The sequence below is a fragment of the Gymnoscopelus braueri genome (genome assembly GCF_963280865.1).
Source record: "Gymnoscopelus braueri genome assembly, chromosome: 12".
NCBI classification, from domain to species: domain Eukaryota; kingdom Metazoa; phylum Chordata; class Actinopteri; order Myctophiformes; family Myctophidae; genus Gymnoscopelus; species Gymnoscopelus braueri.
Window position 1 is genome coordinate 22,645,325 of NC_137614.1, and position 63,505 is coordinate 22,708,829.

General features: G+C 42.7%; 2 protein-coding genes across 3 annotated transcripts in view; both read right to left on the reverse strand.

Annotated features, from left to right (window-relative positions):
- Positions 1-1,885: 1,885 nt before the first annotated feature.
- LOC308097002 (uncharacterized protein) lies at positions 1,886-23,106 on the reverse strand. Its single transcript, XM_080444550.1, has 24 exons — positions 23,077-23,106; positions 19,992-21,401; positions 19,223-19,357; positions 18,858-18,956; positions 18,401-18,683; positions 17,429-17,479; positions 16,270-16,355; positions 15,703-15,780; positions 14,552-14,701; positions 13,674-13,784; positions 12,875-13,058; positions 11,967-12,629; positions 11,045-11,089; positions 10,568-10,647; positions 10,088-10,200; positions 9,668-9,851; positions 9,261-9,345; positions 8,625-8,770; positions 7,545-7,635; positions 6,737-6,885; positions 6,294-6,379; positions 4,844-4,913; positions 4,215-4,339; positions 1,886-3,518 (listed from the first exon to the last, which is right to left on the reverse strand). Exons 1-24 carry the CDS (start codon positions 23,083-23,085, stop codon positions 3,227-3,229), a joined length of 4,725 nt encoding a protein of 1,574 aa, XP_080300676.1. The 5' UTR covers positions 23,086-23,106; the 3' UTR covers positions 1,886-3,226.
- A 10,059-nt stretch (positions 23,107-33,165) lies between these two features.
- Positions 33,166-63,505, reverse strand: part of LOC308096147 (DNA (cytosine-5)-methyltransferase 3B-like) — a 54,388-nt gene continuing 24,048 nt past the window's right edge. For both annotated transcript variants that reach the window (XM_080443451.1, XM_080443450.1), the window contains 17 exons: positions 61,217-61,363; positions 56,360-56,518; positions 56,002-56,109; positions 53,114-53,258; positions 52,117-52,239; positions 51,237-51,281; positions 50,913-50,992; positions 48,341-48,453; positions 48,039-48,222; positions 44,737-44,821; positions 43,331-43,476; positions 39,643-39,733; positions 38,838-38,986; positions 37,071-37,156; positions 36,678-36,747; positions 36,063-36,181; positions 33,166-35,211 (listed from right to left, as the gene is read on the reverse strand). In XM_080443451.1, the coding sequence (XP_080299577.1) occupies positions 35,070-35,211; positions 36,063-36,181; positions 36,678-36,747; positions 37,071-37,156; positions 38,838-38,986; positions 39,643-39,733; positions 43,331-43,476; positions 44,737-44,821; positions 48,039-48,222; positions 48,341-48,453; positions 50,913-50,992; positions 51,237-51,281; positions 52,117-52,239; positions 53,114-53,258; positions 56,002-56,109; positions 56,360-56,518; positions 61,217-61,363 (1,992 nt within the window). In that variant the 3' untranslated portion in view covers positions 33,166-35,069. The remainder of the gene's footprint in view (positions 35,212-36,062; positions 36,182-36,677; positions 36,748-37,070; positions 37,157-38,837; positions 38,987-39,642; positions 39,734-43,330; positions 43,477-44,736; positions 44,822-48,038; positions 48,223-48,340; positions 48,454-50,912; positions 50,993-51,236; positions 51,282-52,116; positions 52,240-53,113; positions 53,259-56,001; positions 56,110-56,359; positions 56,519-61,216; positions 61,364-63,505) is intronic.

A 63,505-nucleotide genomic window follows, 5' to 3' on the forward strand; every position in this document is an offset into this window, starting at 1 on the left:
CGCAGCTGAAGACAGTTAACATTAATAGCCTCTATGCACAGCAGCCATATTGGAAGGAAATTGGGCCTCTTCCTTACTTCCTTCACAGATTTGACCAATGTTAGGCCTACTAATGAAGGCTCTGTTCCATTTCGTGTAGCACAGTGGTTCTCAAACTTTTTAATTTCAAGGACCCCCATAACTCTGAGTGTATAATTTGGTTTCATCAGAGTTACACCCCCATAAGGGGCCATTTGGAACCCCCTCAAGGAACCATGAAGGTCCCTGGACCACACTTTGAGACCCACTGGTGTAGCAGAGTGTTTCCAGTGAGCTAGCCTCGATCTCCAGGCTTTTATTACCAGTGAGCCAACATGCACAATATCAGCACACCAGCAGTTGAACCTTGAACCCACTCTGTTTTACCAGAATGGAACAGAGCCTTCATTAGTATCATTGGTAACACCTGTGAGTCAAGGAAGTAAGGAAGACGCCCAATTTCTCTCCAATATGGCGGCTGTGCATTCTGCATAATTGTTTGTATTTCATTTGTGCAGAGCAGACGACAGACTACAGACTCTCAGGCTTGAGCAGCACAATGCCTGTCAGGCATGGGCTGTTTCTGCTTGTAAAATATCTCGCTGCAAGCAGCTATTATTCGAATTAGATCGTATTTATCAAATATATGTGTTACTATGTTACAAGTAAAAGGCCTGTGTTCATGTTACTTGAATACAAGTACAAAAGTATTGACATCAAAATATAAGTAGGCCTACCAAATTAAAGTACTGAAATGTTTGGAAAATAGCAGTAGTAGAAGTAAAAGTACTGAAAACTGGAAATACTCCAGTAAAGTAAAAACAATCTCAAAATTGTACTTAAGTACAGTACTTGAGTATATGTACTCAAGTTACTTTCCACCACTGCGCACTGTGCATAATAATAATAGAGATCATGGCCTGACCTGAGAAGTCTGGGAAACTCAATGTTAGACTGGTTATTTTTTTCCAAAATGTAAATAAAGAATAAATGTATGGAAAAAAAATTAAATTTAAATTTATTTATTTAAAAAAAAGAAGGAAAAAAAGTGTCCATTTCACATTGCCCAGACTTCTCAGGTGCTCACTCTTTCTGTATCCGTATCCGTATCCGTAGCAGAGTAGAAAGATTTCAGGACCTGCTCTGAGACTTTCCTCAGCTGCCTGAGGTGGTACAGGCGATGCCACACCTTCTGTGCCACAGCCTGTGTGCATTCTCCAAGTCAGGTCCAAGGAGATGTGCACGGTCACAAGGTACTTGTAACTGTCCACCCTCACTGGTTCCCCCTGTATACATATACTGTATATAAGTGAGAGAGATTTTCTGCTTTCAATTAACTGTGAAATTGCCACAACTCTTCGCCATGGGCTTCAACATCCTACTTGTTGTGATAAACTCTAGTTGAACTGATGAATATGTGGGGTGGTGGACGGACAAATCATGAAACTGGTTAGCGTGGATTCAGTGTTACGGTAAATGTACTAACTGGAATGACATAGATCCCAAACTGAATAGGGCTGAAGACTTATACGTTATCTACATTACAAAGTAAAAAAATAATTGGGTCATTCCATGATGTGGGTGTCAAGGCATGTTTTCAACACAAAATCTTTTTTTGTAAAAATATTATCAATAAAAAAAAAAATTCCCACTTTATTGCCTTTTGTCAAGATTCTTTATAATATTTCAGTCTGACTTGTTGACATTTTCCACGTGACCATTTTACCAGTTTTACACCTGCTCTTCCCAGGAATTTTGTTCATTTCTCATCTGTTATTTAATGTGATTTTTACACAAACTTTCACCAGAAACGTGATCAAAGATTCAAAACTACATTTTAATAAATTGAAAACCAGGAATAAAATTGTAAGAAAGTAATAACTGTATCTGACATGTGTCATACAGATATCTTACAATAAATGTGTGAAATCTCTGTACGTCCTAACCAACCGACTTCAAACTCGGCGTGCGTGTCGGCGCAACCCATATATCTCCATATATGGGCACAAAAGGGACACAGACAGACAGACGGGCACAATGGGTATTGCATAACCAGGTGGGGCATGTATTCCCAATTTGCATCGTTCCCGAGTAGACCTGTGCCAGTCTAGGTTTAAGAAAGTACAAATTAATGACAACCCAGTTAAATTTAAAAGGTAAAATATGAATCAAACAAGCAGAAATCTTGTTAAAAACATGGCATGGCTATATATACCAGAACATATTGTTTCATTCAACAACACTTGCACATTCAGCACGTCAAAATTACTTTGGGCATACATTAAAAATATTCCTACAGCACAGTTTAAAATCTATACATAACATCTAAAAGCATGCACAGTACAGGAATAGTAGTCATGATATAAAACATTTCTTATAAAAAATAATGTATCTGTCCTAGTATTAGCATTTCCTAATACAATTCATAATTTTAAATAAGTAGAGGTAGACCATTCTTTCAGCTTCACCCAGCTGATGGCTTCTTATATGGTCATGATGACCACACAGGGGGCTGTTATTAGGTGTTAAGTGTCTTTCTCAGTGACACTTTGACTTTGACAGATATTATACTAGGCAGGCCGGTTCCCAGAGGGCGTCTCTACCCACTACCCCAAGTATACTGCATAAATGCAAACAATGAGAATGTCTCTCTCATTGTTAAGAAAAGACTGGAGCTTGGAAGGTCTTTGTGTCATCACAGTTTTGTCGGACTAGAAGTGTTATGTACAAAGTTTCTCTCTTTCTCAGAGACACACACATATCAGCTAGCACCTTCATACAAAAAACATTAATATCCAACATATCCAATATCCAATGACAGTTCAATAACAAATTAATTAAGGATTCCTACTCAAACATGGTTGCTCCTATGCAGACAACACAGTACAATGATTTCCCTGAGAAACAATGGATGGAAGGTTATGTGAAATAATCTAATGCTGTGTTGAAAAAAGAAGGGACAGAGTGGACGTCAATGCCCCAGGCTCATGATACAAACCAGATACTGGTGTCAGCGCATCACTACAGCACACGTTGTCAAAATGGGTTGAATTTTATGATGGCACAACCAACCTTGTGTGATCAGTGTCTACAAACAGAAATTCAGGAAAAGGATGGTGGGGAAAATGGAAAGAAAACAAGATATAGCAGTAATGTATATTTCACCCCGAAAATAAAACAACAAAAAACAGAGCAAACATCCTCTTGCTTAGTTGCTGCTTACATTGGCCTGCACTCCAGAGTCTGGGGAGGCAGGAGAGGATGAGGCGTTGGAGGTGGAGGAAGATGATGAGGTGGATTTGGAAGAGAAGGACGAGGAGGCAACGGTGGTGGAGGTTGAGAGGTCGGTGGTCGTAGTCATCTCGCAGGCGAAGTAGTCCTTCAACGGAGCGAGGAGGTGGCGTACGGCGGCAACGCTCCAGGACCTCCCCAGCACCTTCTGTCTCTGTTGCCGGTTCATGTTCCTCACATCTGTGTAGTGCTTGGGGAAGCCGAAGATCCTGCAAAGAATTGGACGGGAAGAGAGAGGGAGAGGTATCGGTTAAGTCTAATTTATACTTTGTTGGACAATGGTGTCGCTCACCAGAAATAGCGGATCTACGAGCTCATAACACGACTCGTTTTGAGTGACACTGTCATACCATAGAGTATATATTAAGCATTAGTCAGAACCTGTCAAGTAGTGCACGCTTGGCCATATCCTGGACAGACTTCAGTATAATCTGACATGATGACACTAAAGTCTGGATGCAGGCAATACCATTTCCTATACACGATTTATAGGAAACAACTTATCAAGTCTTATGCACACCTGATCAACTCAGAGACAGGTGCACAGGCAAGGATCAAGAAGATAAAGAAGAAGAAGAAGTTCTATTATGACGGAAATGTTGTCTAAATAAAGTTGTCCTTATTGTGCAAGTGTAGACGATGTGCGGGTCATTTTCTTGTATTCTATACACGATTTATACAGCCAGCAGTACACTAACCAGCTGAAAACAGATCAGATTCTTCCAATGTGAAGTCATCATGAACAAAGCCAGCAGCAATGAAAACGTGAAAACGTGGAAATCACAGGCAAAAGGCCCACGGGCAGTAGGCCGCTAAATAGCTACTTCCAAGCTACAAGCAGGCAATGGAGATACAAGGTTTCAGCCCGACAGCAACAACAATATGCAGAGTGGAGTTATCCCTACTTCTCTATTTCGCTGCTCCAGAGAATGTCTTCCTTGCCATCCTGGTCGATGACAGGGAACAGATTGCAACCTGAACCCTGCTTCAGTGAGTTAGGATTGGTGGTGATGGTGCGGATCTTGGTGAACTGGGAAAAGCAACAAGGAACATGGATTAACGTACACAGTAAATCCTCAATGTGGTCCAACCTTGTATCTCAATATTTGATCTTTTTATGTTTTTCAAAGGTGTGTCGTACAAATAGCTGATCTACAAGCTCACAATGCATTGCGATGCAACGCGTTGTGAGCTTGTAGATCTGCTATTCTCGCTATTTTTGAAAAAAAGAATAATAGTAAGTCTTTTAAAAAGGTTTGCATATCTTCTTTTATCAGAATCTTTCTGATGACGACCATATGCAAGTTGTGTTTATAGTGGATGTGCAAGCTCTGTTTCGTTTACTTTTATACTGTATTTCCAAAGGAAAAGTGCTTGTGACTAAAATGTAAATAATAACTATATTGGATCCATTGGACCACAGGATATTTTTCCTGAAAATTAACAGTTTTAGACATACAAGGTTTCCAACGACTTGTTGACTCAAGTCAAGGTGAGAACAGAAATGAATGGTACTGAAAGTAGAGTGACTGACCTGGGCCTTTCTGTCCTCCTCCAAACAGTCCTGTAGGTTCACCTTGTCATTGTGAGAGGCTGTCATGGGCCTGTATGAATCAAGAATCAAGAGAGGCTCATACAGGTGCAAGCAGTGAAATGTTGGTGTGGTATGTTCTGCAAGACTGTGCAACAACAGTTACCGCAATTCAATATACAACAAGATGATAATAGCGATAATAATGGATTTTAATGGAGAAAGGAAAAAAAAAAGGTTAAAAAATCCGCACAACAATACTCTGTGCAGAAGATCGCTGGTTCAAATCTCACCAGAGACACTAACAAAAAATCCTATCATATGGATAGGCCTATATACCGTATGTCATGTTGGATGTTTTTTCATGCTGTACTATTTTTGTAAACCCCTATTATCATTCATGATTTTTAAATGTTTTTATTGTTGATTTTTCAGAAGGTACTCATCTACTATTGTTATTGAGTGTCTAGTCTATTTTCTGTCCAGGCATTGAGCACTCCTCTAAGGGTGGAGAGACAGGTATTTTGTCGCTGTGATTGGAGCATGCTGGTGTACTTCTTCTGTCATTAGCCAATTTTTGTATGTTCTTTTGGCTGTCAGTAAAAAATTTGCCTGATGAAGACCTACACGGTCGAAACATTGTGCCATTAATAAAATGGTTTGGGCGCTTTAAACCAGTGTGCAGATGTTTTAGCCTTTTTTTTATTCTTGCCTTGATGTCCTGTACCTGGCTTAAATACAGGTATAAGATATGCACACAATCTCCTCTTTGAACTTATAATGAAAAAAAAAAAAGAAAATAAGAAACATAACATAAGGTAAAAAGATACAGTTAAGACTCAAACTCTAACCCTCTAGGAGGTTTTCATTGGGGAATGTATGGAGACTCAATACTGGCACTGATCCTGAATCAATGTTTAATATTCCATACAAACTGGTTACATATTCAGTTGGTTTGAGTTCATCCAGATGTTAATTTAACTCTGACGAGGTGTGTTCAATATTTGTCGTTAAATTAACACTGGAAATTGTGTATTACAGCAATAGTATCCTACAATAAAAAAAAGAAATTAATCACGTCCTAAATAATTCTGTAATAATTGTGTGCAACATTCAGCATTTATGATGGTCTACTTTTAGGTTTAGAAACGTTTATTAGTGCAGAGCCAGTCACCAGCCTTTACCAAACCTCTATGTTGTACATGAATAGAGATACCACCCCTGTGTTACTACATGTTGCTTTGCTATGTGTGAACCTATCATCAGAATGATTAGAATATGTCAGCCTCCATCAATTAAACAAACTAAAGCATTTTCTAGCACTTCATTCATGCATACACTTGACCTTGATATGATAGTACATTTAAAGCATATTCAAGGTTTTCAGTACTTGTACCAAGCCTACACTAAATCCTGAGTGTTTATTTATCCACCTGTAAGTGTTCAACTGTACCTGTTCATGCCTGGGATGTTCCCCCAGAAATAACGGTTCCTGTGGGCAGGGCTTACTTTAACAGCATCCGCCAACACTGGGTTACACTGTCAACCAATCAGATTAAGACGAGTCACATACATGTTTCAAATAGGGGATGAATATATTTCTAGTTATTTAATTAGAACCTTATACTGTATATCCTAACTGGTTAAAAAGTTATGTCGTGATTTAGAGGAGATTGAATGCTGTAGTTGTTACATTATAGTGTTAGTGGGGTGGGAATGAGTTTAGTAAATCAGAGCAGAAGAGAGCAGAGAAACAAAGAGATGGTTATAGAGAAGAGAAGAGAAGAGAAGAGAAGAGAAGAGAAGAGAAGAGAAGAGAAGAGAAGAGAAGAGAAGAGAAGAGAAGAGAAGAGAAGAGAAGAGAAGAGAAGAGAAGAGAAGAGAAGAGAAACAGACCTCTAGGTAGCGGGAGATGTTGGCTTTGTCGTGTAAGTTCATGAAGACAACATTTTCGAACATCCAGAAGAATGGCCTGGGGTCGTCTTCTTTAGGTTTCAACTGGTTGAGGATGCGGTAGTACTCAAAGAACAGCCTCCCAGTGCCCTCTGCAGGACACAATTGGCAATTACACCGCAGGAAAGAGTAAGTTACATCGGTATATACATTATACAATTAGTTATATCTGTCATTCCCTAAAATAAATATATATTTTTTATTGTCTTTTTCTAGGCTGACCGGGAAGTTAATTTAGCTATGGGCTCATACAATATGGCACATTTCCAGTTGAATTGCATTGGGTTTTTGATTATTTAGGATAATAATCTCTGTAGCAAACAAAGGTTTAGGATATTATTCACACATGCTTTTCAACAAGATAATCTCAAATCAACACTTTTTAGATTTCTGAACACTATAGAGTGCTATAGCATATTAACACATTTCATTTGGATTCGCCACAAATCAACACACTTTGTATGACTACAAACTATAGTTTGCAGTTGTAAACCCAGAAGTGAGTTTACAAGTGAATTTAGATTGTGTCATTCTGCAGAGATCTCTGATCATCTGGCTATGTGAGACCATCCTCCCTGTAACACTCCATTGGGGAGGGTGAGCCCTCTGCAGAACAACATGAGCCAAACGATGTGTATGTAAAACATGACATACTGTATATTAGAACTATTGTGTACTGTATAGACCTACTTTAGATGAAGTATTGCAATAACATACACAAAGACAGATCATGTACTGGACATGTTCATACCATAGAGGCCCTTTCTTATTGGGTTGACGATGGAGAGGTCATTACATGGGCTGCCACCTATCAGCAAATCAAATGGACCCCATTCTTTCACCTGGATAGGAGATAGGAGAAGATGGGTTAGCTTGATCTGCCATTCAGCTAACACAGTAAAATGTCCAGGTGGAAGTTGGAACTAGCTGTCAGCAAACCAAAGACAAACATCTAAGTTCACACATCACAACAATGAGAGGCAGCGTGCAGAGACAGTATCAGTATGAGTACGGAGGACTAGAGCTGTCTGTCACCTTTAATAGATTGTGCACCCATGCTAGAGTTTGTAGCCTTGTAGACAGCAGTCGCCTTCAGTCACCACCGAGGGTCAAAAGTACGGTTGCGTTCCTATCAGAATTCTATAGGATCCTAAGAATTCTATAGGATTCTTATAGGAATTTCATAATCCTAGGATGTTATTGGAAATTGTATAGCTCACACGGCTAACTAGTGGGGTTTAGCCGGGTAGAACAGTGCTGTACTGGCCAACGTTAATGCATGGCAGGCAATTAATACATGACCCTAACCAGTCATTAAGTAAGACTTAATGAACCTAGCCTCGCCATGACATGTCTTCCATTTTCTTTTTTGCTTAGAACATAGCCCTTGCACTTGTTTGTATTTCTTTGCACGTATACAGTAGCTGTCCACTTAGGTGTGAAGTCGTGTCAGGGTTAGGGTTAGGGTTAGGGCAAAATAAGTTAATTGTACTAAAGTAGTAAAGAAAGTGAATTAAGTAAGTAGCCTTGGGAGCCAACGGTTACCGAGCCATGTGGCCCATTGGTCAGGAGCCTATTTCTGTAGCGTGAGGCAGCTCAGTGTGCTTGTACACCAAGCTGCCTGCTCCCTGCCTGCCGTGGACATGACACTAGTATGTCACAGGGACTTACCCCCAATCCAACCCTTGATGCAGACTCAAGGACTGGGTACTATTTTTATAGGCTTTGATTTGACACAGCCAGGGATTTAACCCCCGTCCTCCCACTCTCAGCAGTCAGCACGGACAATCTAACCACACTGAGCTGGTCAACCTGTAGTTAGTTCACGTACATTTTCCTTGGTGATGTATCTGACATCGTCCACCTGTCTGATCTTCTTCTTATGGTTGCATTTTACCACCGTGATGCAATCCTCGCAGATCTCTGAGGCGACGTACCTCTCCACCTTGATTCCAAGCTCCTTTAGCACTATGAACCCTGGATGCACGCAGATATACACAGCATACGAGTTAGACATACAGCACACATATCGTTGCTGTCAGGCAGAAACCATATCTCTATATTTCAACTTTTGATGTTCTTTTAGTTATTTTTTCCATTTCCTGAAAAGTTATAGTTTTGGACATGGTTTTCAACAACAACTATACGTCAAACCACCCCCACAAACAGAGGGTACAAACCCACACATGCACACATAGTTGTTGCTGTTTTTTAGATTATTTGTTGGCATGTTATGTCTAATTTAGATATGAGAGTGAGAGAGTGGAGAGACAGGAAACCAAGGGCAGATGGGAGACATGCAAGACATGATGGGGTCGGATTCAAACTCAACCAACACACACACACACACAGAGATGATTACATTTGTATGCTTCATACTCTGTAAACTGACAACATACACTAGACTTCAATCCAGAAAGACGCTGTTCCTTCCTTAAACGGATTTAGTCTTGGATTGTATCGGTACCTGTTGCTATGCCGTCAAACAGAGACAGAACTCTGATGGGTCTGCGGAGGTTGGCAGGGATGGATGGGTAGATACGATGAGGCTCCTATAGTGGACAAAGGTCATACAATAACAACATGTTTAGTGTTTCAGCCCGAACATAACCTCCTCTTCAGGTTCAGGTAAAGCATTTCAGAATATACCGTACAGTAATTACTTCAATAATAATACACTGGAGGAAGTAAGTAAAGGTAGACAGACAAGGGGAGACTATATTGTTGACTACTGTGGTAGATGCCACAGTTCATGTGGTTAAGGAGGGTGTAGACATCACATGCCCCCTCTGATACACATGGGGTTAACCGGTATGGCACATAACACATGCAGTGCCGTTAAATGATATGCATTACAAGCAGTTAGTGACGTACAAACTCTGTGGCGCTGTTGTTGGCAAAAAGCGTCTGGATTCGTACACTCCAGTCCTCCCTGGGGACCAAGCCACCGTGGGCTCTATGTTCCTCACACAGGTAGCAGTACCATGGGTCAACGTCCTTCAACGAAACAAACGCACCCGGACCCACCAGGATGTTCAGACAGTCTTCACAGTAGGACCTGGAGAGAGGAGGTTCATTCATTTTTAGTAATTTAATCGGAGGAGAGGAGAGGGGAGGAGACAGGCAGGGTGAAAGAAAGAAGCAGACAAACAGAAGGACAGACTAGAGACAGACTGACAGGCTCAAAGAGAGAGAGACAGATAGACAGACAGACAGACAGACAGACAGACAGACAGACAGACAGACAGACAGACAGACAGACAGACAGACAGACAGACAGACAGACAGACAGACCTGTAACAGCTATCGTGGCCACACAGTATGACGTCCTTTCCATAGCAGCAGATGGTGCAGTATGACTGGTAACCATCAACATCATAACAATGCAAGGTCTCTGAGAAGTTATCCTGGACACACAGTGAAGGAACAGGACTCACTTTTAGAGGATTGGCATGGGAAAGACATTTGTACGAAAAAAAAGAAAAGACTGCTTTGACTCCCCCCAAGTATTCATAATACATTTAAATGTATACATAGCAGACATTCTTTTCGCCCTTTTCAGTCATTTCATTTTGTCTCCACTCCAGAGGCGCCATATACACCATAACATATACAGTATATAACATTTTGAATGAGCTATATAGCTTTATGCTCTGATGGAAGCCCATGTAAAATACTGTAAGTGCCATCAATAAATTGTGACTGCATAGTACATATTTGTGAGTTTTCCCAATAACATTTTTGGCTGAATTTTATCAGGGGAGATTTCCTTACTTTGCACACACGACAGAGGCTGCCCTTAAACAGAGGATGGGGTATATCAACGTCTGTAGTTCCACAACACAGACAGTAGCCTGTTGGAAGGGTGAATGAATGAATGAGTCAATGATTTTATCATGTAACGCTACTAAACAGTATACCACAGGATATCATCACTGTTGTGTAGAAACTTTGTATCTCCATATTTCATCTTATGTTTTTTCATAAATGAATGACCTATTTGTCTTATGAGCAGCGAAAATAACAGATCTACAGAGCTTGCAGATCTGCTATTTTTGCTGTTTTTGAAAAGATTTGAAAGATTTTGAAAAATGTTTGTGGGTTGTTACCAAATAATAACTACATAGGATCCATTGGAACACAGTCACATTCTTTTTTCCAGTTCCTGAAATAAACTTTGGTAGAACATACAAGGTTTCTACCCCTGACAACTCTTATAAGTCCATAAAATCTATATTTTTGTGCTCACACCTTCGATGTCCTCGTTCATCTCCATGACTGTGCGAAAAGTCTTTGCTGGAAGAAGAAAGAACATAGTTGAATTAACTTTATTTATCTACAACATTATAAAGTTGAGGGGGATGGGCGGGTGGGGGTCAAACATATGCCCATATATGGACTGGACATACTCGACGTCAGCACATATCAATAAATAGGCCCATATATGGACTGGACATGCCTGATGTCAGCGCAAAACCGCCTTGTTAGGCAACGGTTATGCTCATATATGGACATGCCTGACGTCACAGTACACGAATTAGCATTGCAACGGTTGAATCCAGCGCAAATCGTCGTTGTTAGTCTCCCGTTTCTGTTGTGTGAGATGTGATACCAAAGCTTGATCAGTGAGAGAGAGAGAGAGAGGAAGGGAGGTTGTGTGTGATGTCAGACCAGAGTTCACTCAGCGGCGAGAGAGAGGGAGAGGGTCACAGAGGGAGAGAGAGAGAGAGACGGCGAGGGAGAGGAGGGGGAGTGAAGGAGAGGGGGAGGAGGGGGAGGGAGAAAGCCTATTTCACCCATAGATACCGGAACCTGAACACGCTGATCAACGCATCACTGCCTGAGGATATTAGGCTAGCTAAACCAGTTTGATCACTTCTCAATGCCCATTTTTACAGCCTAGCTTTTAAATGATTGATGCTTTGCTTGTATCTATCTGGTATTTATTGCAATTTATTATTGTCTCATATTTATTGTGTATTATACTTTACATTATATTATTTTATCTGTTTGGTTTAACTGTAAAGCATTTTGTAACTCTGTTTTGAAAAGTGCTATATATAGTTTAATAATTATGATAATAAGCAACTTGATTTACTTTCATTATTATCATTCTGACTTGGTGACAGCCCAAGGATACCTGACACAGCTTGGAGTGAACATGAACACACACCTCTGAGTAGCTGGTCAGGCTGTGCATAGTCGCCACTGGACGTGTTGGATGTCCTGTACACTTGGTAGCTGTAGGCTTTCTTCTCCGGAGGCCGCCAGCTTACATCCCGTTCATTGCTGTACCAAGAGCTAGGGGCGCCCTGCTTCCTCTGGTTCTTCCATCCACCCGGTCTCCAGTCTGGAGACTGATCCTCCTCATCCTCAGGAGAAAGAGGGATCTGCTTGGACTTTTTTTGCCATCCCCCCCTCGAGGGGGGTTTACACCCCCCACTCTTCCCTTTGCCTCCTTCTCTGGTCCTCTCCCATTCTCTTCTAAACTGCTTTTTCCCCCAACGTGCAACGGTCTTCCTGTCTTCCTCCGACTCTGTGTCTCCACTTTCTTCATCTTCTCCCCACATGCTTTCTCCTAGACCTCCCGTTCCTCCCGTTACGCTTCTCGATCTTCCCGTCTCCTTGCTCTCCGGCCCACGGGATAATGTGTCCGACAGTTTGACTTTGTTCAGGCAGATGGACACGTCCTTTAGTCTGCTGCTGATCTGTTCCTTGTCCTTGTTCTCCCAGTGGGTGCTGGTGTGAGACGTGGGGTTGGAGGGTGAGGAGGAGGAGGAGGGGTCATCGAAAAGACATTTCTTTGGATTTGGCCACATGTTTTCTTTGGCGACACCTGGGGGGGGGGGGGTGAAAGAATAAATACAGATGTGTGCATTGAGGGATGAATACTTACGCCCATCTGTTCTGTTTTTTATTTTATTTATTTTTGACCAAATATATAATTATGCTTAAAGTTCCACACCCCCCAAATTATGTTTTTTGTTTGGTTAATGTATTTTTAAGCTATGCTTACTGTAACAATATACTATAAAGGATTAGGTTATAGAATAATCATAGGTTAATAAAAATCAAATCTACCTGAATCAGTATTTCTGCAATCCTCTGATAATTTCTGATTGTTTGTTGTAGGTGCATCTGTAGCATCATCTGTGGGTTCTGCCTGTTCGTCGTGGAAGTCGGTGAGGGCCCAGTCCAACAAGAGCTTCAGCTGATCCTTAACTGAAGTAGCTGGAATTGGCTTCTTACAGCGAAAAGCTCTGAACTGACAACACACAAACACACACACACACACACACACACACACACACACACACACACACACACACACACACACACACACACACACACACACACACACACACATATTATAAATAACTACAATATATAATGTAAAGTTTTATTAGTCAATAATTATTTCCACAAATGCCATATTTTATACAAAGCAGCATAAGTCAGTACACTCACATTGCTATCGATTTCCAACCATGTCTTTAACTTAATGTAGTTCATGAATAGTAGCTGTAGCATACTATTTATTTGCATCTTCTATTCCAACTAAAATGTGTTAATTGACCAGTACCTATCTGTCCTTTGTCTAGGACATGCATATTTATTTAGATACTTAAATGTGGTGCTAACACTGTCTGTCTTTTGTCCAGGAACAACAGTAGGTTACCTTTATTTCAATTCAAATAGCAATACGCATGCATGTCTATTGTATAGTGAAAAAGTCTACAGGGGGGCCACGAACGAAATCGTTCACATAACAGTTTCAAGAAGTGAACAGGTTCGTTCACGTTCACGGCAAAGAACTAGTTCTTATGAACGAATCGATCATGACCGACCCATCACTTCATGCAATGACTATAATACATACCTGCAGTGACTGGTAGACAGCTTCTTTGTAGGTGGGCTGGTTTTCAAAGTAGCTGACATTGAAGCACTCGTTGAAGGCGGTGAAGGGCCTCAGAGAGGCAGCACTGAGTTGCTGAAACCAGTTACAACACAGTGATGTAAATGGACTGTTGGCCTGCAAGCCTGCAAACTGCTTTTGATGCATTCCAATTGGCTCTAATTAGTCTTAATTGCTGTCACGACTAAATGCATGGTGTTCACAAGGTCTCCTGACACAGATCCCATTAGAGCAGTGGTTCCCAATTTTTTTTGCTCAAGACCCAAAAGAGAAATTAGATGTTTGCCCGGGACCCAAAATAGCAGATCTACAAGCTCACAACACATCGCTTTGCGCCGCGTTATGAGCTTGTAGATCTACTATTTTCACAATTTCTTAAACATTTTCTTATTTATCGAAATTACTATTATTATTATTTTTAATGTATATATTAAATACTTTAGAAAAACTTTACAATTGTTTTTAATTTATGAAAAGTAGTTTTTAATAGTTGCTTTTAATTGATGAAAACATTTTTTTGTTTAAATCTTTTGAAACATTTTATTTAAACATGTTGCACAAAATCCTTACTTGCTTTCATCCACTTAATGTGATATCCAAAGTCCAAATTGTCAAATGTTCAAAGAATTTTTTATAATAGCCAAAACAGCAGATCTACAAGCTCAAGCTTGTACAAATCTGCTATTTTTGCTATTTGTCGTATATAGGGCTTAAGTGGTTAGCGTGTCTGAAAAACAGTATGTGCGTGTGCGTGGTGGTCTCAGCTTGTAAGAAACGGGGGCTCCAAGGAAAGAAGGTCGGGAACCACTGAGTTAGTGGGACTACATCCCTCCATCTCTCACCTTTGTGTACATTCTGCTTCCGTACCACTGCACCATCCTTTGTCCTGGTACAGGAGGTGTGGACACCCAGGTCTTGATGAGTGCAGGCCAAAGAGTGAGGCTGTCTTTGAAGCCCCACACCAGGTCCCCTTCCTCGAAATGAAAACCATCCTGACGTAGAACAGACAATTATCAGGGTTCCCACACTTTATGAGAGATTATTTTCCAGGACATTTTAATGCGACCCACACCTATAGCAATATCAGGTTATTATCATGTTCATATTTGATCATCATTAAAATAAACTATGTTGTTCGTTAAGAAGAATTTTGACATGTTTGTGGACGTCAGCAAGGGCATGCGGTCGCAACAGGTTCCTAACGCCAAATCAAATGGGTTACGATCTGAGCCAAGTCTCCTGAGGAGGCGCGTCTGAAGTCTGTCCTGGACAGGGGTCTCCGGACGTAAAAACAGATGAATGAATGTGGAAAAGAATATATAATCAAATGTAAAACTGTAGATTTTTTAAAGGTAAGAATAAGGTAGAATATGCCTTTGTAAATAAGTGTGCATACTGTACTGTGGTATAGTAAATAAAAAAACATTATTAAAAACTTTTGCAGTTGTAAATATTGCAATTATAATGTGGTAGTCACAAAATCCCAAGGCACATCTGGACTTGTCTCACAGCACACCATTGTGCGTCGGTCCACCATTTGGTGAAGTGACTCTATACGGTGGGGCTCCTCACTGGCAGGTGAGCCAGTAGGGTACAACTGCAGTGATAACACACAGAAATGACTGCGGGGAGGAATTAATTGGCATTGACAATTGGAATTGGCAACTACTAAATTGGGGAGAAAAAGGTGGTAGTGCCGTACTATGAGCTTGTAGATCTGCTATTTTTGAAATATTGTGAACATTTGAGCAAATCTTTGAATACTACAAATGTCTTTTAAATCCTAACCGTTTTTTGAAGAAACTTATGTTGCTATATCAGTGGTTCTCAAGAAATGTTTTGTTCCAGAGACCCCCCAGAAGCAAAGGTCAATGAGGTCAATCTTGGTTGTCAGTGTGTCTCATTCTTGTCTGTCCATAAATTACATTTTACTCATACATCTGTCAATGTGAAACAAGATAAACAACAGTTTGAATGTGTCAAACTTGTGTACCTTATAACAAGAGGGCTGCTTAGGCTTTCCCTCTGGGGTTGACGTAGACGTGAGAGAGACGCTCAAACCTGTGGAGGACTAGGGTACACACACACACACACACACACAGACACACACACACACACACACACACACACACACACACACACACACACACACACACACACACACACACACACACACACACACACACACACACACACACACAGGTATTCATATGAACACACCAATGCGTGGGTGGACATTGTGCACAGCACACACAAAGATAAAAGTGGACAAATACACACACTAGAGAGGGGCTCTCTGCAGAGTGTATATCTCTGAGCTGAGTTGCCTAGCCAGGGCTGTTTAGGTCACAGGTTGCAGCTGTCAAGAAATAGTATTTTTACAACATACAGTGCAACAGTCACATTTTTGGACATTATATGCTAGAGAGAGAGAGAGACAGAGACACAGAGAGACAGAGACAGAGATGGTGAGAAAGAGATACAGCCAGAGAGAAAGAGAGACCGAGAAAGACTTCAGGTAATTAATATGTAATTGTTATCAGAGCAGATGTAGATTTACCTGTGTTGGAGCTGTATGATGATCTTCATCATCATCAGCATCACCATCACTATCAACCACAATAGTCACACCAGCTGATGGTGATGCTAAAAGAGAAGAGAAAAAAAAACGTTATAATAAAAAAGCGTTAATAAAATCGAAATAAAACTATTTTAAAAAGAGTGCATATACAGTAGGTGCTCAGGCGGCGCAGGTGTGAAGTTAATGCACACCACTGTGGAGACTGGGGTTTGACTCCTCCACGGTGCCTCCGGCTTGGCACGCCAGCAAACACAACTGGTTGTGTTTGAAGGTGGGAAGCAAGACGGAGTGGACACTCTCTTTCGCAATCATTAATTACGAAGGTCTTTCATGGTCCTGTTTCATTCATTGAATGTAGCTATAGCATTGTATTTTTATCACCAGGTGCCGCCAATTACAAGCTGGACTAATTCCATTAATTGTAGAGTATGGTGTGCGCGTTGATATATATGTTTTTAGCTGCGAACAAATTCTACATGACTGTTTTGTCTGTTTAGCAAGGTATAAAGAGTTATTGTGACATGTCTCCAGTCAGAATGGTATATACTGTATATGCTAGGTAGGTTTAGTGCCCAAATATTTTCACTGTGTTTTGATTCAAGTTAGAGTTTTCTTACTTTTGGCTGCTTTTAATCTGTGGACCACAGAAGCATATACTGTGGTCAATCATAATCATCATTATCATCATCATAATCGTCCTCACCATGTTCATGTTACAAAAACGCCTCATTGAAAAAGGAAGAGGCCGCACAGCTCTTAGCCATGATGCAAGTTTATTAAAAGAAACCAACGTTTCAACAATGAAGTCTTCCTCATGACATGAGGCGTTTTTGTAAGAAATAGGCCCCTCACACTAATTCTGGAGGCCAAGTACAGGGAAACAGTATGGAATATCAAACCGCTGTTTGATGCTCATCATTACATGACTCATGAGATCATTTGTACCTAATATGTTGAAGAGAGTGAGAGAGAGAGAGAGAGAGAGAGAGAGAGAGAGAGAGAGAGAGAGAGAGAGAGAGAGAGAGAGAGCGAGAGAGAGAGAGAGAGAGAGAGAGAGAGAGAGAGAGAGAGAGAGAGAGAGAGAGAGAGAGAGAAAGAGATACAGCAAGAGAGAGATTCAAGTTAAGAGTTTTCTTACTTTTGACTGCTTTTATTCTGTTAGAAGGAGTCTCCCCTGTGATTTCCACATCTGCCAGAAAACATACTGTGGTCAATCATCATTATCATCATCATCGTCGTCGTCCTCACCATTTTCATGTTATAAATCATTCTTAAGTTTTCCTATGATCTCCGGTACTGCTCTGAATAGGCTCTTAGCGATACAATCAAAATAAAATATTTTTGACCAAATACCTCGATATCGACGATAATATCACATTTCTTTTCTACATTTTTCGAAAATAGACGATCTACGAGCTCAATTTTCACAAACTGTTGAAAGTATTAAATAGGGATTAAGTGATTAAAACCAGGAAAAGAGAACACTTATGCCATATCACGCTATTGTGATTTCCAAAATGATATCTAGTCTCATATCATGATTAATATATTGCCCATCCCTTCTACCGGGCATGTGATTTTGGGTGTGCTGCTCATATTGAATACATTAGACATATAAGACTAAGAAATAACAAAGTTGAAGAATAGAATATTGTGAATATATAGAAAGAATATGAAATATGAAAAAGAAAGGAATAGGGATATAGGAGGATATAGGAGACAAAAAGGAATAAAGAGTATCGAGAACATGAGACATAAAGGCATATAAAATAGGGAACAGATATGAATAGGTAGTGGGATATAGGAAACAGAAAGGAATAGGTAGTGGGATATAGGAAACAGAAAGGAATAGGCAACAATAGGAAATAGGAGACAGTGCCAGTGGTTCTCAAACTTTTACATTTTAAGGACCCTCGTAACTCTGAGAGTGTACAAATAGAACCAAACCATTTGGTATACTCTCAGTCAGAGTTACAGACCTTTAAGGGTATATTTGCAACCCCTTCAAGTAACCCTGAGGATCCCTGGACCCTACATTGAGAACCACTGGAATAGTCTATAGGGAATAGGATATAGGAGACAGGAAAGTAATAGGGTATAGGCCAGGTACCAGAGGAGTCCGGTGAATGGTATACTATAGTATGTGGGTCCAGTGTCTTTTTTTTCCGCCTGGTCAGGAATGGCCCTGAGGGTCGCTTCCGGGGCCCCTTAGTCTCATTGTCATCTGTCGAACCACCGTCTCCCCAATTCTCGCTGTCATCTGTCGCACCGCCATCATCATCATCTTCTTTCTTTATGTCCTCTCTGCGTTCTGATCCAACGGGCTCAGGCTTGATCTCCCTACCGAGGGGGCGAGCTCCCTCTGACTCCCTCGCTGAGCTACAGGAGAAAGCCTGGAGGTGAGAAAGGATGGAGAGCGAGAGAGAGACAGAGACACACACACACAGAGTGCATATGAGCGCAGAGTTGTGTTGACGGCGTTGTCACTGGTTCAAGATAAAAACAATGTAATATGTAAAAGTCACAGATAAAAACTATTTTCATCCAAGTTTGTTTCTGTGACAGACCTCAGTGAGCAGCTGGTTCCAGCGTAGAGAGCTAGGCAGGGCCAGAAGAATGAGGAAGAGCTTACGCAGAGGAGAGTCCTGATTCATTTTCCTCAAAACCTACACACAGAATAAAGAGAATATGTATCATGCATGGTATACCAGACAGCATGCAATTCTCAATAACAATGTGCCTTCATAACAAGGCGTGCGACGTGCGTGTGTGTGTGTGTGTGTGTGTGTGTGTGTGTGTGTGTGTGTGTGTGTGTGTGTGTGTGTGTGTGTGTGTGTGTGTGTGTGTGTGTGTGTGTGTGTGTGCGCGTGTGCGTGCGTGTACAATACATACACACATACAGTATATTGCCATGTGATAATCGTCACATTACCTTTGCCCATGCATCCAGCCCTCCTGTGCTGGGTGAAATAGTACAGTACTCCTTAGCTAGTTTCATTGACTGGTCGGAGCTGCATATATCCAGCTTAACGCAGATGTCTGACATGATGGAGGAAATCTTGTAAAACTGCAGGGGGACATATCACAGATGAAACAAGAAGGAAACGGGGAGATGTCACATTAGGAAGGTGGCTCAAAGCATGTGCTCATTCTAGGGGTGTGCCGGTATTTATCGTCCCGCGATATATTGCGATACGTTTTCGTGACGATATGTATCGTTTTGACGTTTTTGAAAACATTGTTTTTTAATATATATATATATTTTTTTTGCAATAACAATAATGCAAAAACAGAAGTATTTGTTTGCATTTGCTTTTTTCCCCCCCCATATATTTTTATAATAAAAAAGTGCCAAATATCGTATCGTATCGATATCGTGAGCCCAATATCGTGTATCGTATCGTGAAATTAGTGTATCGGCACACCCCCAGCACATTCTGATGGAAAGATCTGCTTCCTACTAGCATCCATTGCTGAATATTTATGACACAACTTCTACAATATGCTACCGTTTTGTAAGCAATAGGCCAGCTATATCTGATCACTTCAGAAACAGATCAGAATGAGTTTCACTCCCATTCCATATATACGGTATACTGTAACTGTCTCTATATAACTGGAAAGACAGGCAAAGACAAGATATAGATCAAAACACATAACAGACCAGAAAAGAGGTTCTAAGAACAAAAGTGTTGCCTTACATCCTTGTCCATGTTGGGTTTGATTAGAGTAGCAATGCTCTTCAGCGCCACATCTCCCAGTTGCTCCGGCATGCTCTCTGCTAAGGTCTTCAACACAGTCTGGTAGAATGTCATTGATCTTTTCATGAAATCCATCTCTGCCTCCATTCCCAGCTTCTCTGTCAAGTCTGGAGCAAAGTTGTGCAGGAAGTTGTCCGTGGTCAAGGGGCGCAGCATATTTTTGGAGGAGAGGATTGAGGCGTCACGCCTGCGGATGAAGTTCTCTACCCCTGGGGCCTGTAGAAGGTGCCTGGCATAGATGCGCACCAGCGTGGAGGCCCGCTGGAGCTCCCAGGCCGCGTCCGAAGTCCTCTGACTCTGGAAATCAGACAGTGGCTCCAGGTTCCGGGAGAGAAAAACAAACCCTATCCTGTAAATGGGGTTGCCCATTCGTGCGGCAATCTGCAGGGAGTCCATTGATTTATCAAGACACTGGAAGTATTCTGCCAGTTCCTTCCAATGGATGGACATTGTCTTTGCAGCCCTGTGGAAGTAAAGACACTGAGAGGAGATGGGGAGGGAGGGGTTGTGGGGCTCTGTGTTGGCTAATTTGGCTAACATCTCTTTCAAGTTGTCGTTGGTGGGATTGCACAAGGAGAAGTGACGATGGATGTCGCCCATCAGCTCGGCAATGTGGCTGAAGGACGCTGTGACTCCCGAGTGGCAGGCTCTCGCTGCAAGCTCGGGCAGACCACAGAGCCACACCAGCTTAGGGCTGAAGGACCGCAGCTTGGCCACGATATCACGAGAGTCCTCTGGGTCTGGGTGGTTAGAGTAGAAAACAGCCATGTTGGACAGACAAAGATGGAACTTGTTCAAAGTTCGGATCAGTGGGTGTGCCCCCTTGGCCTTCGTATTTGCGTTGGTACTCCTGTTCGCATCCTCGTCAAGGGAGTCCAGCAGCCTCAACACCTTGACCCCTGACCTTTCGTCAAAGTAGCCAATCAGAATGACTGTCGTAGTCTGCCCCTCCCCTAGGTCTGCCTTTCTGTACATGTAGAGGCTGTAAGGTGACTTTGAGCAGGCCATGGTAATGTCCGCAGGGTACTGGGGGCCCATGATGCGGGTGAACGATGGAACCAGCACCGCGCCAGCCCTAGAGGCGGCGGAACAGTTAGAAAAGTACTTCAACATGAAGCGGCTCAAACTGTTGCTGTATTGTACGGCACCTCCCCCCTGCTCCTCGTCCAGTTGCATTGCTTCATTCTCTGTTCTCTCCTCCGTGTGCATCCTCTCTGTAGCCTCTCGCTCTGCTGTCCTACTCTCTTCTCCTGTCTCCATCTCCACCACCACCACATGATCCTCATCGTCCTCATCGTCAGATATGATCACATGATCACATTCTCTCTTCACATCATCCTCTGTTTTCACCTGTAGACGGGTTAGAATAGAACTTTCATTGTTGTTTTGTCTTCACTGTGGTACAATTAGATCATGGCAAACAATAATAATCAAAACAGTTACAGCAGTTATGTTCACAGCCATTGCATTCAGGGCATTACACTTGACATAAATGTGTTATTACTGTTTATATTGTTATTACATTACAGCATGTAAGTGCCTCTCTTTTCCCATCAAAGGACACACAGACAGACAGATGTATACCTGTCTCTCAACCAGTCAGAGAGTCTCATTCTGTCACTGTGAATGCAAGCCATGGGCAAGCGTGTGTGTGTGTGTGTGTGTGTGTGTGTGTGTGTGTGTGTGTGTGTGTGTGTGTGTGTGTGTGTGTGTGTGTGTGTGTGTGTGTGTGTGTGTGTGTGTGTGTGTGTGTGTGTGTGTAAACTCGCGTCACCAGGTTTTGCATAGTGTAAAGCCTGGTTCCCATTCCACTATAACCAGTGCCATCCAGTCTAGAGTCCGCCTAGTACTCCAGTATCCATGCATTTCCTCACACATACATGCACAAACACAGACCATTTCTTTCTGTATCCGTTCTAGATAAGATAAGCAAATTGGCTAAATGAATTGATCCCAGTCTAATGTGTGTGTGTGTGTGTGTGTGTGTGTGTGCGTGTGCGTGTGTGTGTGTAACTGCTATTCCACACACACACACACACACACACACACACACACACACACACACACACACACACACACACACACACACACACACACACACACACAGAGTATATACTTGTATACACAAACACAGTAATGTGTATAATATTAATACATTCAAATTGTATATAATGTAAGCTGTGAGGTTCTCTTATAAGCCCTCCTAGGGTTTCTTACCTCACGGCCCAACAATTATCTTCCAAGGAAGGAACTAGTATACTATGCATATAGGAAAAATCTAAAGAACTGAATTGGAATAGTAACTGCAATAAAATTGCTGTGCTGGTAATTTGCAATCCCCTACTCGTTACTGGGGGAAGTAATATTAACATTAAAGAAAGACATTACTTAGTTATAAGTTACTGCCCAACACGGTCAACCAGTATAGGTGCCCAACATCTGGGGCAGACATTTCTCTATCATACAGTTAACGTTATATTAATTTAAATACGTTCTGGATTGTACATAAACAGATCACAGATCAGTCGTTAGTTGTGGGCTGCAGAGCGGTTTTGTTTGTTTAGCCTGTAGCCAGTTGAAAAGCTCACAGAACTGATCCCTTGGCTTCCGTGCAACTACAAGGGAAATGTAAATACGCTCATAACATTAAAGCAATACGTTTGCTGTAGCATCGCTTGCAGATGTTCACAACAATCACTTCATAGATATGTGAACTAATGTTACCAATGAGAACAAACAATGTTAGTAAACGCACGCTACGTTTCGCTAAACCCAAAGCAACGATAGAAAGGATCGCTCACCCGCGCCCTCTACCGTAGAGGCAAATACAAACATAATGTTGTTAGCTACATTGTTATTACACTGTTCTGGCAGAAGGCTACAACATATCAAGTACCCCCACAAGAAACGCATTATGTATTTGTTAGTCATAACAACTAGCTAGCTATCCGGTATTGGTCTATTACACAATGCATTATCAAAATCATTCAAAAGATCGCTCGGAAAACAGAGCCACTCGTCTTACCCCGTCCATTCTCCTTTCTTTCTCGGGGCATTTAAATGAGCATTGAGCAATGAGCATGGTGGAACCAACCATATAAGGCTCTGCGTGGGAGGGGCCAGCGCCGAAGACCCGCGAGACTTCAGCCAATGGTGTCTGTCGCGTGCTCCGGCGTGCTGACGGCGGGCGGGTCTTCTCTTTCAACGCCTTGTTGTAACATGACACCACCAGGCCCCCGACGCCCCTCGTTGTTAATATTGTGTTCTCATGGCGAACATCCGAGAAGCGGCAACAAAAATACGATTCACATACAGTTACTGTAAACAAAATCAACAACGTATTACCGCGTATTACGTGTAGCGGGCTAGCGGCAAAACAGGCCAGGCAGCCGAGGGCCAAATAATGCTTCATTTATACTTCGTCGTCACCGAAAATAGCAGATCTACACAATCTACGATGTTTGTAGACCAGGCGTATATTATTATTAACCCCAACCAAAATGACGACAACAGTCAGACGGCTGTAGCCTGTTCGTGTTCCGTCTGATAAATAAAACGTGTAGTCCTGCAGCCTGTGAACTGCCTCTAATGTTAGAAGAACTATTGTTAATATTTAAGTAAGGCTCAATGGGGTGGGGTGTGGTGGGGGGGGGGGGGATAGGAGTCCGTCCATTTCCCTGCATGGAGTGCATACTGCATAGTAGTGAAAGCAGTAGCACCGCACTAAAATGGCGGCCAGGTCAGGTTTGACAATTAAAGCCGTGCGTCGTAACGTTAACACCTAGATAGATTCGGTTGAACGTGTTATAACGTGACAAGTCATTCACATTTATTGATGGCGCGTAGTAGCCTGCACAACCAAAGTTACCAAACATATCAAAACAAACGTGTTTAAACAAACGAAGCGAACGATCCGCGCATTCATTCACTTCTTTCGTTTGCAGTTCCAGTTAAGGCTAGAATAGATTAGAAGAACCAATGGCGTTCCTTCTGTAGCAAAGAAAATGTCGGGTCATCGGAAACAAACACGAATGCATTGCACATTAGGATTAGCTATGTAGCGTTAGGTTAGGATCCATGGTGTAGTTAAAGTTGTTTGACTTTTAACCAATAATCGCAATGTCTCTACAGCGCAGGCCATTCTCTGTCGATAATAAACCATTATTTAACGAACGACAAATGTGACGGCATTCAGTTCCTACTACAAGACTGTGTTGTTCTGTGTTCAGTAAACAAAAACATATTTCATCGTCACACACCAGGGACGCGAATAAACGATGCGAAAGTGCAATCTTTTATTTTGGTGAATGTCTCATTCATACAGGTTTTTTTTTTTTTATTCGCCTAGAAAATTCGACCTCGTTTCGAAAAATATTCACGTCGCAGGCATCACCCCCTCGTTATTAACGCGCTCAGTGTGCGACTGTGCGTGTATTGTATACTCATTACACAAACAGCTGTTTACATTAGTGCTAATTAATCGCGAAAAATAAACGCTCCCAGTGTATGGACCCGAACGAGCTTATCGGTTTGTGGTTAGTTTATTGATTGTTGTTTTCCACAAGTTTTGTTTGTGAACTTAAGTGGTATTTGTGTAGGCTATTATGTCGAGTGTTGATACTTCAGCCTGGGTAGCCAACAAACACGTTGACGTTTACTTGTAGTAGTAATACATTAAACCTAGACAGAGCGCTGAATAGTAGGCTACAAATATCTGTAACTCGGAAGCGGAAAGGAAACAGCAGCGACAGAAGAAGGGGGTGGGTCGTTGTTAAGATTGAGACCTGTGATGTTGCAGCATCAGTAAAACACTTTGAACTTCACAGAAAACATGTTTCCCCACCTCAGGAATAAAAGCCTTATTAATATTACCCATCACATTTTGTTCAAGCCCGTCACTGACAGAATGTAATATATATATAATAATATAATACTATAATAATAATATAATACTTATATAAATGTACAATCACTATGTGCAATGCAATCATGTCATCTGCTTTTGTATTGTTTTAAGTTGGCTGATGAAAGTGTGATTTACATTTACTTCTAGCTCTGGTCCATAGCGTTAGAAGGAACTCATTCTATCTACTTCATATTTAAATAAAATGTAGTAGCCTAGGCCTACGTTGGTCTACACGAAATTCTATTTTCAAGTACACTTCTAGTTATTTCTAGTTTAAATGTTTTTTTTTATTGTCACACATACAGTACAGTTGGTAGTAACATTGGAAGCAGCGAAATTCTTGTGCTTCGAGCTTCCTCAACAATTTTTATAACACTCTCTCTCTTTCTCGCTCTCTCTCTCGCTCTCTCGAACACACGCACGCACGCGCACGTGCACACACACACACACACACACACACACACACACACACACACACACACACACACACACACACACACACACACACACATTCCATATTTCTTATGCACAAAATTAACCAATTACCATGACACACCACAACATGTAAACACATATTTATTGTCTGATCTAACATTGACAGATATACGTTAAAGGACAAGCAGCTTGATGGTGTACTAAAATATATCATTAAAAAATAGCTGAGTAATTGCAATGATATGAATTTAATTACATTGGAATATAATGTCAACTATCAGAATGCTTAATTGCAGTGCAGTCAGTAGTAATGAATGGAAGTCCTAACTAAAGTAATCAAAATCTGTTTCAAGCTATAGTTTATTGAGATGTGGATCAACACATTCAGCTGGTAAATTGTTGATGCCACATTTTGTAGTAACTGCATTTGAACAGCAGATGTCAGTATGTTCACTGACTTGGTATTCGGTACAGTGAACATTTATATTTACAAATAATTCATCCTGCAAAAAGACACTTTTAGCCACGGTGGATTATGAAATAAAGTGAATTAAAACTTGATACGCTTTTTATGTTTCATGTATCAGTGTTATCCAGGAAGAGGAATCGACATTTATATAAATTAAGGATTACGTGAGAAATCACAAAACAAGCGAACAATCTATAGAATCTAATGTATTCATCTCTTCGTCACCCAAATGATTATTTCAACAGTTCCCTTTAACCCAAGGCCCACCTAGCTCCACCTCTCTCTACTCCTTCCTTGCTTTTACAAAGAACACTCCGGTCACATCATCCACCCCCACTCTCGGTGGCAGCGTGTACACCTCCATCCTTATCAGTGTGTAGCCGCTCTCCTTCAAACTGCTGCACACCAGGGACTCCTCCAGGGGCACCAGCACCACAGGGATCTTCACCCCTAGTAGTGATGAGGAGCAGGTGTCCCCCGGGTCGCAGGAGGTCCCGGATGTGTCCCAGGGCTCTGGTGAAGGCAGCCAGGTCGGGGCTGACGCTCTCCAGGCAGAAGCAGGACACCAGGCAGTCGGCCCCGACCGAGGGGAGGGCGTGAGGGGCCAGTGGCAGAGGGCAGTGCACGTCGATGGGGAGGACGTCGGAGACTACCAGACTTTCTCTGCCCACGCTGAGGATCTAACAACAAATGTCACGAGACCAAGGTCAAATATACAGTGACATCCCATCCTGAAGAGCCTAACCCTAACCCAGGGCAGCCAGTAATTCCCAAACCTTTTAGCTCAAGACCCCAAAGAGAAATTTGATGTTTGCCTGGGACCCAAACTGGTGAAAATAGCAGATCTACAAGCCCACAACACGTCTCTTCGCCACTGTGTTGTGAGCTCTTTTCACTACTTAAACGTTTTTTTATTTATTTATAGAAATTATTTGATTTGATGCCATCACCTTTCTATGGGAGAAGTGAGTTTACCTCCCCTTTTGGCCTCCTGAAAGATGGATTTAGAAGGAAACCAGTGATTTTTTAAACAAGCATTAAACCATATGCGCAGAACTGTCACGGTCCGCTCCTCGGGCCGTGGACTTGACCTTATTATTTAGACCTTGAATGCCCTTTTATGGTATTGGACTCGTTAGGGCTGGTTGCTAGGCCTGTTAGTTATATTGTATCGTTCCAATTGCATTCTGTTTCTCTGTTACCTTTTGCCCTGATGTGTGTATCTTATTTTGTAGTATTGTTTCCTGTCTGCCCTGTTTGCTGTTTCCTGTCTTGTCTCACCAGTCCTCTGATTAGCTCTGTCTTGCACCTGTGTCCTAGCCTATCCCTGTGTTGATTGTCAGTTAGTTTCACCTGTGTCCAGTTAACTGTGTGTCTATATATACTCCCCTGTTTGTTCAGTCCCTTGTTCGTTCATAGAAGTAAGTCACTGTGTTAGTTAGCTCCTTGTGTTTTTCTATGTTCCTAGTGTCTCAGCTTTGCTCCTAGTTCATGTTATTTTCCTTGTCTCCTCTTGTTCGTTTGTTTATTCCTGATCCTCTGTTTTGGTTAATAAACCACCTTTGAATTCGATCTACGCTGTGTCTGCCTCGTCCTCTGCCTTTGTCCTACACCTCTGACTCTGATCGTGACAGTATGAACGAACCAATAATGGACCCAGCGGACAAAGCAGAGGTGGACGATTTCTCAAACATGCTGCTCTCCTTGAGTTCCATAATGCAGGACGGCCTTCATCCGTCCACCAGCGCAGAGCTGAAGATTGAATCCCTGAAACGGGCTCTCCGCTTGGCCTACTCCAGGCCTGACCTAGCAGGCAAGCTGAAGGGGGCAATAAAGGGTTTGTGGGCGGCCATGGGCAACGCGCCGGCTGGCCTTCGAGCTGATAGCCTTCGACCTGCTTTCCCACCTGCTCTCCAGCCTGCTAACCGTCGGCCTGCTAGCCATCAGCCTGCTTCCCAGCCTGCTCTCAAGCCTGCTCACCAGCCTGCACCCCAGTCAGTCAGCCTTGGGTTTGTAGGCCTCCGGCCTGTGTGCTCTGCTCTCGACCCTGTTGACCCCGCGTTCCCTGAGCCACCCTACGGTGAGACTGTGTCAGCCCTAAATCCTTGGGCTGGGTCTCGCTTGGCCATCGTCAGGGGGAACCGGGCGAGGGGGCGCCATCGTCATCGCTCGTGGCAACGCTCTTGGCTGCCCAACACTCCACTGCAGCCCAGCTACCAGCGTGCACCGCCGCCCGGCGACCAGCGTGCACCGCCGCCCGGCGACCAGCGTGCACCGCCGCCCGGCGACCAGCGTGCATCTCTGCCCAGCACGCCGCAGCTCAGCTCCCCGCTGCCCAGCTCTCCGCTGCTCTGCACTCCGCTGCCCAGCTCTCCGCTGCCCAGCTCTCCGCTGCTCAGCACTCCGCTGCCCAGCTCTCCGCTGCCCAGCTCTCCGCAGCTCAGCACGCCGCAGCTCAGCTCCCCGCTGCCCAGCTCTCCGCTGCCCAGCTCTCCGCAGCTCAGCACGCCACAGCTCAGCTCCCCGCTGCCCAGCTCTCCGCTGCCCAGCTCCCCGCTGTCCAGCTCCCCGCTGCCCAGCACGCCGCAGCTCAGCTCTCCGCTGCCCAGCACTTCGCTGCCCAGCTCTCCGCTGCCCAGCTCTCCGCTGCCCAGCACTTCGCTGCCCAGCTCTCCGCTGCCCAGCTCTCCGCTGCCCAGCTCCCCGCTGTCCAGCTCTCCGCTGCCCAGCTCCCCGCTGTCCAGCTCTCCGCTGCCCAGCTCCCCGCTGTCCAGCTCCCCGCTGCCTAGCACGCCGCAGCTCAGCTCTCCGCTGCCCAGCACTTCGCTGCCCAGCTCTCCGCTGCCCAGCTCTCCGCTGCCCAGCTCTCCGCTGCCCAGCACTCCGCTGCCCAGCTCTCCGCTGCCCAGCTCTACAAAGTCCAGGTCGGCTGTCCCTGCCGACGCCCTGTCTGATGCCTTGTCGGCCGTCTCCGCTGACATCCTGTCTGTCATGCCTGAAACATCTGTGGCTGCCCCAGCTGATGACCCGCCAGAGCCCTCGCCATCTGTCTACATAGACGACCTGCCTGTGCCCTCTGCTCCATCGCCAGCTGTCCTCACCGATGTCCCGACTGTCTTCCCTGTCTCCTCGTCGTCTGTCCCTGCCGACGTCACGCCTAAGACCCCGTCGGCTGTCCCCGCCGACTACTCGCCTAAGCCCCTGTGGGCTGTCCCCGCTGCTGACTCGCCTGAGCCCCTGTCGGCTGTCCCCGCCAATGACTCGCCTGAACTCTTGTCAGCCTTCCCCGCTGACATTATGTTTGATTCCCCATTGGCTGTCCCTGCCAACATCCCGTCTGCCCCCTTGTCGGCGGTCCCTGCCTTCGTCCTGCCTCAGCCCTCATCAGCCATTTCTGATGAACTGACTTTATTCTCGGTGCCCTTGTCAGCTCTCCCTCCTGACAACCCGTGCAGACTTTACAAACTGTCCTCTGTTGTCACTGCCGAAGCTGACCTGGCACTCATGCTGCCGGAACCCGAGCCTGACCCTCAGCTGCCAGACCCTGGGCTTGCACTCCAGCCGCTGGACCCCGAGACTGCTCTTCAGCCACTTGGTCCCGGTTCTCCTCAGGTGCCCCAGTCTCAGTGTCCTCTGTCTCCTTTCCCCAGACCTAACATAGTACGTAGTCCCATTCCCAGCCTTGTCTGTAGTTCTGTCCCTTTTGAACCAAGCCCTCCTGTTTCCCAGCGTAGCTCCCCTTTTCTCCAGTCTCCTAAACCCCCTAAATTCCACTCTGGAACACCTCGCCCTTTGGCCAGTGGTGTAGTTGGTCCACCCCCCATCTGCCCATTAGCTGCTCTCCCCATCTGTTTGTCTGCCTGTCTCCCCACCTGTATGTCTGCTAGTTTGTCAGCTATGCTGCTTGTCCGTCTGTCTAGTCCCCGGTCCACCAGTTTCCCTTTCACCCCTTTTACCCGCCTGCTGTGTCTAACCTCATGTTGGTCCGCCTGCATGGCTGTCTGTCAGTTGGTCTGTATGGCTCTCGGTCTGTCTCACCTTCTGCCGGTCTGCTTGTCAGCATGTATGTCTGCGTGTCTGCCCTCCTGTCTTTCTGTGTGATTCTGGTTGTATGATTGTGCGTTCCGCTGTCTGTCTGCCTGTATTTCCTTGTTTTTCTGCCCGGTTGTCAGCTTTGCAGCTAGTTGTCTGCCTGTCAGCTAGTCTGCGTGCTGTCTGTTGGCTTTCTTTCTGTCTCTTCGTCTGGTTTGAATGTGCATGTCTTTTGATTGTCTAGTTGTTGCCTGTCTGTCTTTCCCTTTCTGCCTGTTCTGTGTTGCCCTGCCCTATGTCCAGTGTTTCTGCCCTGCCCTGCCCCTACCAGTCAGTGTTTTTGCCCTTTCCTAGCCCAGTCCCGTCCTGCCTTGTTGAGTTCGGCTGGCCCAGTATTTTTGCCCTTGCCCCAGCCAGTTCTGTTTGTTTTTTGCCCCCGATTCCCTACCTCTGGCTCCCTCCTCCTGGGCCCCACCATCCGCCCTTGTTTGGTAGTCCTTGTGGGACGTCTGGGATCCACCCCTTTGAGGGGGGGTACTGTCACGGTCCGCTCCTCGGGCCGTGGACTTGACCTTATTATTTAGACCTTGAATGCCCTTTTATGGTATTGGACTCGTTAGGGCTGGTTGCTAGGCCTGTTAGTTATATTGTATCGTTCCAATTGCATTCTGTTTCTCTGTTACCTTTTGCCCTGATGTGTGTATCTTATTTTGTAGTATTGTTTCCTGTCTGCCCTGTTTGCTGTTTCCTGTCTTGTCTCACCAGTCCTCTGATTAGCTCTGTCTTGCACCTGTGTCCTAGCCTATCCCTGTGTTGATTGTCAGTTAGTTTCACCTGTGTCCAGTTAACTGTGTCTATATATACTCCCCTGTTTGTTCAGTCCCTTGTTCGTTCATAGAAGTAAGTCACTGTGTTAGTTAGCTCCTTGTGTTTTTCTATGTTCCTAGTGTCTCAGCTTTGCTCCTAGTTCATGTTATTTTCCTTGTCTCCTCTTGTTCGTTTGTTTATTCCTGATCCTCTGTTTTGGTTAATAAACCACCTTTGAATTCGATCTACGCTGTGTCTGCCTCGTCCTCTGCCTTTGTCCTGCGCTTGGGTCCTACACCTCTGACTCTGATTGTGACAAGAACAGAAGAATCAAGAAGGGTTTATTTTTCACCAAATCGATGAGTACAAAGAAAACGTCAAAATGTTGGTGGGACATGTTCTGCAGGGGCTGTGCTAACAATAAGCAGTGGTGTAAAGTACCTAAGTACATTTACTCAAGTACTTAAGTACAATTTTGAGGTATTTTTACTGGAGTATTTCCAATTTTCTGTACTTTAACCTCTACTCCACTACATCTCAGAGGCAAATATTGTACTTTAACGCCAGTACAATTATTTGAAAACTTAAAGGGATACTCCACTTTCAAATAAAATAAACATTTAAAAAATATATTAAAAATAAATGAAAAAAGTACGGCCCCCTCACGCATTAGAGTGTCCTACTTATGTGTGAGGGGGCCGTGATTTTGCCATAACTTCTTTCATTTTTTTATATTTTTTTTTAATGTTTATTTTATTTGAAAGTGAAATATCCCTTAAGTTACTAGTTACGTTGTAGATTTGGATTATTATCACAAAACATACATTAACCACTCAGCCCTACAGTATATATATTTTGGCCTATCTACAGCCTATCTATAAGCTCATAATGCATCGCGATAAGACGCATTTTGAACTTCGAACTTCTATTTTCAAAACACTTTTATAGATTTTATAAATTTGAAAACTTGTGAAATGGGACATTTGATTAATGAGTACTTTTACTTTTGGCACTTTAAGTACATTTTGATACCAATACTTTTGTACTTTTACTGAAGTGAATTTTGAATTCATGACTTTTACTTGTAACAGAGAACTTGTAAAGAACATTACCTAAGTAAAACAATTTAGTACTTTTTCCACCACTGACAATAAGTTTGTGTCAGAAATGGGATTTGAGCTCATGGCTCCATTCGGAGACCACAAGTACCAATGCCGGGAATGGACATTGCCCCTGAATCTGGCACCTAGACCACTCGGCCAGGCTGACCACAAGAAGGGCATAGGCCATGTGGAAGAATCGGGACATACGTTTGTAATAAAAAGTAAATTTTAAAAAGAGGTGGTGTGACAAAGGCATATTATTCAGTTGTTCAACTCTGCATCTTCTCACATGAAAAGTCATCAATTTGTAAGCATTTAATTTCCACTCAGTCCAAGGGAATATGCTATTCCCAATGGAGTTAAACTGCTGTTATCTACTTCCAAAGAAAAAGATTGATGCTGCTGAAAGCAGTGTCAAACTACTTAGCATGTAACGCAATGTAGAAATGTAAACCTCAAGGAAAGTATTACTACTCCCCCTGCAGTATTTTTCGTCTAACAACATCGGGTGGCTACTGTCGGAAAAAATATATAAAAGTAAACAAAAAAATGAATAAATAACAACAATAATAATAATGATAGATTATTATTATTTATTATTTCATACAACAAACTTAAAAAGCGCTCTTCTAGGAACTCAGACACTTTACAAAAAAAACTGTATTAAGGAAAAGGGTTCTAAAAGAAGACTGAGTGGATTTTTAGGGTGGTTTTAAAATAATACATATTTATTAACTAACAAATATTTGTATATTCACATCTAACTAATGATTTAATTCAGCATTCATCAAACGTTAGAAGTTTGTGAAAACATGGCCCATAATGGCATAATTGCTGTAAGACTAATGCCCCTGACTTTTAGCCCCAGTTTCCCTTACATAGTAGCCTACATCAGGGGCGCATCAGAAAGCTGGCCCACCCAATCGATTTAGCAACAAAAAAAAAAAAATTGCAATAAAATAAAATAAAATAAATATAATTAATTCTTTGATAAAAAATCGGTAAAATCAGGCAAAAATAAGAATTAAATAACATAACCCTAACCTAGCCCTAAAACAGAAATAAAGTAACAAAAAAAAAAAACGCCCAATATCCGCAAATCTTTGCACGCGCACGGTTCGGGGACACATGCACGCGCGCCCGCTCCTGCTCAGGCCCAGCCTATACTAGCGTTCTGGCTGCGCCACTGGCCTACATATACAAAGAATCTTAATTAGAATCAACTCTTCATCTTTCCTTTCTCAGAATTCTGACCACTTTCTATCTCTAGGACAATTTCTTATACTGTACTTGGTTACCTTTTAAATCCTGACTTGCATTACATTTTTTAAACTAGCAAATATAAAACAAATAACAGATGTATTCATCAGCCAAGCTGTTTTATTGAGTAACAATTATGTATAACAGGCTAGCCAGTACACAAACATTCAAACAGTTTTCTTTTGTTCTACCAAACGATTCACAATAACTACAAAAACAACATATATTCTGTTCTTAAGGAATAACTTTAGCACCTTATAAAAATGGCAAAGAAAAAAATGCGATACTGATAAAATGTAGGAAGCAAAAGTGAACAAAAAGTGTAATAGAAAATGCATACTAAACATGAATAGCACAAAAGCCTACATAGTATGCATACTCAGTATGTTCCACATCTACTAAGAACAGCAGTCAGCACTCAGCTCAGTGTACAAAAACCTACTGATTTCAATACGCACTCTAGGAAGTTACAAATGTCATGCCAGCAGCTCTTACATTGTGTTAGAATCTACGCACATGATCTCAACATAGAACATCTGAGAGGCCACACAGCTACAACAAGCAAACAAAAATAAGCAATTTAGAATCAGACTTTATCTCTTCCTTATGGTGACGCCATTGTGGTGTCTGCAGCCTATCGAGCACGCTACTTCTGGGGGAACCTGCCTGGCATGAACAGGTACACAACAGCTTCTATAATAACAGGTCTCTGCAAGAACACCAACCAAACCAACAGATTTACAAACCTTTCCTCCACCCACCTAGTCTGTTCAAATCTAATGGGCTGATTGCCATGAAACTCGCTGAGCGCATGGATAATCCCTGGATGTTGGCCTTTAGTGACCTAATCTGGCTTTTCCTGCAAGAGATGCAAGAGATGACTCTGTGAAAGCGTCCAGATTGTATACTGTAGTTAAGCACGTTCAAACGGATTTGTCCCAGAAACTTTGTTCACTCAAATATATTTAGGATAATAACAAATGTCTGCATTATAAACAGTTGTGTGCACTTTGCATAAAAAAAACAAAAAAACACCAAGAACTATTGTTGGTGAAAGGAGAGCTAAAACAATTGTAAACATTTCTACCAATACAGTACACAAGTATAAAAATGTTCCAGTGATACAAATATAGCCTATACACAAGGCATAGAAGAGTAAAAAACTACAGAAATATTTTCACAGAAGAACAAGGAAATACTACAGAGGTGCCCCATTGTTTGAGGTAATGCCCAGTTAGTTTTGGTGACTGCCAATAGAATGCAACTCTTCCAGTTATTAAAGCAAACAAAATAATTTGGAAATTTAAAACGACAATAAAACTCACTGTGGTAACCAGTAAAACAAAACTGAATTATTGTTTAATGCAGGGTGCTCCACTGTGTTCAATGACAGGGAAACAGTAGTGTCTCCTTTGTACAGTAGACTAAAATATACATATTTCTTCCTCATAAAAACAATTCTAAAAACACATCTATAGTAGGATAAACATGATCACACTAGCTCAGTTGCCTGGAATGGCTGAGAAAGACTTAAATCTAGTTCTTAGAATATTTTTTGCATTGACTGGTTTCAAGTATTTGTATGTAGTTGTTTGGGAAAGGGACATGTCACTCTGGCATTATGAAAATAGAACTAAAAGTGTCTCTATTTGTATCTATACAAAACTTCTTTATAAAGTCTTTGATAAAATGCTTTTCTTTTTTGTGTGAAAAATATCTCAGCATAAAAATAAAACATCAAAACAAGTAAACAAGTAAAAAAGTGGGAAATAATTTGTGTTTACAAAACCAAAACTATATGAACATGAAACTATCTAAATATAGCTATCACTTTGGTTTAAAAAGGCTTTAAAACAAACAAAAAACAAATTTCTTCAGTTTGACAAGCTTTGGGCCCTTTTCCCTCTCTGTCAGACAACTACAGTAGCAAATGGAAGACTAAGGGAGTCAAGCATACTCAGTACAGCCGTATGCCTGACTTATACTATTCTGCTGCTCGGCGGTGTCTATTCACAGGCATAGTAGTCTTTGAGCGGTGCGAACAGGTGTCTGATAACAGGGACACTCCAGGACCGACCCAGTAGCTTCTGTCTGGCACCGCGGCCCATGTTGGACACATCTGTGTAGTGGACCGGGAAGCCAAAGATCCTACGGGAGGACGGTAAACAATCCATGTTAATGCCTAAACGGTTCATTATTTATCTGGATGGGGGGGTATGACTAGGGAGTGACTCACAATTTTGTTAAGTCATGCCCCTCCCCTAAAGCTACACATATTTATTTTCCCCAGTAACTGCGGAAGAATACAGGACCCTCCCTCCACCACACATAACCATGTTTTATTGCACTCCCACTAAAGGTAGCATGGACAATACAATAAATTCAAAAGAGTGCACAGCTGCACTGCATAAAGAAAACCACGAGAGGCAGTGCAGATTCTGGCAGTTTGAGCCTCGACTCCTGCTGGATATTTTACAATAGAAGCTTTCTGACAGTATAATGCACCTGCACCCACTTAGAAAAAAAACATTTAAATTCACTTAAATTTATAACACCCACCAAAATAAGTACTTTTGCCCGGCATGGCACATCTCTTAAAGAATAGCCTACCACGTATCAAGAGGACTGCATTTATATATGAAATCCTGCAAAGCATTGTAGCCAAGTTATGCATACATACTTAAGGGTATGTTCACACTAGGCACCTTTTATGAAGGAAAAGTGCTGCATACAGCAGTGTTTCCCAAACAATGGGTTAGGAAATTTTTTGGGGTCAAAGACCCCAAGTAAATACCCCACCTTTTTTCTAATTAGTTATACAGATTCCCTCACACAAACTCTCCTTAAACAGATTGTAGAAGTATGTGCAGTCAGAACATTTGATAGGCACGTGAATGTATGGGCGGACACGAGCTGGTGACAAAATGTCATATGACCCTAGCCGACCCTCATGGCCTACGTATGTGGCCTTAAGTCTGTGCATTGTGTGTCATCCTCACCTCTCCAGTTCAGTACACCAGAGTATGTCCTCCTTTCCGTTCATCATGACAGGGAAGTGTTGGTCCTTCCCCTGTTTGATGGAGTTGGACCGAGTGGTGATCGTACGCACCTTCCCAAACTACACCACAGACACGGAGACAGACAGACAGAGAGAGAAAAAGTCAAACACATGAACAACATCATGTTAAGGTACAGAACCCATAGACTAGGCATTTAAAGTTCCAGTTCACATGTCCAAACTTAGTCAGAAATATAAATGTTTGATCAATAATGCCCATGTCAAGTATTTATTTTCACCCAAAAAACATCCATAAAGGAGTTTTATAGCACCTTGAACTTCATTAACAATTCCAAGATCTATTAATTATGCCAATATACCACGCCTGTACAAAAAAAAAATCATTAATATGCTATTGTGCCCCTGGAATCAACATACAGAAAAAGGCCAGTTGTGGAGGTAAAAACCCATATCATGCTTTAGAGAAAAGCAGAGTGCAAAAAAACCACCAGGATTTTCATGGATAAGCTTCAAAAACATATTAAAAACAAAAAAAAAACATTATTTTGGGTGGAGTAGCACTTCAATAATAAGCCTCTTTCAAGCTGGTACTTACTTTGGCAACTCTGCCATGGTCCAGACAGTCTTGTAGCTCCAGCTTGTCCATCCCTGATGCACACAGAGGCCTGGAAGAGGCAGACAAGTATACAGACAAGTATAAATATAGCATGTAATATATAGTATTTATTGTTTCATTCAAATTATGAGTGGAAACATTAAAGAGATTAGTATTCAAAGCCACATTTTGGGCCTAAGGCTAGGGCCAAAGGAAAAGCCAGATTAGGTCACTAAAGGCCAACATCCAGGGAGCATCCATGCGCTCAGCGAGTTTCATGGCAATCAGCCCATTAGATTTGAACAGACTAGGTGGGTGGAGGAAAGGTTTGTAAATCTGTTGGTTTGGTTGGTGTTCTTGCAGAGACCTGTTATTATAGAAGCTGTTGTGTACCTGTTCATGCCAGGCAGGTTCCCCCAGAAGTAGCGTGCTCGATGGGCTGCAGACACCTCAATGGCGTCGATCATCACAGGATTACACTGGATCAATGAACATGACACGTTACAAATGACATATTGTACATAACCATGTAGAATATGATGCCCTGTCTATTATGTATGTAATTCCCAACTCTTTGGCTACCACCCTAAACGTGACCACACATTGTACGATATCAGCTATCTTAGTGTCATTCCAGATTAAATTTCCACATCGTAGCATGAATATGTATCTCAAGGACAGCCCTCTTCAAGCTGATTCACGCAGTTTTAGACTACTGTTTCTGGCAGTGTGTGAACTTTTGGCTGCATCGTGGCAGTACTACAACGATAGTATACGCGCGATAAATAAAAGCTACCAACATGTAATAATAAACAGAGGGCTTATTGTTTCTGTTAACAGAAACGACCACCTTTACCAAAAACATGACTATGTCAATATGACTAGTTTCAGGTGGTAAGCAGACTATAAACAAAACTTTGTTGTCCTGACTACTACAGACTGACATTGTGAGATCAGACAGGTCCAAAGTCAGATGAAAGGTGATGAAAGGTTGCTCTCTTCACACCGCACACGCGGTCAACTGATGGCGCTTGTTGTGCGCCTGCATCAAAGAAAATAACTCTCTGTGCCAGGAGGTGGCAGTAGTGTACAGCCTTAAGAGAACCGGAGGCTGAAGCAGCATTGCCAAAAACAAAAACAAAGAGACGGAGCCTGCCTACACACCACACACACTACAACAGATTTTCAGCCAACAGATGCTCTCCAACGTCATACTGACGTCATTGACTGGCCTCCAAGTACTATGATAATGGGTACTGCACTAAGTACTCTGACAACGGGTACAGCGGGTACTGCATAACTGGAGGGGCATGCGTTTGCAATGGGCATATGACATAATTACTTTATAAATGGCCAAATTTGGGCAGAGTGCAAGCAATGGGGTGGCAGTAGCTAGGAGGTAGAGCAGCTGTCTGGGAACTGGAAGGTTCCGGATTCCCACTCCTCCTGGCCAAGTGTCCTTGAGCAAGACACTGAAACCCTAACTGCTCCCAATGAGGTTGGTAGCTTGCATGGTTGCCTCCATCGTCTGTGAGTGCATTTGTGCATTAATGTAACGCACATTGTAAAACACTTCGGATAAAGTCACTATAGAAAAGCCGACCATTTACCAAGCACTTTAAAAGAGAGTGGGCAGTCACATGCATTTATAATGAATATAATATTGTATCATATCAGAATAATAAATACTAATCATCTGATTATAAAGCAGAGTGGGAGACACAGAGTCAAGGCATGGTCTTAGACACACCAGTGGGTTCAGCCTGATTTTTATTTTATTTAAAAAAAAAAAACTCGGGATAACTCATTCTTGGCACTGAGGGCATTCAGAAAAAACTCGGGATAACTCGTTTTTGGCACTGAGAGAGTTTCACATTTATGGAATTTCTTTGATTTAATTTGTTTTATTATTTATCTATGAAATTCTGTTGTCAATGTTAGTAAAATAAAATCTCGTGACCCATACAAATTGGTCCGTGACCCAAACATTGTCCCCGACCGAGTGTTTGGGAACCATTGATCTAAATCCTATACTTAGCTGACCAGATTCCCAAGGGCTGCACAAAATATCTTCGGCGAAAATAGGCGATCTACAAGAGTAGATTGCCAAATGTACACCCCAGATGAAGGATGCTACGGTTGAAGTGGTTTTTAACAAACCTCCAGGAAGCGAGAGATGTCTCTCTTGTCGTTGACTCCCATGGCGACCACGTTCTCGAACATCCAGAAGAAAGGTCTCTCCTCTCCTTCTTTAGGCCTGGCCTCACTCAGCAGGCGGTAGAACTCAAAGAACAGCCGACCTGTACCTTCTAGAGAGAGTACCATACAGGAATAAAAAGAGAAGAAGCGGGAGACAGAGGGATTAGGCCATACCTGTCAACATTAGGCGTTAAAAAGAGGGTCACTCAACAACCCCGCCCCCACGCTACAGATTAATAGAATAAATATTTAGTGTAGTACGTGAAAGTAAAATTACTTTTAATTAGTCTCAACTGCATACCGTAACTCATTAACCGTAACATTTACATCATAAAAAGTGCATATCAAGTGCAAACATTGTGAGAGAGAATGTATATGTGTGTGTGTGTGTGTGTGTGTGTGTGTGTGTGTGTGTGTGTGTGTGCCTGCAGGGTGTGGGCTTTCCAGGCAGTAGGGTTGTTTGCTCATGCATTGCACATGAAATAGGAAGATTAACCGGATGAAAACCAATTGAGAGCACAGGGGGCGAACAGGTTCAAAAGAGGTAGACTCGGGTGCGTATGCAGGCATGGATTAGGCTTACACGTATACAGTGCATGTGAACGATGTGATGTGTACATGTGAGTGTGCATGGATATTATTATGTGCACATGTGAGTTTGAGTATGTGCATTCAGTTTGAGTGCATATGTGCATGAATACTGCCATCAGTGCATGTACAATAGTGTTAGGCTTCAGTAAAGGCGACAGATTAGTCCCCGTCCTACCATAGAGGCCCTTCCTGGCAGGGTTGACGATTGACAGGTCATTGCAGGGGCTCCCACCAATCACCAGGTCGAATGGACCCCACTCTTCAATCTGAGGAGACAACAGCACGACCCACAGTCAGACTGAGCCAATGACAGTGCTGCACTAATCGTTCCTAGACTTTCTCATAGGGGAAAGCCTGGAACAAGGTCCGTGATTCGTGTGTCAAAAATAACACCCATCTGACGCACTCTGTCTGACTGGTCCGTCGAAATGGTAAAAGGAAGTGAAAAGACGAAGTTCTGTAAATGGTTAATTGAATATTGCATCTGACAGCTCCAAGTTACAATTTCTCTGTTGACTTTGACAGATTCGTGTGAGGGGATACACCACTGGAACTGTTCTTAAAATGGCTCCACTGGGGGATCTAAGTCAAGCCTGAGCAGGCTGATGGCTTCTTTGATCAAGTCACTAATTTATTGATCCATCAACTCCACACAGGAGTATTTCTACAGCAGTAGACAATTCATTTCAGTAGTAATTACCCTAAATTCAGCAACACACACACATACATACATACATACACACACACACAAACAAACACACGCATGCATGCACGCACGCACATGACGCGTGCTAGCGCACACACATGACCGCATGTGCACCCGCGCGCACACACACACACACACACACACACACACACACACACACACACACACACACACACACACACACACACACACACACACACACACACACACACACACACACACACACACACACACACACACACAGTCAAGAGCCTTTCACCTCTTTTTCCTCCTTCCTCCTTCATCTTGTCCCCCCTTTCCTTTCCTCTATATAAAAGACCTATTGAGACCATGTGACTATATAGAGTACAATGACCAGAGAGAAAGATGAATGAAAGAGAAGGCAGAACAGACAGAGAAAGAGAGAGAAAGAAAGAGGGGGGGTGTACACTAAGCCTCTTGCATAACAGCTGAAAGAAGGCAGGGGCGCAAAACCCATAAATATTCACATACAACACACACACACACACACACACACACACACACACACACACACACAACACTGTGTGTGTGTGTGTGTGTGTGTGTGTGTGTGTGTGTGTGTGTGTGTGTGTGTGTGTGTGTGTGTGTGTGTGTGTGTGTGTGTGTGTGTGTGTGTGTGTGTGTGTGCGTTCGTGTGTGTGTGCGTGACTGCGTGTGTAACTAATGAGTGAATGGAGTTCCTGAAGGATTTACTGAAGCTGTGCTTTGTCCTGCAGCCATTACCACATCTCTGCAGCTGGCCTCTGGCTGTGTGTGCGTGCGTTCATGTGTGTGTGTGTGTGTGTGTGTGTGTGTGTGTGTGTGTGTGCACACGCGCATGCGTGTGCAGAAGAGAGAGAGAGAGAGCAAAATATTGAGTGAGTGTGTGAGAGAGAGAGATCTGTGAGTTACAGTATATAGCATTGCGTGAGTGTGTGTCATGTGCAATACAACGATATGCCTCTGTAGTGTGTATGTGTGCATGTATGGGCTGTGTGTTTTGTGATCAAAATGTAGTGGTATGTGTGTATTGTGTGAAAGTTAGAGCAAGTCAGGTATTCAGGTGTGTGTGGTATCCATTGACCTACATGCATAAAGGTGTGGCTGCAATAACACATTGTCTAAACAAGCTAGAAGAATTCCTAATAGCTATAATGTATGTGTGTGAGTCAGAGTGAAAGACAGAGAGAGGGAGAGACAGAGAGAGAGGGAGGGAGAGTCAGACAGACAGACAGACAGACAGACAGACAGACAGACAGACAGACAGACAGACAGACAGACAGACAGACAGACAGACAGACAGACAGACAGACAGACAGACAGACAGACTGACAGACAGACAGAGGGAGAGAGACCCCCCCCCCACAAACACACATGATCACCATAGAGTTGATTCAGATTCTTGACGGAGTTGTCATTATTCAAGATACAAGCAAAAAATAGAGTTGATTCAGATTCTTGACGGAGTTGTCATTATTCAAGATACAAGCAAAAATAATTATTGGACTCCTTCAAAGGACTAGGGCTTAGGGAGGAAGATAGTTGCTGGAGATGCAACAAAGAAAGAGGAACGCTACTCCATATGCAGTATGAATGTGAAATGGTACATGATTTATGGTCTACTGTTGTTATATGTATTAACAATATAATGGAAACGGAAAAAGGGTTCTTGGGTGAAAGTAGCCCTCATAACAGGATTCAAGATAGTACTGAGACATTGGAAATCAAAGTAGAGAATTAATCTCAAAGAATGGCGAGATGAGATGACATGGGTAGCTGGGTCTTTGCTTGTGACAGAGAGACACAGCAAGGGAGAGGGAGGGAGAGAGAGAGAGAGAGAGAGAGAGAGAGAGAGAGAGAGAGAGAGAGAGAGAGAGAGAGAGAGAGAGAGAGAGAGAGAGAGAGAGATTGTGTGTGTGTGTGTGTGTGTGTGTGTGTGTGTGTGTGGTGTGTGTGTGTGTGTGTGTGTGTGTGTGTGTGTGTGTGTGTGTGTGTGTGTGTGTGTGTGTGTGTGTGTGTGTGTGTGTGTGTGTGTGCGCGCGTGTGTGTGTGTTTGTCACCTAGGTCAATGTTTGCACTAGCTGCACTCCCTCAGACACACAGGCACCTGCGCTGTCTGTTTAACAGTCTACTGATGGATAAGAGAGAGAGAAGTGATGGGGGGTAGACAAGAACACGGGAAAGAGAACAGAGGAAAAAATAGACAGCAAAAATGGGATAGAGAAAGAGAAAGGTGTGTGCATGTGTGTGTGTGGGGACAAGACAAACAGAATGATGTTTCGGTGAAGCCGTTCATTCTGATGAATGGTGTCTGCAGATGGAGGGGGAGATGAAAGGAGCCGCAAAAGCAGTGAGCTTCCTATGTTGACTTTACCACTGATGATAAACTATGCGTTTTGTCATGAGAGAGAGAGAGAGAGAGAGAGAGAGAGAGGGGTTGGGGGGGGGGAGGAGTGGACAGGTCTTAGTGATGTCCTGACTCCCTACGCCTTGACATCCAGCTAAGGTATTTGAGGTGTGCATCTGATTTATGCTACATGACATCTGAACTGCTTCAAAAGAGAAGAGAACATATCACATCACTCTCTATTAATCATATTGACGTGTGTGTCCTGTGTGTGTGTATTGCGGGTTGCTTAGATTGAGTGTTGATGACGGGACTGTATGATAACAACCGCCACCCACCCCCCTCTCCAAGTACACACGCACACACATGTCACACATGTCAATATGATTAATATCTGTTCCTACTGTAGTCTTCCATGTCATCTATAGTTCATTTGGTTTGGATGCTGAAAAGAACCAGTCACTCATGGGGCCACTCATGCCGCTACAGTATGTGGAATAAATGTCGACCTGCTGGTACCAACAACAGGTGAACATTTATGTATTCATTATTTGACAGACCGTGGGAGAACGATTACTTTTTCACTCTTTACCCCACCAAACTAACATTCTTCATAACTGCAAAGGCCTGGGGGAGGCAGGGCATGAGAAAAAAAGAGTCTTGACTGGCCGATAACACCTACATTAAAAGCAAATCCACTTTTTGACTTGATGTAATTTTTTCCCCCAAAACTGTTGTGAGAGGTTCCATCATTCCTCTACCCCTTCTACACCCTTCCCTCCACCACTCCCTCTCTCCCTCCAGCCTTACGTTTTTCTTGGTGATGTTCCTGACATCATGGACGTACTGGATCTTTCCTTCGTGTCTCACCACACCCACTGAGATGGAGTCCTCACACACCTCAGACGCCACATACTGGTCCACCTTAAAACCTAGGTCCCTTAGAACCAGGTAGCCTGAAAACACACACACACACACACACACACACGCGAATGCACACGCACACACACACACACACACACACACACACACACAAACAAACTGAGGACTTTACTGGATTTAAGGTATTTTCACACTCGCCCGGGACGATTCACCCCAGAGTTCAACTCTGCTTCCTTTCACATTAGATTTAATAACTTGCCCCAGGGTTTATTCTCAACCTGGGGTCAGGTAGAAGAGAGGGAGTTTAGAATTTACCACTCTATTCCAGCAGCAGACATTTGCAGGAACACCTTATTCAGTGTTGCTCCTTCAAACTTGTATATTTTCTCTTTTTCCATTTGTTAATCAACTGCCAATTACTTTCACCCCAAGTTGAACGTTTTCAACCCTGGTCCCACGCAGGGTAGAATTCACCCCCAGTAGAAAATATCATGTGAAATGGCACAAGTGCTTACCACGGAGTCACCCTGTGTTGAAGATGTGAGTGTTAAAGCACCTATACATACACATATACACACAAGCTGCAATCTTGTGATCAGCAGCACATGGAGAGTTCATGGTTAAGGTCAAGAACTGCTACAGTTTTCTGAAAAAAAACGTATGTTGCTATGTCAGTGGTGCTCAAACCTTTTCATGTCAAGGACCCCCAAGTATTTGGCCGCCGACCCCATCTCAAAATATTTTGTTCCAGGGACCCCAGAAACAAAGATTTGAGTTAAAAATGTTTGCTTTAAAAGAATATACATAGGGGTAGGTATACCCTCACAAAAACATGCAGTAATCCTGGTCACTATACTGCCTCCCCCTGGCCAGCCGGGGCGCCTGATGGAGGGGAAAGGAACTGGTTGGAATAACGTGTTCCTTCCACACACTACGTCCAACCAGGAAAAATCTCCCCTGTCAGGTGATAAGAAGGTCAGTTGGCTCTCATGCATTGAAGGAGGCATGAGCTCGGCCCTGGCCTCCCTAGGTTGGCAGAGGGAAGGTAGTGCCCAGGATTACATAGACAATTGGCACTGGGTGTAAAAAATGGGGTTACAAAATCGTGGGATAATTTTTTTTTTTAAATAAATAAATAAAAGAATATATAGTCAAAGATTAGCACAAAATGTTCCTTTTGCTTTCTAAAAGAGCTTGTATATCTGCTATTTTTGAAGAGCCAAAGTATAAAATAATGGTTAAAGTGGTTGAAATCTAAAATGACACAGATGCTTTACCCGTTTCAATGGGTTAAGGACTGCTTTGTATACACACAAACACAGTAAGTGACTCACCTGTGGCAATGCCATCGAAGAGGGAGAGGACTCTGATTGGTCGTCTCTGTTCTGCAGGGACTGCTGGGTAGATCTTTGGTTTCTCCTGAGACAGACAGACGAATACATTAAGGTTTAATTAACTATTCATGAACTACAGCTTGCTCTGCTAAAATCTATATGGATTAAGTAAACTCAATTAATGCTTTGCACCAGTCACTTGACATATCACGCAAAGCCATCATACTTTATGCCCTCTCTAGGGTGTCCAAACTCAGCAGTTGTTTACATTAAGTTGACAAAAAAAAGACTTTTGCTTAGACCAAGGACAGAGGAGAAGGCTTGGAAAGAGCACACGATACCAATGCAACGGAAAGGAAAATGGACCACACTTAAGTCATTCCAACCAATCAATCATTATGTGACATACATGACAGTCTAAGGTCTTCTGATAAAGTTTTTGTTGTTATGAAATCACTTTTGCTGTGCGGTGTGTCGAGCGACACTTGTACCAAAAGCATAAAATGATCTTTATTCTCTGAGTTATTAACCACTTAAGCCCTATTTTATTCTTTGGTTATTAAAAAAAATGCTGATCTACAAGCTACACGTTTGTAGATGTGCTATTTTCAAAATGATTGGAAAATGTTTGAAAATCTTCACCTATAATGACATGCCAAAAATAGGGATGCCAGGTTGAAAGTGGTTAAATGCCACGAGAAGAGATAAGAGAAGGAATATTGTTATTAACTCTTTCACTGCCAAGAGTATTTTCATAAAGTACTCCCCCAGTGCCAGAAATTTGCGTTTTTTTTATTTTTTTATTTTGTAATTTTTCATTCAAATAAATGATCTGATTATACATATTACAGTTCTACCAGTAGAGAGCAACAAATCGACACATTGATGACCTCGCTGGCTCACTCGCCCCCTCCCAAACAGGCTCACGTCATATCCGGTCATAACCGGATGTTGACATTTTCGACAATCGTTGATCGGGCTAAATTACGATGTGATACACGACTACGATGACTGATCGTCACCCAGACCAAAGAGAGTAGACGTGGACCTCTCCGTTCGTTTTTTATACCGTGTGAAAAAACGTGACTTTCCCTATTCTGGCCAAAAATGACCGCGGGAAAAAAATGAGAACCGGAAACGGAATCTGCGTCATGAAACCGGAACCCAATGAGTCTGAAGGAGTCAGGAAGCGAAAGTGATCATGAAAAATAAACAGAATAGCGCGACTACAGTCAAAAGTAAAAACTCGGGATTTCTCGTGCTGGCAGGGAGGGTACTCGGAAAAAACTCGGGATATCTCGGGGCGTGGCACTGAGAGAGTTAAGATTCAGACTCATTAAACTGGCAATGACTGAACCATGAACCATGATGAGGCAACTCCCACTTTTCAAAGTGTGTATTCTTTCATCCACTTAATTTTTTTTAGGAATCTGACAGTTCATTTCCCTTTAATTGAAGGGATTCTGTTTAGCAATTTAGTCTTTTGAATTTTGTTTTGTGGACAGCGTCCAAGCTTGTTCAATTGTATCTTTTGGGGGGAGAGTTTTAGGCAATCTCTCACTCTCATTTCGATATTTTAATGTGAGATGTATGTGGACAGTCCAGTTTACAGTATGTCGATTTATTAGTTGAGCCACCGAAAACGTGAGAACAATGTATTGAGGCTGTCTGTTTGTCTTTCTGTGTTTGCCACTCTCACCACACATCTGTCCACCAGAGGATAATAAAAATAGCAAAACAAACTTGAACTGAAACACAGGCACGCATAATGCCGAAGTTGGCTTGTTTTAATTATTTCAAGATCAATTCTAAATGACGAATCAACCATTATTTCAACCAATCTGTACAGTAGAGTGTGTTAATACAGTGGGTGATCTCTCTGCTCTTCCATTGAGAAATGTAGACCCTGGTATACTAGGACACCTACTGGTTGACAAGTAGCCCTGCCTGGAGCTCATGAGCCCAATGTCTCCACTGGCCAAGCAGATGAGTGCTAGACCTTTGGTCTCCCACGCGTGACACCAGTGTTCAAATCCCAGGTGTTACCATTGCAATAACCTAAATATCTGTCGGGAGAGGACATAAAACCTACGGATTGCAGCTTTACTCAAAGGAACGGGTTGTGTCAGTTTAAAAGCAACATAACCACAACACTGTCTCCCTCTCAGCTGCCCAATTGTCTGTCTCTCCTACACTGTCTCCGTCTCAGCATTCCTACTGTCTGTCTCCCCAACACTGTCTCCCTCCAACTCTCCTACATAGATCAGCTGACCTGATCTTTGGATACTCCCAGTGAACTTTTTGAAAAATGTGATTTGAACGTGCAACACTACTAGATTGCGCCACAAAGTATGCTCCTGGTCGTAAAAGTTAATTCACTGAATCTGTGAGCTTACAGAATGACGCACAGACATTTTCTCACAAATCTTTTTTCAAAAATGTGAACTGGAGAAAGTACCATGCTTTATTACAAAGCATTGATTATTTATTACTTCATTAATAAAGCATGGCTGATCCCTGAGGGGAAACCTGGACATTTAGGAGTGTGAAATCACAATCCAGTAATAAACCACAAACTCTATGAACACATGTAAAAAAACAAAACAAAAAAAAAAGCCCCCCAACACATTACCCGCCAAGATATTAAACATTGTTTTTAATCCCCTTGCCACGTTTATTACCTTAAATAGACGATCTTTGAAACGCAGTGGAAGCCAAGTTGTGTAATTTTTTTTTTAAAGTCTCCGTGGGTTGGGTGAGGGATCCGTGTATCCACTGAAACAATAACATTCCAACCGCGAGCAGCCATTTTGGAGCTATGGCCCGTTGAAAACGGGTGGTTTTCATTACAAAAAAATGAATCTGAGTTAGAAGTGCTTTTCTAAAAATCCTATAGCTGGGGCGGACGGACGTCCTTTTTTTTTTAATGACGTCACATCCGTCTACTGCTTCTCTGAGTGACGAGGGATCATTCCTAAGCTATGTTAGAGCGGCCCTTGTGGAATAGGAATGAAAAAAATTAAATAGAACGCATATCTGCGTTTTTGGTGGGCAAGTGATGCATTTAACCCATTTATACCTGAGGCCGATTCTAGTTTTCTGAAAAACTTCAAATATTTATTCAAAAATTACAAAAGATTATGTTGCTATATACTGTACATAGAAGAACCCCAAAAGCGGTTCCCGTCCTGAAAGGTATAGTTACACAAAGGGGTTCCCGCCCAAAATGGGTTAATAGAACGCATATCTGTGTCCTTGGCGGGTGATGTGTTTACAAAACATGAACATGTGGTGCGACTTACAAACTCCTGTCCATTGTCATTGACGAAGAACTCCTGCAGCTTGAGACTCCAGTCATGGCGTCGTTTGAGGACTCCATACTGGAGCACAGGCTGACACATGTAGCAGCGCCATGGGTCCAGGTGGCGAGCACTGTTAGACGCCCCGGGACCCACCAGAATGTCCAGACAGTCCACACAGAAACACCTGCACACACACACATAATAATAATAATATGAATAAAAAACCTTGATTATAAATCACTTATCCAAAGAGATTTATACATGCTTAATTACATGTAATTAAGATCACTTGTGTGTCTGACCTGCAGCAGTTGGCGTTGCCGCACAGCAGCACCTCTCGTCCTCCACAGCAGACTGTGCAATACGACTGGTACCCATCATCATCATACATATAGGAGATCTCCAGGTACACATCCTACACACACACACACACGCGCACGCACACACAGACACACACACACACACACACACACACACACACACACACACACACACACACACACACACACACACACACACACACACACACACACACACACACACACACACACACACACACACACAACACACAACCTTCATAAACAAACGAAGACCCTCTTGGTGTGTGGAAAGTTACGCTTCATTTACACTCTTTCTAGTCTTTCCTCTTCTTTGTCGTGAGCTTGCAGATCGGCTATTCCAGGCGAGCAGCACCATCATATGACGAAGAACAAATCGGGCTTTACCCGAGTGAGTGGATAACTTTCTCATAGATTCTCCAGTCTCCACCGCTCACTGAAGAGCTACAGAACACTTTTCACATGTTATGTAATACTCCACACGACGAGTTAACAGATTGTGTAAAATTGGCACAAATGGCCCTTTAATCCCCGGGAGGTGACTGTCTTTTCCCACATGGATAGCATTAAGGAAATCAAATCTTCATTTCAGCTCCTCAAGGCCTGGTCTTGACACATCGTCCTGCACTCCAGTCCAGCCAAGACTAGACTTGTCTACAACACACAGTATCCAGGAAATACTAAATATATTATTTACGCAGGTGCGTTCAATGGAAGCAGGGTCTCTTTGGCCCTGTTTATTCCAGGCATTAACCACTTAAACCCTATATACTTAGTTGACTTATATACTATACACATAGCCCTGGGTTCCCCAAGGCTCTATACACATTTTGTTCCCCTTTACTTTAAATGTCTTGGCCGGAAATATCCGATCTATAAGCTCACAACGCGCTGCATTGCGACATGTTGTGAGCTTGTAGATTGCGTATTTTCACTGAATTTTCGCCCCAGAATAGGGACGCTAGGGTTCTCATAAAATCCTCAGTGTTTATAAACTCTTAAGGTGTGTTCACAAAGGCGGCAAAGATACTTTTATAGTCTATTCTTTTGAGTCCTTTTGGTCACTGGGACAAATGTGTTCATTTGGGTGTTAGCCTATTTGCACAAATGGCACGAATGCTGCCAATCACAGTACACATACTATGGAAAAGTACAGAATACTAATAACACAGTCTTAAAGTAGCAGTTGTACAGTATCAAATTAATCGAGATTGAGCAACTACATGGTCGATTTCTTGACTCAAATCTACAGATCGTTTACAGTCAAGCTGTCACACAGAGCGTGTGCTTTTCTTCTCCTCCCTCCTGTCAGCTCTCCTCCCCGAGGCAACTCATTGTGGAGCTCCCGTTTGGCGAGACTTTCTAATGGACTAAATAAAAAGCAGTTTCTTGACTCAAAGACCAACTCAGGGGCTTGTTTTGTTTGCAGGAATAGTAAATGTACACAGGCAAAAAAAAATAACATTTGATAATCAACAATAAAATGTTATGCATCTAAATGGAGGGCCTTTGAGAAAAGCAAGTAATAACACAAGATTACAACGGAAACCAAACGACACCCACTTAACATGCCTGGACAATGTCCAGATATGCATTTACACCTGGAATTAAAACATTCTTGGAGACTTGAAATCCAATCTACCTCTCTCTTAGATCTCTACACTTATTGTAATTTTTTTCATCACATGTACAGACAGCCTTTGACAAGGAAGGGTCGAGTTTTGCATGACATGTAGCCGCTTTTATCTAACTCATTCTTAAGGAGCTACTTTATTAAACTGAATTAGATGCATGTTGAATAGACAAGGCCAGCTGAAAATAAGAGTTAGTGCTATGGCCTCGTCCGTGTCTGGAGATTCCTCTGTATGAGAGGGATTAAGTGTTAAATGTGTGTTTGTCAAAGCATGCACAAATCTGATACCTGAAAAGATGATACTGTATGTATCTGCTATGATGCTGCTCAAAATGACCAGTAGAGTACACAAGTTCAACTTAAAGCTGCAATACGTAACATTGATGTCCTATCCAGGTATCAAACCTGGGTCTCCCGCACAAGCACCAACATTTAATTAATACGGAAAGCCAGTTTGGGAAGGGGAGATATTATGCTGTGGTCCTACCCGACCAAAGGATCTACATTTCTCAACAGAAGAGCAGGGAGACTAACTACAACCACCGTAGTTGTGTTGGTTATATTGTATTAACATACTCTACCATACAAACTGGTTGAAATAATGTTTTATACACAAAAAAAAGTAAGGGATTGCAGCCTTACAGTTCTGGTCTTTAAACAATTATTAGTTTGATTTACAGAACCAGCGTAATAGATTGAAACCAAACTTTAGTTTCAATGTCATGAGTAAATGTATCTGTACTTCTAAAGAAAAAGTCAAATTAGTATTAACTACAAATAGTAACAGTGGTGGCAGTAGCAATAGCAGTTATAGTAGTAGTAGTAGTGTAGTATGACTCAATCACTGATAAAAGAACACAACCATCAATGGGGACAAAAGATTTATGAGTTAAATGTTCTTACTTTGCAGCTTTGGCACAAGCCTCCTTCAAACAGCGGGTGGAAGGTTGCTGCTCTCATCTTACCACAGGAGAGGCAGAACTCTGCCAACCCACACACGCACACAAAACAATCATTAATCATCAGTTTATAATAATTTATCATAGTATCATAATTGTGCTATTAAATGACTATGAAACACACACGTATTATTCAACAGTTTTATAATCATTTACAGTATAAATACACACACACACACACACACACACACACACACACACACACACACACACACACACACACACACACACACACACACACACACACACACACGGAGAACATATGTACCTTCTATACTTCTTTTATTCTTCAAAACTTCAATCACCATTTGTTCTAAGAAAGACAGACAGGTACAGAGAGAGAGAGAGAGAGAGAGAGAGAGAGAGAGAGAGAGTCGAGTCAAGACAGGATGGGACCGGAATCGCAAGTAGGAGGGATACTGTGCTCCTCCGCACGTGTTACACCATCCCAGTGATACTCCCGACTATTTGGGTTTCTATCACCCATTTTTATAGGCTAAAAATGTTGTGCATAAAAAAAAGCATGCTGAATTTCTTTATGAATCGTGAAATGTCACAAAAGGTTTTTACGCCAGATCGAGGTGTTTTTTTTCATCTCTCAAAAGAGTTAGTGCACTAAATGGGAGATGGAAACTCAAATGACATATATTAACTTTGCACAATTCTAAGTACATATTGATCAACATCACAGCATCCATCGGTGGTGAGGTGCCTTGCTCTGGGGCACCTCACCACCATCTTGAGGACATCATCATTGTCTTGACATCTGGCACTACTGTAGACCACACAAAAACATAATAATTAACAATTGTCCAATAACTACCAGATGTGTTATCTCAAGGAATTTGACTAAATGGCAACTGATGCATTTACCACATTTTATTATCAAATTCCCATCACCAAAATATTCTTTGCGTTTGCTTCAACTTCAGCAGAACATCAGATAGGTACGACTTCAGGCAGAACTTTAATAACAACTTGTGGCAGATTCACTCCTCACTTTCAGGATATGAATCACAGGCTTTATTGCCAAGTATGAGGTTCATCCACATACTTGGCACTGACAGTGGTAATTGGTTAGCACCACCGTGGGGGAGCCTAGTATAGAGCCCTTGGAAATCCTGTCAACTAAGTGTTTTTCAACTTACCTCTACTGTAGCTCTCCTCTGGAGCGGACTTGCTCTTACAAAGGCTGACTCTTGGCCTCTTAGCGCTGGGGAAATACTCTGGCAGAGACACATCTAGAACCTGGGGGTCCATTACTGCACTCTCTAGATAAGAACATACAAAATACATCATTTATTATGATAGTAGCAGTAGCACCAGCAGCAGCAGCAGTAGTAGTAGTATAAGCAAGTAGTATTATATAGTAGTAGAATAGTAGTGTGGTTGTTACTATGCAGCAGTGGCACAAGAAGAAGAATATAAATATTATAAATAAACAGAAGATTTTGATTGACGATATTGACTAGCAAGCCGTTAGGTGTCTTGTTTCCAACATAATGTGCATGCAAAGTTGCGCAGCTTCATCTTTAAAATAGATAAACGTAACGTGCTAGAGATTTAAAATCATCATTTTCTGCCATTGGCCATTTGGCTGGCATCGTTACCCGTGGTAGTCAAAAACCACCCACACATACGCTGTTCAACTTGCAACATTAGACATGGTTCTCTCTCTTTCCCTAACTCCACTCTCACCCTCTCTCCTCCAATTCTATTCAATATGCTTTATTGGTATGAAAGTGCTAAATAGTTATATATTCTGATTTGGTATCCTAGTTGAACATTTATTTTTTGCATACTAAAGAGCTAGAGTGACGGAGGGACTCCTGTTAATGAACAAACACTCTCTATAGCAATGAATACTATCAAAACATAGAGCTTTAAGCTTTTAGCAAAAATCTGTTTGTTTTAACTAAAATATATCTTACAGCCCCTTTATGTTTACACATTTATTCTAGTTAACATGTCTTTTGTTGGAAAGCACTTTGTGTCAACTCCTATTGACATGTCTGAGCTGTTATCTTCTCTCTTCTCTCACTTCAATCCAGAGACAACTGTACTCTCTCTAAAAATGCTCTCTATATTTTCAGTACTCCCAGAACCCAGTGACCAGTCAGTTAGTGGTTTGGCTCCTACACTGACCTGCTGCGTTTTGCGAGGGTTTGAGTCCGTCCTGTCCCTTGGGCAAGAAGCCACCATTGGCCCAGTCCAGCATGGGTTTGACCTGGTCCTCCGGGTTGTCAGAGTCACAAGGGGGAAACGTCTTCTCAGCACGAATACTGGCCATCTGAGATGGAGGGAGAAGAGAGAGAGGTGTCATTTCAGGAAAATACAAATACAAACTAGAAAAAGTGCTCCTCGGAGCACAGGTCTCCGCCAGGTCAGGTAGGTTATTTTGGCCTCCTAGTGGCGCTATAATAGGCCAATGTGAAAAGGGTGCCATTTATTCCTAGGCCGTGCATGGCAATCGGACACTGCATGCATGATTTGAAGCATTTTGTTCTAAAAATATGTTTTGCTAAATTTTACCTGCTGGTGGCGCTATAACAGGCCAATGTTAAAAAGGTGGCATTTGTTCGTCAACGTAGTGCAAATGTGCATTCAAAGTTTCACCGCAATCGGACGCTGCGTTCATGATTTGGTGCATTTTGTTCAAAACGGGCCACTTCTGCAAACATGACATGTCAATGTTAGCCAATCAGGATGGAATATGAAAAATCAAACAGATCTGTCTTGATCACGTGACTATAGAGATCATGTGTACCGATTTGCGTGAAATTTGGATAACATTTGAAGGCTTAATATCAAAAAATGTGTTTTACATAAGTCTGCCTCCTGGTGGCGCTATAAAAAGCAAATGTGAAAAAGGCAGGGCAAAGGTTTTTCCTTGGCCTCTAGACTGTGTGCATACAAAGTTTTACACCGATTGGTGCAGTTATAGGTAAAAACACGAATCGGCCTGTTACAGCGCCACCATGAGGCTGATTTGAACATTTTCAAATGGCATTTCTTCCTCGGCCTAATGGGAATGTGTGTGCAAAATGTCACAGAAATTGCATGCTGTGTTCATGATTTGAGGCATTTTGTTCGAAACGGAGTACTCCTGCAAACTTTGAAAGCCAATTTTTTCCAATCAGGATGGAATATGAAGAATCTGAAATTAGCCGTTTCTTTTAATGACTATAGAGATACTGTGTACCGATTTGTGGGATTTTTGGCCAAAATCTGTAGGAGTACTGTCCAAAAATGTGTTTTGCAAAAAGCGGCCTCCTGGTGGCGCTATAACAGGCCCAGGTGAAAAAGTTGGGGCAGAGGTTCTGCTCTGGCATCAAGGGAGTGTGTGTGCACAGTTTCTCTGCGATCAAGCCAACGGTGCCGGAGATTAGCTGTACACAAAATGACAGAATGACGGACACACGGACGGACACACGGACACACGGACAGGGGCGAAAACATACTCTCTCGCCATGCCTTTCGGCCTGGCGGAGACAAAAATAGAGGGTGGCAAAAAAGTAACCACTTAAAGGAGTAGTTCACCCCCAAAAAAATCTTATTTTCTATCAAATACACACCCCATGAAGCCTTGAATTCATGGAGTTTTTTGTTTTTGTCCTGAGCCAATAAACCAGCAGAGTCTCCGGTAGAGTCTCCTACTGAGCAGCCACCCGGTCATCGAATTATTGGCTTAGGAATGCGACAAAAACAAAAAAATCTCCATGAATTCAAGGCTTCATGGGGTGTGTAATTGATAGAAAATAAATAATCTTTGGGGTGAACTACTCCTTTAAGCCAAAATGTTTGGGAAGCCCTGGTCTATAGTATTATGTCTGTTGAAGACAGGATAAGGGATGGAGGGAAGGAGGTGAAGAGGTGGTGAGAGATGGTTGTTAGCTTTAGGCACACAGAGACTCCCTGACGAGCAGAAAGAAAAACACACGACCGACACACTCAGAAGCCTTTCTGTCTGTCAGTCTGTCTGTCAGATGTATTTCTACAGATAGACAGACAGACAGAGGTGCGATTATCTGTGTTTATTGTGTCTAATAGAGATACGTAGGTGTCCTCCATGCAAAAAAAAAAAGAAGAGAACTGACAGAAAGTCAACACACATGCATGCACAAGAAAGAGAGTGTGTGTGAGAGCGAGAGAGAGAGCTGCAGGGTTTGATGGACGGAGATTGACACCAGACAAGTTCGGACAATGTCCTTGTCTGTCTATTTATCTGTCTATTGATCTGGCTGTCTGTCTGCCTGACTATCAGCCTGACTGACTGTGGTCTGTGCACTGTCACGCTGTCGCTGTCAGAGTGAAAGGGAAAGTGCACAATGGACAGACACGCTACTGGAGAGAGAAGATGGAGTAATGTGTTTACGGTACTTGGCAGTTGTGTGCAGCCGTACACCCCCCCCCCACACACACACACACACCCGCACACACACCCACACCCACACACACACACACACTCGCTGAGACATAATAGGACAGGTGTGTGCATATATTCTACCAGTGAAGTGATTTTGTTGGCAGTGAAATTACCGCGTATGTTGTTTTCACAACAGTCTCGCACACACCCACTTCCCTCTCCTCTCCTACCAATCCCTTCTCCTCCCTCCCACCTCTTCCCCTCAATATATTCTCTTCCTCTCCAATGAACCCCTTTGTTTTTCCTTCTCTCCCCCTCCCCTTACTAATCTCTTCTTCGCCTCATCATTATTTCTTTCTTCCTTTGCCTGTCAGTGCTGACAGACAGTTATGTTATGTGTATGTCAGCTGTATGGTCCTGTTGCATTGCATTCAGTGGGATCCATGGTGTGATAAGTACTGTATGTCACTGTCAGTGATTCTCAACCTGTTTAATTGCAAGGACCTCCAGTTTGATGAGTAAAGTGTACAAATGCCTGAGAGTGTACAAATGTGTAAATGTTTGGAGTTACAGACTCATAAAGCCTAATGCATACTACACTATAACAGGTGAAACAGGCAAAAAGGGATTTCAACTGACAACCTTCTGGTCTCAGAATGTGACTCACCTCCAGTGCCTGAAAGATGGCTCTGCGATATGAAGCTAGCTTAGTGTAGGAAGCCTGGCTGAAGAACTTAGGAAAGGCCGTAATGGAATCCAACTTGTCTGCTGAAACCTGGAGAGAGTGGAGGAAAAAGTAGATGTGAATATGAGACAACACAAGACTTGTGTTTCCATTTTATTCCTCCATCCCTCCCTCTGTCTTCACCTCTGGTTCTCAACCTTTTTTGAGCTCTGGACCGCTACCGCTAGCATATTTCAAACACTCATCAATGGACCACTCCCTACAACTACAGTATATCCCATGGACCACGTGTAATTATGTCATGGACCACTAGTGGGCCACGGACACTATGCTTCCTTACCTCTGAGAACTTGCCGTCCCCAAACCACTGCAGCCACCTCATGCCGTGTGTGGCCTGCCGCTTTCCTGTGGCACGCCAGGTCACCACGATGCCCGGCCACCAGGAGAAACCTTTGATCTTTCCCCACACCAGCTCCCCAATCCCGAACCCTTTGTTGTCCTGGAGATACAGCAGAGACAGAGAGTTATGTTCAATGTTAACCACACCCCGCCCGCAGCAGAAACATTTTATGTTCATTCCTCACAACATACCAAGATAACTGGTCCCCCTGGAGTGGGAGGTGTGTTGAACTCAGTTGTTCCTGAGCTGAACAACACAAATCTTAAATGTATTATGGTTTGGTGAAGAAGAGTGTTGGGTGAAGGGAGGCAGACAAGTAGGGACAGTATTCTCTATTAACCAGGTCATGTTGAAATAAGTGTCCACATGTATCTGTATATGCTTTTAAATTATAGGATGTCATAATTTGGTAATTTTAATCTTCCAAGACTGTCAAATCAAATATGTGCATTCTGTAACTATTCATGAACTTACACTAAAACTACAGCACCATTTCTAACATTGTTTATAAAAGAAGAAAAAAAGTGTCACGTATGGTACATGATGATAATACATGATGTGATTTTGTGCTATAGGCATGGATGACATGAATAAAGGATGTACAGTATGATAGGCCTACTTAGGGAGTTGATAAAAGTTTACAATGTCATAATGTTAAATGTAGGCAGTATAGTGCCCTAGATGTGACCACATCTGATCTGTAAGGTGCAGTATATGGAATATCTCTTCCTGGCTCAACTGCAAATCCCTTGCGCTCCTCAGCCCCATATGTATTCCTTGGTACCTTGGTACCATCAAACCACTGGAGAATGGTGTCAAACTCCAAGGGAGTGGGAGAAACTAGTGGGAGGAAACTATATCACAACTATGGTAATCTCCTAACCACAATGAAATGGAATGTTTTTTCACATTATCATGTCAATGTGTCTGCTTGTTGACTCACTGAGCTCTTGCAGTTTCCACATCAAACCAAGGGGCCAGCTTGAGATTTTTACATTGACTCTAATACGGAAGAGACAGTTCAAATGAATGGCCTGTATAGTTTAGCTGATTTATCCCTGCTGGTGTCAGAAAGAATATTCTCTCAATGCAAGTGGATGGGTTTTTGACGAACTTTAGACTTGATTTTCTTACCTTAATAAACGCTGTCATAAATACTATATGCTTCCAGTCGCTAGTTTAAAGTCTCCTTTCAATCATCATGATATGCGTTTTGGTAAACTATGGTCCCATTTATTTTAAAATTGCCGATAAAGTAGGCCAGGGGTCTTCAACAGGGGGTCCGGGGACCCCTAGGGGGTCCTCAGAGTTACTACAGGGGGTCCGCCAAATCTTTGTGTGATATGATTTTTTTACCTTAACCACTTGAACCATAGCATCCCTTTTCTGAGGAGAACTTTAGCCAAAGATAGCTGATCTACAAGCTCACAACGCCTCGCGCTGCAAGGAGTTGTGAGCTTGTAGATCAGCTATTTTTGTCAAAGAGGTATAGGTGTAGAGGGAAAAAAAGAGCAGACCAAGTAAACAAAAAAGGTTTAATCTGAAACACAATGTTATACAATATAGAGGGGGGGTCCCTGCTTCATCTCTCTCTCGGTTAGGGGGTCCTTGGCCTGAAAACGTTGAAGACCCCTGAAGTAGGCTATGCTCTAGGAGGGGCGGGATGATTTGATTGACAAGCTACACAACCAATAGCATTCATTCCCTGCCCCCGCTCTTGATTGACAAACCACCCAATCAATAGCATTCTTTGATTTCCGGTTCCTATTCCCGGTAGCTTTTTGGCATATATTAAAGATGGCGGATTTCAAATTCCTGAACAACCGGCTTCATTTTCGGTCTATAGAAACCAGAGGTTTGGCATAGTCCATTCTTTTTATACAGTCTATGCATCAAACAAATTAAATGTAGTTTAGTGTTAACACATTATAAAAGTGAATTTTTAATTGGAAGTAAAACTAGGTAGATTAGACTAGGTCATTTGTGCAACACAGCAAATACTAGAGTGATGAAGTTGTAGGTTCATCAGCCAGATTCTCTTGCTGCACAAACAAAACAGACCAACAATTGCCAACTGGCACGGGTGGATATTTTCTGTCTGTAGTCAAAAGTTTGAACAGTTTTCAAAATATTTATCTACAATTTTTTTTTTAACCACTTAAAATCTAATATATATTTCGTTACTGGAGTCCCCATGGGGTGTATACCAAGCCCCCTCCTTTTTCCCCTCTAGATCAAATCTCTTAGCAGAACTACAAGCTCACAATGCATCACAACGCAGAATATGCGCACCAGAATAGGGATGCTAGGGTTCAAGTGGTTACGGTTTGTTCAGGGCTCTTTATATCACCCATTCAGCATTAAACATACAATGCACAGAGCTGAGAATACAAACACAATACAAAGATCATTAAAAATCGATTTTTCCCTACCACAACCAAACTGTACTGTGCACAAATCTGAGGAACTATGGTAAAATCTACAGTACCTCTGAAGTATTTGTTCCAATACACGTCACGCAAAAAATATTTAAGACATGGTTAGTAAAGATTAGTATCTGAACCATATACACAGACACAAACGTACACACACACACACAATTTAAAACATTCACTAATGCTGTTATTAAACATATTCACAAAACATTTTTAATGCCTATTTCTTCTCTCCTTCCTTCTTATCCCACGATTTTGTAACCGCATTTTTCCTTCTTACCCTCTCTTCTTTAACCCATTAAGACCTCGAACGCATCTGTGTCACTTTAGATTTCTTTGGCTATTCAAAAATAGCAGATATACAAGCTCATAGCGCGGCACCGAGTGCCGCGCTATGAGCTTGTAGATCTGCTATTTTTGAAAAATCTTCAAAAAAAAAATTTCACATTTTTTTCAAAAAACTGTTAGGATTTAGAAAACATTTTTAAGAATTGCCTCAGGTCTTAATGGGTTAAATTTCCAGCAAATATGAATCCAAATCAAAGCAGGTGCAACGTTTTATTTATTTGATAGTTAGTTTTCACCTACAGCCATATATAATGCCTGTATAATGCCCAAAATAGGGACGCCATGTTGAAAGATGTTAAGTAATCCCTTGCAGACGGTATGGAATGTTAAAAGCTGAAGAGCAGTACGAGGGTGAATGCCATTAGGCTTGGTAATGAATGCAAACAAGCACCGCTAATGGATGTCTCAGACTTCAGCCTCTACTGTGTAAATACACAAATATACCCCCACACATGCTCATACCTGCAGGTATACACACATACAAGCATTTCCAAGGGAGGTTAAGTATATGTACATACATAAGCACATGCATGTGTACACAAACACACACACACACAGGCGTGTACACACGTACGTACTCGCGCGCACACACACACACACACACACACACACACACACACACACACACACACACACACACACACACAAACACCCACTCGGTTTGTAACAGACACTTTTAATTATCTCTAAATACACATACTTATCTCTTTACACACTTGCAGGCAGGCATGAACGCACACACACGCGCATGTGTGCGCACACACACACACACACGCACACACACACACACTCTCTCTCTCACACTTTCTCTCTCTCACGCACGCACGCACGCACGCACGCACACACACACACACACACACACACACACACACACACACACACACACACACACACACACACACACACACACACACACACACACACACACACACACACACACACACACACACACACACACACACGCCCAGCTGTGACCGGTGGTCACCATGACCTGAAAGAAACTATTGATAGAGAGCAAATACAGCCAGTGTGTGTGTGTGTGTGTGTGTGTGTGTGTGTGTGTGTGTGTATGTGTGTGTGTGTGTGTGTATGTGTGTGTGTGTGTGTGTGTGTGTGTGTGTGTGTGTGTGTGTGTGTGTGTGTGTGTGTGTGTGAGAGAGTGTGTGCATGTTTGAACCCACCTGCGCCAACCCAAGGCCAGGTGGAGGAGGTTGTGTGTGTGTGTGTGTGTGTGTGTGTGTGTGTGTGTGTCTGTGCGTGCGTGCGCGTGTTTGTGTGTGTGTGTAAAGGGAGCTACTCTCCTCTCTCATAGCCAAACTAAACACATCCCCCTTTCAAAAGCACTCCCTCTTTCCCTCTCCATCTCTCCCGCTCCCTCCAACCATCCCTCTCAGTTCCCTCTCCCCTTATCTCTCCCTCTCAATGCCACATGTCCTCCACTTTCCTCTTTCAAATTGTTCTCTCATACTCTTTTTGGATGGGAAGCAACAGCGGAACCAGCCACACAGACATATTCAAAAAATAATTAGTAAATGAATGCCCTACTTCATCGTACAATATCACGTGCAAAAGTAGCTAAAATAGCTGATCTAAAAGCCCACACCGCGTCGCAATGCTAAGCGTTGTGAGCTTGTACATTGGATATTTTCACTATTTTTCTAATAGGTTTTGACTAAGTTTTGAAAGAGAAAGTGGTTAAGTCTGTCTGTGGGTTTTATAAATACCTAACCAATGAAAAGTATTTACAAGAGCTTGTGACTAAATAATAACTACACAGGATCCATTACAAGTTTACAACACAGGTTCTTTTTTAGTTTTTTGTTTAGAATATTTAAGATTTCTGCCAAATAGCGACGAATGTATTACAAAGCTGATAACTTTAGTCCTTTTAATCTCACTCAATCTTTTCCCTCTCTCCTCTTCTCTCCTCTCCTCCATCCATTCTTTTTTTTTGTGTTACATCCTTCCCCCAATTTTTTGTGTTCCATCCCTCCCCCAATTCCCTCCATCTTACCTTGTACTCGGTCTGTGTTTCAGAGCAGGAGGTGGAGGTGGTGCTGGTGCTCTGGGCTGAGTCTTTAGAGTCCTGCTCCATCAGCTCCAGGCTGGGGGTCACGGGGACCGCAGATGACTCCACCGTGGACCCCCCAGACCCATCACCCTGACACACACACACACACACACACACACACACACACACACACACACACACAAGCATTGTTACATTATACATATGGAAAGAGGTGGTGTAATGAGTATTTGAGAGAGAGAGAGAGAGAGAGAGAGAGAGAGAGAGAGAGAGAGAGAGAGAGAGAGACTCAGACTGTCAGCTAGTAGTCTGGAGGAATGATTCGATGTAATTGCCATCATTACTGTCTTCAGCGTTACGTTATGAGACAGGATAAGAAGGAGAGAGAGAGGGAAAGAAAGAGAAGAGAGAGCGAGAGAGGCACGAGCAGAAGGAGAAGAAAGACGAAGAAAAGTGGGAGAGAAAATAGACGAAGGTTAAAATGTCAGACTTGTCAGACATTTGTACTACTGTAATTTCTGTGTCGTGTGAAGCGGCCTTTGCCTGAAGGCAAGCTGTCGTACTAACGCACGCACGCACGCACACACGCACGCACGCACGCACGCACACACGCACAGGCACACTCAGGCACACACACACTCAGAGTAAGACACACACAACCCGTACATCCTACTTGTTAACATTCCAACTGGAGTCTGACCCATGACTAACCAGCCTGCATACAGGTAGACTGACATACACAGTCACTGCGTCTCATCCAAACATTTCAACATGTCCACGTCTCTTAAAACATGCATTTGGTTTCCCATTCCTCTCATTCCTCCCTGCTGCACAGCAGTTTTTAACTTAAGCCATATTATATTTCATTGTACGAATTATTTTGAAATCGGCATATTTGTGGGGAGTGCATGCACTGATAAAGACGGGGGGAGGGAGGGGGAGAGAGAGAAAGAAAAATAAGAAGAGAGAAAGAAAGAACTTGTGTGTAATGCCTCAGTAAGTTCAGTCTGATCATGCACTCCCATACGCACACACACACGCAAGCATCCACGCACTCCGTCCAGTTACATATTGACCTCACACAGATAGATTAAACATTGGATGTGTGTTTTCTGTGTTTCCATCTAGTATTTGTGTAGCACTGTATTTGTGTACAGTATATATGTAAATGAATTGGATGTTGACACTACATTTGACACGTACACTGTCAACATGATTATCCATTAGCTATGTATTGAACTCACACTGGTGTGCACAGTCCAATCCTCAGTGTTCATTAACACTAAGGATTTTACTGAGTGGAACTGTGCTGTTAAAATTGCCCAGATCAAGACAAACACTAACCCAAAACCCACAGTGTTGATCCAGAGTGTCCGTTTAACTCTGAGAGTGTTAAAATGGAACCGTAATGAACACTCTGGATTTGACTGTGTAGGGTGCTGTTGTTTACCCAGGTGCTTCCTTCAGGGCGGCTCACACCACCACTGTGGGAATACGGAAATGTTTGAACAGAAGAAAGAAGCAGAAGAGTTTGAATGTGAACAAAAAAAAGAGCTCCTCTGAGCCAGGTCAGGTAGATTATTGCGGGCCAGCAATGCTGATGGAATATGAAGAATCGGACAGATTCATCTTGATCACATAACTATAGAGATAATGTGTACCGATTTGCATGATGTTTGGACAAAATCTGTGGGAGTAAAATAAATACATTTGTTTGGCAAAAATCAGCCTCCTGGTGCTGCGATAAAAGGCAGATGTGGAGGAAGTGTGCATACAAAGTTTTATGCAGATCGGTGCAGGTATAGGTAAAACACGAATCGGCCTGTTATAGCGCCACCATGAGGCTGATTTGAAATTTCTTCCTCGGCCTAGTGGCAATGTGCGTGTAAAATTTCACGGTAATCGCACGCTGTATTCATTACTGTATTCAGGCTTTTTGTTCAAAATGGAGCACTCCTGCAAACTTTGGAAGCCAATCTTAGCCAATCAGGATGGAATATGAAAAATCGGAAAGACCTGTTTCGTTTAATGACTATAGAGATACTGTGTACCAATTTGCGTGATGTTTGGACAAAATCAATAGGAGTAATATATATATTTTTTTGTTACAGAAATCGGCCTCCGGCGCTATACCAGGCCCATGTGAAACATTTGGGGCAGAGGTTCTGCTCTGGCATCCAGGGAGTGTGTATGCACAGTTTCGTGTTGACCAGGCCAACGGTGCCGGGGATTAGCTGCTCACAGACAGATGGACACACACACAAACGCACGCAC

Excerpts from the sequence above, each read along its gene's own strand:
- LOC308097002 (XM_080444550.1), bottom strand. Across the intron at positions 6,886-7,544 it reads AATAAGAAAGGGCCTCTATG|AGGGCACTGGGAGGCTGTTC; the intron begins GTATGAACATGT and ends TGTGTCCTGCAG. Across the intron at positions 6,380-6,736 it reads ACATCTCCCGCTACCTAGAG|TGTAACCCAGTGTTGGCGGA; the intron begins GTCTGTTTCTCT and ends ATTGGTTGACAG.